This window comes from Pongo pygmaeus, chromosome 9, assembly GCF_028885625.2.
Source record: "Pongo pygmaeus isolate AG05252 chromosome 9, NHGRI_mPonPyg2-v2.0_pri, whole genome shotgun sequence".
In the NCBI taxonomy this organism is placed as follows: Eukaryota; Metazoa; Chordata; class Mammalia; order Primates; family Hominidae; genus Pongo; species Pongo pygmaeus.
The window spans coordinates 81493650-81565738 of NC_072382.2; the positions used below are offsets into that span (position 1 = coordinate 81493650).

Below are 72089 nucleotides of genomic sequence, written 5' to 3' on the forward strand. Positions count from 1 at the left end.
TATTATTAAACCTGAGTTTTTAGGGTGGAAAAAAATACATACTTAACAGAGTGTGGAATAGCAAGTTAAGGACCTGCAAGAAGAGTGTGCTAAAAAGTCACTTAGCTAATTCTTGCAAAGCACTGTGAACCATACCCGAAAAGTACTGAGCCTCTAGTACAGACAAACCATTCTGAAAAGTCTGTGCTTTAGCAAGCTGTATTTGAAAAAAGGTTAAGATAAAGGGAATAGAGATGCCACTAAAAACATTTGCATAGAATTTTATTGTGTTTAAAACAATTTTGTATGTGTTAATTCGTATAATACTTATTCTATCCTTTGAGATAAAGAGATGTTCTCTGTTTAAATGAGAACCATGGAGGTTAAAAAGCTCTCATTCTCATAGCAGTGAAAGAGGGCTCCAGCCACACTTGCAGTGCTGTGATCTTTCCTCTACAGTCTCCCATCCCCTGACCTTTAAGTTACTTGGCCACAGTGTATTTGCTTCATATTCTTCTTTCTTATCTCTGAGTATCCTGAGGGGCTTGGTCAAATTGCATGTTAAATTCTAGCTTCCCTGGTCTGTCATTCCCTATTCCACCACACAGGGAACCCTATCAAACAGCAACAAGCACAAAACACTGATCCTTTTGCCCTTTGCTCCTCTGCTAGAGTGAAAGGATTAGAAAGCAAAGGAATGGAGGAATTTAGAGGTGACCCTTAGGTAATACGGAACAGAGAGAAGGGAGAAAACAAAGATATGATTGTACGGAAATCTTTTACAGATTTGTTCATTTTGCTAAGTGTTGTTTCTATTTTTTTCTGGTGGATAAATTGATCTGAATGTTCATAAAAACTGTTTGAGAATATTTTTGTTCTTTTATCAAAGGATTTTTCCCACTATTGTTTTGTTAATGATAATGATGATGATAATGATAACACAATTTCGTATTTATGGTACTTTAGATCTCATTTGATCTTTGTAACAACATAAAAAAAATAAAAAGTAAACAAGGTTCAGAGTGAAGAAATAACTTCTGTAAGGTCATAGAACTTAAAAGAGAAAGCACAACTGGATCCTGAAGCCCCATACTCTTTTCATTGTCATACTCTATGTTTAGGATGCAGGAACTCTGCCATTATAACGACCTTGGAAACAATTAACCCATCTTGAGTTAGAAATAATTTATATAAATATACAAGGATGCCACAAAGCAAGCCCTTCCATTTCATATTCAGTTGAACAGGTATACAAACATGGGACTTCACACAATGGAACAACAAACTTTTTTTTACCACAAATGAAGTTGACATCAATTTCAAAGAAACAAAATCTGGGGAGAAAAAAAATCAGGTTAGCCTGACGGTTTACTAGGTGAGAATTGGAACCACAACCACATGTCTGCAGACTGTTTTTTTGTCAGAAGACACTGTTTCGTTTGCAGCATTTCTTCAAGCTTGCTTTCAATAGTGAACTGATCATGACTACTACTTGGAAATTGTGTTTTATTTTCAAATACATTTTGCCTCAAAGACATACTCAAGTTCCCCAAAAATGTCTTGTTAATAAAAGACTTCCCTGCTTCATCTTCAGGGAGGCAGAGCAATGTCATGAAATGGCCTTTGGAGTTGGAGAGAACTGGTTTCAAATTCTGGCTCTGATACTCTCTACCTTTGTTACCTTGGGCAAATTGCAGAAAATGAAAATAATAATGCTGGCTCTGTAGAGTTTTATAAGTTTAAATGAAAACTTTTCTCCCAATGCTTGAAATTATATTAAAATTCAATGAATAATACTTATTTTTATGCTTTGAATATTTATAAAGTAAAATGTGAGTGAGTACCCTACCTCAAAAAATGGTGCTCAATAAATACCTGTAGAACTATAGAAATTGCAGCTGTTGTCTTAAATTATATAAGTCAAATACAAATTTTGACTATCTGTATCAAGAAATGATGTTGGACTAAATAACTGAGATTGGCAGGGTCCAGCCTGAGATGGAAGAGTAATGGCTTACTCTTTTATCCTTGCTATTAAGTGCTGTAGTTAGCTGATATTCACACATTTGTGATCCCAGCGAAAGCTCTCAGCATTTGTTCTGCCATCTGGAAGATGGGGATAAGATAACAACATAGTCTTTCCACCATATAGGATTTTGATGAGGATTAACTCAGATACGGTATTTGAAAATGTATGTAAACTGTAAAGTGCCATACCTATATAAAGAAGCATCATCATTACTGTCACGTCTTGTCCTGATTGTTGATGAGGTTTGTGCACCATAAATCAGCTGTTTCTTCAGGAATGCAGATTTCACAACAATATTTTTACAGCTTAAAATAAAGCATAGAATCAAATTGGAATGCTTAAGATCAGCATGGAAAGACCATCTAAGGGATTTTGTTGTTGTTATCTGTGTTTTGTTTTGTTTTTCCCATGAAAAGTGCATTTGTTAACTCCAAGTGTGCATTATTTTCTTTGTTCTAATTCAGAAATGACATAGTAAGAAAAAAATCCTGCTCTCAGTATATTTCCAACTTGTTCAAACATAAACAAATTTTGGTCCAACTTGTTCTTATGAGATTTTAGCACTGTTTCTTGGTTGAAAGAGGGGAATAAATATTGGGGGTCTTGTTTTCAAATTTGTCATTTTATTTATAGGTTGGAATTTGCCTTTAAACTTTTCATATTACTGAATTGAAGGAAAATATCCTGGACAAGAGTCCCCATCATTACTCATATTTCCACTGAGGCACAGCATAGCAGGGCAGGAGAGAACAGAAGATGGTCACCTAGGCTGAGGAGGCAAGACAGCCAGGGAAGTCTTCCTGAAGGAAGTTGTACACTTACATATCACTAAATTTAAAAACATGAAAAGTTTTTCAAAATCACTAGCCAGGTGTATTTCAGAAAATGCTATTCTAGAAAAGAATTCTATCAGTCAGAGAGGTGAATGTGACCAGGGAGGCAGGTCAGGGAGATGGCAGTGTGACCTGCCATGGCCAGCTTTGAAGGAAGAAGTCATGAGCCAAGAAGTGCAGGCAGTCCCTAGAAGCTGAAAAAAGCCCAGAAAATCCTTCCATGGAGTTTCCAGAAAGGAACGCAGTCCTGCTGCCACCTTGTCTTTAGTCCAGTGAGACCTATCTCGAATCTGACCTACAAAACCATACGATGGCCGAATAGGAACAGCTCCGGTCTGCAGCATCCAGCGAGATCAATGCAGAAGGCAGGTGATTTCTGCATTTCCAACTGAGGTACATAGCTCATCTCACTGAGACTGGTCAGACAGTGGGTGCAGCCCATGGAGGATGAGCCAAAGCAGGGTGGGGCATCGCTTCACCCAGGAAATGAAAGAGGTAGGGGTACTCCCTCCCCTAGACAAGGGAAGCTGTGAGGGACTGTGCCTTGAGGAACGGTGCACTCAAGCCCAGATACTATGCTTTTCCCACAATCGTCACAACCCACAGACCAGAAGATTCCCTTGGATGCCTATGTCACCAGGGCCCTGGGTTTCAGGCACAAAACTGCACAGCCATTTGGGCAGACAGCAAGCTAGCTGCAGGAGTTTTTTTTTTTTTTTTTTTTTTTTTTTTTTTCCCCCATACCCCAATGGTGCCTGGAACACCAACAAGACAGAACGATTCACTCCCCTGGAAAGGAAGCTGAAGCCAGGCAGCCAAGTGGTCTAGTTCAGCGGATCCCACCTCCACAGAGCCCAGCAAGCTAAGATCCACTGGCTTGAAATTCTCACTGCCAGCATAGCAGTCTGAAGTCGGCCTGGGACACTCCAGATTGGTAGGGGTAGGGGCGTCCACCATTACTGAGGCTTGAGTAGGCAGTTTTCCCCTCACAGTGTAAACAAAGCCACAGGGGAAGTTCCAACTGGGCGGGGCCCTCCACAGCTCAGCAAAGCCTATGTAGCCAGACTGCGTCTCTTGATTCCTCCTCTCTGGGCAGGGCATCTCTGGAAAAAAGGCGGCAGCCCCAGTCAGGGGATTATAGAAAAAACACTCATCTCCCTGGGACAGAGCACCTAGGGGAAGGGGCAGCTGTGGGCGCAGCTTCAGCGGACTTAAGTATTCCTGCCTGCTGGCTCTGAAGAGAGCAGAGGTTCTCCCAGCACAGCGCTCAAGCTCTGCTAAGGGACAGACTCCCTCCTCAAGTGGGTCCCTGACCCCTGTGCTTCCTGAAAGGAGAGACACCTCCCAGCAGGGGTTGACAGACACCTCATACAGGAGAGCTCTGGCTAGTATCTGGTGGGTGCTCCTCTGGGACAAAGCATCCAGAGGAAGGAACAGGCAACAATCTGTGCTGTTCTGCAGCCTCTGCTGGCGACACCAAGGAAGACAGGGTCTGGAGTGGACCTCCAGCAAACTCCAATGGACCTGCAGCAGAATCGCCTTACTCTTAGGAGGAAAACTAACTAACAGAAAGGAGGAATATCAATATTAACAAAAAAGATGTCCATGCAGAAACCCCATCCGAAGGTTACCAACATCAAAGTTCAAAGGTAGGTAAATCCACAAAGATGGGGAGAAACCAGCGCAAAAAGGCTGAAAATTCCAAAAAGCAGAATGCCTCTTCTTTTCCAAAGGATTACAACTCCTCACCAGCAAGGGAACAAAACTGGACGGAGAATGAGTTTGATGAATTGACAGAAATAGGCTTCAGAAGATGGGTAACAATGAACTCCTCTGAGCTAAAGGAGCCTGTTCTAACCCAATGCGAGGAAGCTAAGAACCTTGAAAAAAGGTTAGAGGAATTGCTAACTAGAGTTACCCACAAAGGGAAGCCCATCAGACTAACAGCAGATCTCTTTGCAGAAACACTACAAGCCAGAAGAGAGTGGGGGCCTCTATTCAATATTCTTAAAGACAAGAATTTTCAACCCAGAAATGCATATCCAGCCAAACTAAACCTCATAAGTGAAGGAGAAATAAAATCCTTTACAGACAAGTAAATGCTGAGAGATTTTGTCACTACCAGGCCTGCCTTACAAGAGCTTCTGAAGAAAGCACTAAACATGGAAAGGAACAACTGGTACCAGCCAATGCAAAAATATACCAAATTATAAAAACCATTGACACTATGAAGAAACTGCATCAACTAACGGTCAAAATAACCAGCTAGCAACATGATGACAGGATCAAATTCACACTTAACAATATTAGCCTTAAATGTAATTGGGCTAAATGCCCCAATTAAAAGACATAAACTGGCAAATTGGATAAAGAGTCAAGATCCATCGTGTGCTGTGTTCAGGAGACCCATCACACTTGCAAAGACACACATAGGCTCAAAATAAAGGGATGGAGGAATATTTACCAAGAAAATGGAAAGCAAAAAAAGCAGGGGTTGGAATCCTAGTCTCTGATAAAACAGACTTTACACCAACAAAGATCAAGAGACAAAGAAAGGTATTACATAATGGTAAAGGGATCACTGCAACAAGAAGAGCGAACTATCCTAAATATATATGCAACCAATACAGGAGCACCCAGATTCATAAAGCAAATTCTTAGAGACCTACAAAGAGACTTTGACTCCCACATAATAATAGTGGGAGACTTTAACACCCCACTGTCAATATTAGACAGATCAATTAGACAGAAAATCAACAAGGATATTCAGGACTTGAACTCAGCTCTGGACCAAGCAGACCTAACAGTCATCTACAGAACTCTCCACCCCAAATCAACAGAAGACACATTCTTTTCAGCATCACATTGCACTTTTTCTAAAATCGACCACATAATTGGAAGTAAAACACTCCTCAACAAATGCAAAGGAATGAAAATCATAACAGTCTCTCAGACCACAGTGCAATCTAATTAGAACTCAGGATTAAGAAACTCACTCAACATGGCACAACTACAAGGAAACTGAACAACCTGCTCCTGAATGACTACTGAGTAAATAATGAAATGAAGGAAGAAATAAATAAGTTATTTGAAACCAATGAGAAAAAAGACACAATGTAACAGAATCTCTGGGAAACAGCTAAAGCAGTGTTTAGAGGGAAATTTATAGCACTAAGTGCCCACAAGACAAAGCAGGAAAGATCTAAAACTGACACTCTAACATCACAATTAAAAGAACTAGAGAAGCAAGAGCAAACAAATTTAAAAGCTAGCAGAAGACAAGACTTAACTAAGATCAGAGAAGAACTGAAGGAGATAGAGACACGAAAATCCCTTCAAAAAAATCAATGAAGCAAGGAGCTGGTTTTTTGAAAAGACCACTCACCAGACTAGTAAAGAAGAAAACTGAGAAAAATCAAATAGATGCAATAAAAAATGATAAAGGAGATATCACAACTGATCTCACAGAAACACAAACTACCATCAGAGAATACTATAAACACCTCTACACAAATAAACTGGAAAATCTAGAAGAAATGGATAAATCCCTGGACACATACACCCTCCCAAGTCTAAACCAGGAAGAAGTCAAATCCCTGAATAGACCAATAACAAGATCTGAAATTGAGGCAGTAATTAATAGCCTATCAACCAAAAAAAGTACAGGACTGGGCAGATTCACAGCCAAATTCTACCAGAGGTACAAAGAGGAGCTGGTACCATTCCTTCTGAAACTATTCCAAACAATAGAAAAAGAGGGACTCCTCCCTAACTCATTTTATGAGGCCAGAATCATCTTGATACCAAAACCTGGCAGAGACACAACAAAAGAGGAAAATTTCAGGCCAATATCCCTGATGAACATCGATGCAAAAGTCCTCAATAAAATACTGGCAAACTGAATCCAGCTGCACATCAGAAAGCTTATCCACCATGATCAAGTGGGCTTCATCCCTGGGATGCAAGGCTGGTTCAACATATGCAAATCAATAAATGTAATCCATCACATAAACAGAACCAGTGACAAAAACCACATGATTATCTCCATAGATGCAGAAAAGGCCTTTGATAAAATTCAACACCCTTTCATGCTAAAAACTCTCAGTAAACTAGGTATTGACAGAACATATCTCAAAATAATAAGAGCTATTTATGACAAACCCACAGCCAATATCATACTGAATGGGCAAAACTGGAAGCATTCCATTTGAAAACTGGCACAAGACAAGGATGCCCTCTCTCACCACTCCTATTCAACATAGTATTGGAAGTTCTGGCCAGGGCAATCAGGCAAGAGAAGGAAATAAAGGGTATTCAAATAGGAAGAGAGGAAGTAAAATTGTCTTTGTTTGCAGATGACATGATTGTATATTTAGAAAATTCCATTGTCTCAGCCCAAAAGCTCCTTAAGCCAATAAGTAACTTCAGCAAAGTCTCAGGATAAAAAATCAATGTGCAAAAATCACAAGCATTCCTATACATCAATAATAGAGAGCTAGATCATGAGTGAACGCTCATTCACAAATGCTACAAAGAGAATAAAATACCTAGGCATAAAACTTATAACGGATGTGAAGGACCTCTTCAAGGAGAACTACAAACCAATGCTCGAGGAAATAAGAGAGGACACAAACAAATGGAAAAACATTCCATGCTCTTGAATAGGAAGAATCAATATAATGAAAATGGCCATACTGCCCAAAGTAACTTATAGATTCAATGCTATCCCCATCAAGCTACCATTGACTTTCTTCTCACAATTAGAAGAAAACTACTTTAAATTTTATATAGAACCAAAAAAGAGTCCGCATAGCCAAGACAACTCTAAGCAAAAAGAACAAAGCTGGAGGCATCACGCCTCCTGACTTCAAACTATACTACAAGGCTACAGTAAGCAAAACAGATATATAAGCCAATGGAAGAGAACAAGGGCCTCAGAAATAACACCATACATCTACAACCATCTGATCTTTGACAAACCTGACAAAAACAACCAATGGGGAAAGGATTCCCTATTTAATAAATGGTGTTGGGAAAACTGGCTAGCTATATGCAGAAAACTGAAACTGTACCCCTTCTTTACACCATATAAAAAATTAACCCAAGATGGATTAAAGACTTAAATGTGAGACCTAAAACCATAAAAACCCTAGAAGAAAATCTAGGCAATACCATTCAGGACATAGGCATGGGCAAAGACTTCATGACTAAAACACCAAAAGCAATGGTAACAACAGCCAAAATTGACAAATGGTATCTAATTAAACTAAAGAGCTTCTGCACAGCAAAAGAAACTTTCATCAGAGTGAACAGGCAACCTACAGAATGGGAGAAAATTTTTGCAATCCATCCATCTGACAAAGGGCTAATATCCAGAGTCTACAAAGAACTTAAACAAATTTAGAAGAAAAAAACAACCCCATCAAAAAGTGGGTGAAGGATATGAACAGACACTTCTCAAAAGAAGACATTTGTATAGCCAACAGACATATAAAGAAAAGCTCATCATCACTAGTCATTAGAGAAATGCAAACCAAAACCACAATGCGATACCATCTCACGCCAGACCGAATGGCGATCATTAAAAAATCAGGAAACAACAGTTGCTGGAGAGGATGTGGAGAAATAGAAACACTTTTACACTGTTGGTGGGAATGCAGATTACTTCCATTTTGTAAGACAGTGTGGTGATTCCTCAAGAATCTAGAGCTAGAAATACTATTTGACCCAGAAATCCCATTATTGGGTATATACCCAAAGGATTATAAATTATTCTGCTATGAAGACACATGCACATGTATGTTTATTGTGACGCTGTTCACAATAGCAAAGACTTGGAACCAACTCAAATGCCCATCAATGATAGACTGGATAAAGAAAATGTGGCATATATACACCACGGAATACTATGCAGCCATAGAAAAGGTTGAGTTCATAGTTCATTTCCTTTGCAGGGACATGGATGCAGCTGGAAACCATTATTCTCAGCAAACTAACACAAGAACAGAAAACCAAACACTACATGTTCTCGCTCATAAGTGGGAGTTGAACAATGAGAACACATGGATGCAGGGAGGGGAATATCACACACTGGGGCCTGCCAGGGGGTGGGGGGCTAGGGGAGGGATAGCATTAGGAGAAATACCCAATGTAGATCATGGGTTGATGGGTGCAGCCAGCCACCATGGCATGTGTATACCTATGTAACAAACCTGCATGTTCTGCACATGTACCCCAAACTTAAAGTATAACAATAAAAAAATTCCATCTTTACCTTCTCCCCTGTATTACATACACCCTGATTGATTTGATACTAACTTTCTTTCCATTTGTTTTAAAGTCTAAAACTAATTATTTACCTGTTGATCTACTGGAAAACTTCAAGAGGCAAAACTCAGAGTTGGATTTCATAAAGGAACTGATTATTAATTCTTACGGCTGTTGAAAGCAGTTTGAAGAAGTCGTTTTGTTTCACTACATTAAAAAAAAATCTTTTGAAAATTATCTAAAGTGTAGCATCTTCCTCAAGGTATCCCGTGCCATATGCCAAATAAAAATATTGACGTGGTCTGCTGCACTATTTCACTAACATTTATTTTGAAGTCATACATTTTCCTCTTATCTTAGAGGAAAAAAAAAACCCTTCCACCTGCATGATTTATAATTTAAGAAGTTTTCTTAGATCAAAAGGAAAGAAAGAATGAACAGAAGCAAAGAGCATAAAAAGCTTTAATATTTGAGTGATCGCACCATACTTTGTGTGGCCTCTCTCCTTGCTGCTGTAAGCAGAAGCAGAAAAAAGAAACCAGAGAGAGCGCGATTTGTTCAAGGTTGTTCAATGTGAGTCAGAAAAGACTGGCTATTTGAATGCAAGGCAGAGCCAACATCTTTCTCCCCTAAAAAGGTATTTTTGTATATGATTGGTTTCAATCCCAACAAGTAAACACATCACATTTCATACATTTCAAGCAGCAAACAAGGCATAGCTGTTTTTCTTAAGGGGAGGAGTGTTGGGAGGAACATTTACTATATAACAAAATATATAAAAATGCTACTCAATGAGAGGGTGGTAGAGATGTGTATGGGCTCCTTGGAACAAATATTGAGGGTTGGAAGAGACCGGGTGGAAGCACATGTAGAGATTATGAGGGAGAAGGAACTGGGGGGACAGTTTGTGCTACTGCCCCCTGCAACTTCTTAAGGGCCTTTATACTTTCCACCTCTGTGAGGCCTTCTAATGCCTCCTCACCCTCCCTAACTGTCACAAGTAAATCCTGTCTCCATGCTTCACAGCTAGTCCCTGTGTAAGACAATATAACCTTCTGATTAAAAGCTCATCTACAGAACTGCACTCAAATCCAAAAGCAATTTGCTACCAGTTTAGGGGCTTTTGGCAAGCTAATTCAGCCCTCTAAGCCTCAGGCTTTCCCATATGAAAAAAAAAAAAAATGGGAATAACAGTGTCTGCTGCAGAGGTTCTTATAGAATTAAATGAGAGAATCCATGTGCTCAATGCACTGCCTGACAATGATGAATAAATGGCAGAAAGTGTTATCACTTTCATGGCATATTTTGTATATATCATTTTCATTCGCTTGTCTTCACATGAAGAATGTTGGCTCTCTCAAATAGCCTGTAAGTAAAACATGAGGTTACTTTGAAGCCTATCCAGTAGACTTTGATCCTGAATTAGAGTTCCTTCTCATTAAAGAATTTAGCCATAATCCTGAGCCATCTGTGGCTGTGAGAATAAATCTGCTCTGTCCAGAAGTGACATTCCATTCCTTTATAACTCTCTTTTCTTTTGCCCATGTTGGGCTCAGAATGAGATACTCCAAAATTAAGAAAATAGCAGAAGCATCAAGGTCTCTGTGACTTCTCCTGGTTTCTTCCCCTGAAGATTGGCATATGATAGGTGTCCTGTCCTATATCCAGAGGGAAGTAATGCCATGCAATGATGCCAAGAAGAAACTGAACAAATAGCTGTTGCTAAGTTCCCCTCAGGTTATTGCCATTAGATCATACGCTTTTGTCCTCCAATCATACTTCCGCATGACTGTCTGTAAAAATTTGCAGTTTTCCCTGGGAACTTTGCCTTCATTTCTGAAGACTCCCATGTCATATAAAGTTTCATTAAATACATTTGTTATGCTTTTCTTTTGTTGCTCTGTCTTTTGTTATAGGGTGGGGAAATAAATTTTTTTCTCCCATACCCATCTTGTCTACCCCAGGATCTATCCTCCTTACTGAAAGACCTTATTCCGAAACTCACATGTTTCTCTATGTTTGTAGACTGCTAATCTAATCCTTAGCTACTAGGAAGTCATTGTGATTTTTTTTTTTTTTTTTTTGAGATGGCGTCTCACTCTGTTACCCAGGCTGGAGTGTAATGGCACCATCTTGGCTCACTGCAACCTCCGCCTCCCAGGTTCAAGCGATTCTCCTGCCTCAGCCTCCCAAGTAGCTGGGATTACAGGCACCCGCCACCATGTTTTTTGGTTCACCCTATGGAGTCAACATTTTTCAGTAATGGGAAGGGTTATAAAATCCCTTTGCCAGGAAAGAGCTTAGTTTGATGATGAAATTCCACTGGACAGCACCATGATACTCTCTATATAAAACCATTTATCCTCCACAGACAGATGGACATTGGAACATTATTATTATTATTATTATTATTATTATTATTATTATTTTATGTTCAACATCGTTTAAGTTATTCAGTTACTTCTGGAGAGAGGTAGAGCTGTGATATCCTGATTTTCAAGCTACTAAGTTTTCATCTTTCATCCTCAGTCTCTAGTACAGGGAGACTGAGGACAAATTTCAGAGGAAGAGGGATTACAGTCAGGCCTAACATTATAGCAAGGGAATCTGAAAATGCAACTGAAAATTTTTAGAGCTTAATCTAAGGAATAGCATTTGAGTAAATTATAAGGAAATATAGGGTTAAGTCAGATGGAAGTGGTAGAGAGAAAATAGGGTTAGAATATAAGTCATTAAAGCCAGCATGAATAAGAAAGAACATGAAGCAGAGTAGAGGCTGGCAGATGAGACTGTTAGTTTTGTTGCTGAGGTTCTAAGTAACTGGAGATGTGAAAGTTTAGGTAGTAGACAAGAGGTGGGAGTTGCCATCATGAGGAACTCTCAGACCTCCAAGTCCCAGAGACTGCACTGGAGCCACTTAGGAAAAACCTACCTTTCTTTGGCTCCTCTTGTCTATTACAGGATGTTTTCTTCTTAATAGGGGACCTTATTCCTAAGCTTGGACATTTTTGTGTCTTACTCCTCACCCTTTCCACCCATCTCAACCCGGTAAGAGTTGGTACAGAGAAAATAACAATTCACCAAAGCTAAAGTCAGCTATGAATGCAGAGGAGTTAATTCGGTTATGTAAGAATAACAGAATTAAGGAAAAGGAATGCAAGGCATAAAGTGGAAACAAGAGACCCCTAAAGAAGAAGTTTTGGCATGAAAGTGGAAGAAAGGTATTGGAAAGGTTTTCTAGGTAGCAAAAAGCATGGGCAGGTGGATGTGAATCCAGCATGAAATGTGCTTGCCTTTGGAGGACTGGATGGGAAGTCATGGTTTCTTGAGAAAATCACGTTCAATAAAGAAAGAAGGAGAAGAAATGAGCAGCGTGAGTGTTTATTGGATATAACATGTGCTTATTAATTTGTACACATCAACTTATAAAATGTGCACCACATTCCTATGGAATTGGCATTATTGTCTGAGAAAAAGTATCTTACAGAATAGAACTCTGAGAACAAATTGTATTTTCTCCCCATCTAATTTCTAAGTATAAATCAAAGCCATGCCCCAATATAGATAATTCTGAATGCTGCATTCTTACTTGATATCTTGCCTCTATATTTTCTGTTGAGATTAAACATTTTTCACAATTATAACTTTTAACAGATGCATAATATTCCACCATGTGGTTATGCCATTATTTATTGAACAAACTCCAAATTATTAGGTAGTGGGCTTTCTCCCCAAGGTTTCATTATTTTAAATAATTCCACAGTAAAAATATTGCATACAAATTTTAAAATTAGTTTTTAATTTTTCCTTAAATAAATGACTCTAAATTGAATAAGTAAATCAACAGGCATACATAATTTTAAGACTTTACTTACATATTTTCTTGCTTCAAAGAAAAGTCATTTAGTTTACACTAGGAAAGCAATTTCAAAACCAAAAACAGTAAGACTGAGAAGCCAGTACCTAAAGGCTCTTCTGAGAATTCGGATTGCACCAGAGAAGTCAACACTCACTGGAGCAACACCTTATTCTGGCCCTGACCAATCCATTCTCACTTCCCCTGGTGCAGAATCAGTTTCAAAGCATGTATTGTGTCTAGACTGTTTATATTCAGCTTGCTGAAAAGAACGCCACAACATTCCTGTCCCCTAAAGTGAGTGGGAAGAGTCTTAATATATCACAGCCCCTTAAGTTCCCTCTCAAGCCAGCAGACAAATTCCTGAGTAATAATTCCAGTCTAGCTACCTTTTCTCACAATCTCACCATTACTCAACAGCATCCCAACCAATGCAAAATAATTGTCCCTATATTTTCTGTACATATAGGCATGCCACACTTCACTAATTTAAGGCCAAAGGATCAAAATAATAATTGTTTTACCCACCTGCATGTTTGCTGTATTTAACTCAGACTTTTGCAAGAATCTGACCAAACAAGGTGCAACCAGACCAAACTAGAAAGCCAGCTTGGTTAAATTTCTGTTCACCACAGGATTGCTGAATATGTGTGTGTTCACAGCAGCCCCCAAATGGCCTACCTCATTCAGTCTTGCCTTTTCAGTCCAATTGGTCCAGTGAAAATGTTGACTTATCTGGAAAAGGGGAAATACAGGAGCATAATAAGTAGGACATAAAATAGAAAGATGTGTAATATAAAGCATGCGGTACTTTTTTCAGTACAAATAATAGAATCTCACTTCATATTTCGGGAAAATAACAAAAAGGCAATAAGAGAAAATCATGTTCTTATCAAGTGACTCAAAATCCCCTACAGAATTCAGACCCACGTTCAGTCTAGCCTTCAGAAATGACCTGACAAAATGAAGCAAGAGTCATTTTAGAGTCGTTTAATCTCCAACTTCAATTTTCTTAATAAAAAGAGACACAGCAGTACCTTAGCTCGTTAGCTCAGGGAGGGGTCTGGCAAATGAATCCAGTCTAATTACAGAATGCCTGTGAGATAGCAAGTGCAACATGTGTATGATCTTCCACGATCTGACTTCTTCAAAGTTATAACCCACATGTTAATAAGCAACCGAAATTCATGCTGGCATGGAAGCAATGAGTCTAATCCTAAATCTGTAATCAGATACTTGGGCATAAGCAAGTTCCATAGCATGAAAGAATACTGAAAATATTTGGATGCATTAAAATTTATATATTTCAAAAATTGTAATAAGGTAGGTTTTCTTTATATAAAATTAATTATGATTTAAATTCTTTTCTATTTATAAAATAATTAAGAATATAACTCAATTTCACCAAAACCCTGTGATTCCTCTAAGATTTTAGAGCTCTATACCTCCAAATTATTTTAACTATTATGATTTAGTATAATGATTGTTTCATTTTAATATCCCAAGAATGTCAGACGTTAAGATACAAATTCACATTCATAAAGGTCAGACTAAAAGATCTTCTTTTATATGTGTTTTAATTATCAGGGTAAATATTTTCATTCAAATACACACAGTCCTAACATTACATTTCTGTCTTCAGTATCAATGCTTTTCCATGTTTTATTTAACAGTTCAAAGAAGACATTTTATGCTTTGCTAGTTATAAAATATATACGACAGTACTATTAGAAATCAATCTTCATTAGGATCATGTGAAAAAAACTGGCATAGAAACTTCCACTAGAAAGAGAAAGGGGATTCTTAGATTTGCAAAGGACATTATTTTAGTTATGATCCACCTAGGTTGGCTTTTTCTCAATACCCTAACATAATAATCCTAACTAAAAATGTTGATCACTAATCAGTGTATTTGATGGTGAGTCTTGAATTTATTAAATTAATCATCTAATTTCTTTTCCAGGTCCCAATTCACATTTACATGTAATCAAAAAGCAGACTTAAAGATATCATTTTAATTATTCATCTGATATGGTTTGGATCTGTGTTCCCACCTAAATCTCATGTTGAAATGTAAACCTCAATGCTGAAGGTGGGGCTTGGTGGGAGGTGTTTGGATCATGGGGCTGGTTTCTCATGATTTAACACCACCCCTGGTGCTGTCGTTGTGATAGTAAGTGCTCCTGAGATCTGGTTGTTTAAAAGTGTGTGGCACCTCCCCGCTCTCCCTCTTCCTCCTGCTCAGACAAGATGAAGTAATGGCTCCTCCTTTGCCTTCTGTCACTAAGTTTCCTGAGGCTTCCCTGAAGCTGATGCTGCCATGATTCCTGTACAGCCCACAGAACTGTGAGCCAATTAAACCTCGTTTCTTAAACCTCCTATTACTTTATAGCAGTGTGAGAAAAAACAAATACAGAAAATTGGTACCAGGAGTTGTATATTGCTATAAAGATACCTGAAAATGTGGAAGCACCTTTGGAATTGGGTAATGGGCAGAGGTTGGAAGAGTGTGGAGGGCTCAGAAGGTGACAGGAAGATAAGGGAAAATTTGGAACTTCTAGAGATTTGTTGAACGGTTGTAATCAAAATGCTAATAGTCAGCAAAGGCCAGGATGAGGAGGTCTCAGATGAAGATAAGGAACTTATTGGCAATGGAGCAAAGGTCACATTTGGCAAAGAGCTTATTTGGATTATGCTCCTGCCCTACAGATCTGTGAAACTTTGAACTTGAGAGTGATAATTTAGAGCAGGAATCCCTGACCCCTGAGCCACAGACAATTATCAGTCTATGGCCTGTTAAGAGAGGCAAGCTGGCAAGCAAGTGAAGCTTTATCTGTATTTACAGCCACTCCCCATTGCTCACATTACTGCCTGAGCTAGGCCTTCTGTCAGATCAGCAGTGGCATTCAATTCTCACAGGAGCATGAACCCTATTGTGAACTGCACCTGTGAGGGATCTAGGTTGTCTGCTCCTTATGAGAATCTAATGTCTGACGATCTGTCACTGTCTCCTATTGCCCATGGATGGGACTATCTAGCTGCAGGAAAACAAGTTCAGTCCTCCCATTGATTCTACATTATGGTGAGCTGTATAATTCTTTCATTGTGTCTTACAATGTAATAATAATGGAAATAAAGTGCACAATAAATGTAATGTACTTGAATCACCCTGAAACCATCCCACTCACTCCCAGTATGTGGAAAAACTGTCATCCACAAAACCAGTCCCTGGTGCCAAAAAGGTTGGGGACTGCTGATTTAGGGTATCTGGTAGAAGAAATGTCCAAGCAGCAAAGCATTCAATTTTTGACCTGGCTGCTTCTGATAGCCTATTTCATATGCATGAGCAAAGAAATTATGCAAAACTGGACCTTATATTTAATAGGAGGCCAGGTTCCGTGGCTCACACCTGGATCCTAGCACTTTGGGAGGCTGAGGCCATCAGATCACCTGAGGTCAGGAGTTCAAGACTAACCTGGCCAACATGGTGAAACCCTGTCTCTACTAAAATACAAAAATTAGCCGGGCATGATGGTGGGTGCCTATAATCCCAACTACTCAGGAGGCTGAGATGGGAGAATCATTTCAACTCAAGAGACAGTAGTTGCAGTGAGCTGAGATCATGCTATTGCCCTCCAGTCTGGGTGGCTGAGAAAGACTCTGTCTCCAAAAACAAAAAAAAAAAACAAAAAAAAAAACAAAAAAAAAAAAAAAAAAGAAAGTGTTTCTGAATTGTAAAATATTATATAAATGTTTATTTCAAAACTACCTATTTTCAGTTAATATAAATGTGCCTGCCTGCATGTTTTCCTCCCTTCCTTGCTTCTTATTGGCATTAGGATACTATTAGCATTTGTTCAGCATTTACTTCAATGAGCATTACTAGGAAATGAGAGCATCAAATTCCAGCCTCCATGAATCTGGTTCCAAATTCCTGAGGGAAGATATCAATTAATTCTAACTTCAGGAACAGAAGACAGCTTCATGCAGAAGGTGACAATAAAGTTGGAAAGATGAGTAGATTTTTAGCAGACAGAAAAACTGCTGTGAATATAGTAGATTTTTAGTTAACATCTGTACAGTGAAAATCACCTTCAACAAGTCTGCATTTTACCAGGTGAATAGAATCCCTGGAATTTCTATGTTTGTGCTTAAAGATTTTTTTTAAAAGGCTGCATTGGACATGCATATTCTTTGTTCTATGAGCTTTGTACATAAATTATGACCCAAATTAATGAAAGATATAATCCAAACTCATGCAAATGCAAATGCCCTAGTTTTAGACAGCTGCAATGGTTGTTTCTGTACATCTGGGAAACAGCTGTCGGGTCTCATCTATACACTGGTTTTTGTTCAACTTCAAATGAGTGTCAAGAATAAAAAAAAAATAGGTGATTAGAAGGTGGTACCCATGTCAGGAATACATAAGAGTTTCTAAGCCTTTCTTCCAGCTTCTAAATCACCATCGTCGTATGGCATTGGCATGATGGAACATTCTCACAGATTGCCTTTCCCCATCCAAGCCGTGAGGACGCCCAGGCTGGTTGGAAGGTGTAGCTTGTGTAATGATTCCAAAGGCACTCCTCTCCCATGATTACACAGAACAAGTAATGGGATAGTCATTTTCAAGGCCAGGCATAAGTGATTACTCACCAGGATGCAGAGGTTATGATAGGAAAGGCCCACGCTGATGCTGACAGTCAGAAGCAAGATGCAGGGCTTGACCCTTTACTGCAAGAAGCTGCAGAGACCATGCATCTGAGCCAGACAGCTGACGAGATGCCTTCTCCTTGGGATTCACACCACAACAACAGGCTAATAGATATATGCCATAAAGGCAGTGACCTTTGTGGTCAGAAACATTTTCTCACAGGAGAGAAAAAGGTGCCATACGCCCCTGTGTGCTACAGTTTCGACAGTGACTGACAGCATGGGCTGGCCACAGTCTCCAGGAAGCTGTATGCACAGACTTTTGCATTGTTACCCTTTGATTAACTTCTGACACACTTTGCAACATAAAACTCTTACAAGGAAATTGCTCTGTAATGCTGGCTGTAACATCTAGAAGCTTTGCCAAGGAGAGCTAAAATGTACCCCAAAGCAGTATGGCCTGAAATAATATTCATGTGCGTGTATGTGTGTGGGGAACACACTTTGGGCTTTAAATTTTCAGACTCATAACGCTATTACTTAAGTGCAATATTTAGAAAAAGATTCTCACATGTTATAAGCATACGGCACATGAAGAGACTTAAGCAATGCCAAGATGAAAATAAATAATGTATGAAGTCAGAGGCCTGAAGCAAATGTTAACTAATTTCAAAATGGGTCAAAATCACAACAATTAAGTCCCTGACATGTGAAGTCATTTTTTTCCTTCCTAAAACATTAACCAACTTGCTTCACTTCTTCTAGATTGATTTGTAGAGCATGAAAGGTCATTTTCGCGGCAGAGGGGGAATTTGGCTTCTACAAGTCATCCATAATGAAAGCCAATAAATTAGGTAAAGCTCCTGTTTACCTAAGCTGAAATATTGATGTCCAAGACCACATCGAATGCAAATCTCTACATTAATCATTTTTCTCCAGTTGGGAAATTCAGACCATGGTAACACATGCTTTGATAGACCTATACATCATAGTTACAGCAACATTAGACAGTGCCTCAGTGACAGAATACAAATATATTGCATTGAATTTCCTTCATTTTCCCCAGCCTGACTTTTATTTGTGTCTGCAAACTCTGCTCTGGGTGTGTGAGGTTTTGACCCGGGTTTGGGTCATATTTTTGGTCTAGAAAATAAGTGAAAATTGATAACAAGAATTTTCTTCGGTTGGTTACCTGCCAAGCAAATCTGGAGGAGGCTCACATCTAGTTCATTAAGCATAGCACTTTGATGAGCACATACCCTGTGTTCAGTCTTCTCCCACTCCAACAGTAATATGGTCTGTGTTTCCCAGAGTGGGATTCATGAACCATCTGTGTCAGATCACCTGGGTGCTTGCTGGAAAATGCAGTTTCCTAGGCTTCATCATAATCAATCAGATTTTCTTAGCGTGGGGCCAGGGAATCTTGTACAAGATCCTCAGTTGTTTATTACACACACTGTTGTTTGATAACTGATATAGGCAGCTATCATCTGTAGGCTTCTAAAAACTACCCAGTCTTGCCACTTTTCTGCTGAAAGTCTTTCCTCTCCCAAATATGGTCCAAACCTCTACTTAGCCCTCTTTTCCTTCTCTAGAGGCATTTCTCACACAGTCTTAACTACTTTTAAGGTTATTCTCTCTATATGCAGAAGACTGTCAAATTACTGTTTCCAACAGTGATGTTCTATCTCAGCTTCCAATTCATATATGAAAATGCCTGTTGAAACTGTCCACCTGGCACTAGAAAGACAGTGTGGCCAAACTGAACTCATTCCTCTTTCATTGCTATCACACAGCCAGAGAGAAACCCTGATGCTCTCATTCATTCTTCTGTCTCCCTTTTATTTTCAACACGTACATCATTAAATAAATAGCCTGTATCATCTACTCATAGTCTCCATGATGGCTTATTCTCTTTTCTTTTCTACCCCTGTGCAAAGTCCAGGCCTTCCTCATTTCTCAGTTGTACCATTGTAACAGACATCTAAACTAGTGTTCCTGTCTTTTGTCTTGATCTTCTCAAATCAATCTTCTACATGGTGGCTGAACAGGTTTTCTAAAAATAAATCTGACTGAGTCACTTGTTTCCTTAACACTATGAGAACATTCCTCCTGCAGGACAAAATCTAGGTTTTCTGGCCTGACTCTCCTGCCCATTTCTAGTCTATCCATACTTGATTTTCATCAATCCTTACCTTAATTCTCCTTCAGTACAACCGTTTATAGTAACCTTATACCATGCCTTTCCTCCCATTTCCCTCTGCCTGGAGTACCCTTTTCTTGACTATTTTCACTCATATTATTACTCAATAATTATAATGATGTTTATAAATGTTATTTTATAACACAATTATCTAATATGAATACTTACTCTATGCCAACTATTGAGTTAAATTTTTCTTTTGATTCTCACAGGGATCAAAATGTGATAACCTACGTTAGTGGGCTTTTCAAGAAGCCTTCCTTCATCACTTTTTTAAGGCTTTCCTTCATCTCTAGTCTGACTACTTCTTACCTTATTACCACCAACACGCTCTGTGCTTACTTCAGCCAAAACATTTAGCCTAATATACTAAAATAGTATGTTTATATTCTCCACTCCCTTTTCATCACTAAATTACCTGATTCACAAGGGCAGAGCATGTCTTATTCAGATCTATTTTCAAACCATGTAGTCCCAGCTGCCCAAGTAATATTTTTTTAACTCAAGAGATCTGATTCACGGCCATAGAGAATATCACTGTGAGTGGCTCTTCTCAGCATATTAACTAAGAGACTTTTGATCTGAGACCTTGAACTTCAAGCGGAGAGGCAGGACCATGTTCATGTTTGTATCTCCCTATAGTGCCTAGTCCTGCATATTTTATATGATCAATGCTCAAAAGTGTTGGTACAAATTTAACTGCTACTATGTGGACTTCAGGAATATTAAAATGATGATCAGCTCTGCTAAAGTTTAGAAATATTGAGTACACAAAGTCACTGTTAAAAGCAAAATCATTAGGCACTCTAGCCTCATTTAAGCAGCATGATGTCAGAAGGGATATTCATTAAACATAATGGATTTGTGAGTGTCAGACAGAATAAACGTATGAACTCACAAAAAGGGCAAAGGGGAATGGATCCCTGTTGTGAGAAAAGGGCAAATGGCACCATGTAGAGCCAGAAACCCCAAGAATTAAGGGGCTCAATGGGATGGGTTTTTTTTTTTTAACAACTGTTTAAATGTTTTTCAGTAATGGCATACTTTTGGTACATTTAATTATATCTGAATATGGTCATAAAATAGTATAATAATAATGAAATATTGCTCAACTTATAGAGTGAATAACTTGGCCCAAGTGTTGTATATAGCTCAATATATCTTCTAGGTATGTATTTTCTCCCATTTTATAGATGAAGAAGCTGAAGTTCAGAAGGGTTTAGTAACTTGCTCAAGATCATATTGCAATGTATTCGCATATGACAGTCTGTGTGTTGATTCATTTAACAAGCACTTGCTGAGCAATAACTGCCAGACATTGAACTAGAAACTAAACATACAGGGATAAGTCAGAAGTTCAAAGAGTTCTCAGTACTGTGATAGAATCACAAAAAGTAACACTTATGATACAGTGTGGCATGTACTCTGCGAGAGTGAGCCTATGAGGTCAATGCAGAGGGTCATGGGAACCTGGGAGAGAGGAAGCTAATCAGGCTTGGGATAAAAGCAAACAAACAAACTAACATGTAAACCATCAGGGAACACTTCCCAAAAAGGCATGAAAAGTCTGGCTGTATGAGGCAAGAACCACAGTTTAGATGGAGGGAATGACACATGCCACTGACTCAGAAGTCTTCCGTGTCCTATATTTCTCATCACTGCTATCACCAGAATGTGTTTGAGAAGGTAATGGCAGATCATCTTGATTTTACACTCTCAAAGTGGACACCTTGAGAGATGGTGTTCAATGAGGATGAAAAGTATGAGTATGCCATGGAAGAGTGCTTACAATTTGTCCTACAGATGCAAATGGTACCCTTTAGTGATTGTGCAGGGCATAACCCGTACATTGTAAATAACAGCCCTGTTCCAAGCATTGTGCTTGGTCCTTAACGTATCTAATCTGATTTATTCTTCATGATGATTCTAAAAGTTGGTTTGCTTGCCTTCATTGTATGGATAAGGATACTAATACCCCAGCAGTTTAAATGACTGTCCAAACATCATACGCAGAACAAATAAAAGAGCCAGAATCTTAATCTAGATGTCTATGCCTCCAAAGTCCTTGATCTATCTGCTAGAAAATCAGGAATAAGGACAAAATTCTATTTTACCTCTTTGGTGAGCTCTTCTCTGGCATCATAGATGGGTACTTCCCCCTGACTTCCCAGTCTAGTTCTCACAAGAGACAAGATAAACTGCTGCTTCTATATTAGCTTCTGTAAGAGTACCAGCCTGTCTGGGCCCTATTTTCATTAATCTTTATGATTTTCCCTGATTTGATTCTTTCTTTTACCCTAATTTCCTTCCCAGTCTAGCTAAAAAAAAGACCATTCCTTTTGATGACATATGCTAGTAGGTTTGTTCTCATTATGATTGTGTCTATTAAACTGTTCCAATATTAATCTAGGTCACAGAAGACTAACAGAAATCCCCCCATGAATGTAATATTTCTTAAGTACTATATGTTACTGTATTTATAAGAGCCCAGGCAGAGCCAGCAATGGGAACTCTAAGCTTATAGTAATAAAATAGGAGGGATGATGCATATCAGAAGCACAGGTTTCCTTTGAACACATTTCTATCTCACTTTCAGGACTGTGGAGTTGTTAAGTTTAATTTTATGACCACTATCATGTTGTAAAACTTGTTGGTCTTTGCTGTATCCTCAGACGTGAGGCCTCACCCATCCCTCTCTTTTCATGTTATTTGAATTCTAGATGTGGGTTAAAATCCCAGAAGCGGTAAGCTTTCTGTTCTGAGCATACTGTGCATTAATCTACTACACATCAAAGTCTATTAATTTTGAATAGTGCTATCAATTATACTGCATGACAGAGAGATAACTATGTTATCAACTTTGAAGAAGTGTCTTTAAGAAACCTATATAGCCTTATCAAGACTCTAATGCTGATGGATAACCCCCTTCTCAAAAATCACAATTTGATTGCATTTTCTTTTACAGGAGCTTCAAAATGCAAGCCAATACAATACTTCTGAGGCTTGTGTCACCTATCCGCTTAGACAATTAATGAGCTTATCATTACTCTTCTGATAAAAATAAGACCATTCCACTTTGGGCTTTTAAATATACCTACTTTCCACGTATGAAATCTATAGAAAGGCAATGTTAGCACCTAAACCAGGCCTTGTGACTTTCCCAAGATTTATTTATCAGGTGCCACTGAGAAATCGCTCTTTTCATTTTTTAAGAAAATCCCATTTGACTCTGTCTCATCCTCCCATGCTCTGTCTACCCCAATTATATTGACAATCTGGTCTTTTCTTCCTAGCCTTCCTTCAGGACAACTTCTAGTTTTTGTTCTTCCCACAAAAACTCTAGTATCAAAGAATAAATCCACTTTTATGTTAAGCTTCAGGCCTCTTAAATAATCTCTCTTAGATCAATGATAAATAAAGACGAGGAAACAGCTCAAAACCCTCCCCTGACTTCCCAACTTACTAAAAATAAAATGGGATTTTTTGCCAGGCATGCCTTACAAGCTGCTCACTCATTCATTCAGGCAATAAGCATATGTTGGGTACACACTCCATACCAAGCACTATTCTAGGTGACTACTGATAAGACCAAAGCATTGTAATTCCCCTGTATTTAATATATGAGAAGGAAAATACCAAGGAACAAATACTTACATGATATGACTGTAGATAATGAAGTGGGATAGAGAAACATGAAGCAGGGTGAAGGTAGGGTGATGGAAAAGAAGAAAGGATGGTAAGGGTTTCTGGGGCTAAGCAAGTCAGGAAAGACCCCTTTCAGGAGGTGATGTTGAAACAGAGATCCAAACGAATATCTAGGGAAAGCTTTTTAAGTCATGTGGACGCCATGTGTTCAGATGTAGGCCTGGAATACATTTGGCAAGTTCAAGAGACAGAAGGAGTCCAAGGTGCTTAGAGAGGAGTAGGTGAGTGAGGTTACTGTTGGAAAGGGGTTAGATCAAGCAGGCATGAGTGTGATGGGAAACCAGTGGCTACTTTCAGTTACTCCTAATCTGTCTTCAGTCCTGAGGACAGATGAAGCAAAAAATTCCTTTTACTGACCACAAGTCTCAATATTTCAGGGAAATAATTCTACTAGCATGTCAATAAAAATGGATTTTTATGTCTTCTCAATATATCTTTAGGCTGAAGCAAATAAACTTTATGCTTTAGAAAAATATTTAGCGATATTACATCAGGGAAATGCAAATTAAAAGCACAATGAGACACTATCTTACCACAGATAGAATGTCCTTTATTAAAAAGTCAAAAAATAGATGTTGGCACAGATGTGGTGAAAAGAGAATACTTATACACTGTTTCTGGGAATGTAAATTAGCACAACCTCTCCGGAAAACAGCAGGAATACTTCTCAAATAACTAAAAGTACATCTACTATGTTATCCTGCAATCTCACTACTGAGGACGCAAAGGAAAAGAATTCATTATGTAAAAAGAACACTAGTATGTGTATATACATTACAGCACAATTCACGATAGCAAAGATATGGAATCAACTGAAGTGCCCATCAATTGATGAGTAGATAAAAGAAAAAGGTATATATATTTCATTTAGTATAGACTATTATCACTAAATTTTTTTAATTATTGCTCTAACCATAGTACCATATACATGGAGTACTATTAAATACATAAAAATGAATGAAAAATGTCTTTTGCAGCAACTTGGATAGAACTGGAGGTCATAATCCTAAGTAAAGTAACCTAAGAATGGGAAAACAGATATGGGTAGACAAAGGCATACAGCGTGGTATAAAGGACACTGGAGACCCAGAAAAGGGGAAGGTTGGATGGGGGTGAGGGATGAAAAAATACCTATTGGATACAATGTATACTACTCTAGTGACAGGTACATTAAAATCCCAGACTTCACCACTGGACAATGCATCCATGTAACCAAGACCCACTTGTACCCCAAAAGCTATTAAAATTTAAAACAGACAAAAAGATTTTTAAAAAGGAAAATTAAAGGACACATATGTTTTACGGAATAGTCTCAGGGCCTTCTTGCATCATGAAAACCAACCACAGTACCAAAAAGTGCTTCATAAAATAAAATATTCAGTTGATGTGTTCAGAAAATAAAAATGGACTTGCACACAGTACAGTTAGAACAATAATTTAAAAAAGAAAAATGTTTAGTGATATTAGAACATACTTACAAAATTATATTTCCCATGAAAAGCAAAGAACAACACAAAGTAGTTGGTCCCATTTATCTTAAAAATTATATATTTATAGGCTGGTGCAGTGGCTCATGCCTGTAATCCCAGCACTTTAGGAGGCCGAGGCAGGCGGATCACAAGGTCAGGAGATGGAGACTATCCTGGCTAACACAGTGAAACCCTGTCTCTACTAAAAATACAAAAAATTAGCCGGGCGTGGTGCTGGGTGCCTGTAGTCCCAGCTACTCGGGAGGCTGAGGCAGGAGAATGGGGTGAACCCGGGAGGTGGAGCTTGCAGTGAGCCAACATCATGCCACTGCACTCCAGCCTGGGGGACAGAGTGACACTCTGTCTCCAAAAAAAAAAGATTAAAAAATTATATATTTATATATTCGCATGTGTGTAATTTATACGTAATACTTATTTTTGATCGCATATTTATATATTTCATGAAATATATATATGAAAAACCTCACAAAATTATGCACTATAATAGTTGAAGTAATTTTACAGATGGTAGAGTTATAGAGGATATTATTCTATTTTTTATTATTTTTAATTTTACTATATTTTCCAAATTTCCCACAACATGCCTTTTTCATTATAAAAGTTATAATAAACTATGACTTCTATTATTTAAAAAGCTACAAAACTGAAGATCTTTTTAAAATTACTCTAATTTGTAGATCTTTATGAAAATGTGGAGGAAGACTCATTGTTTAGAATTGTTACTCAATTATGTCTGCATCATAGTACTACTATTAATTAACAGTATGATATTAGATATATTGCTTATCTTCTCTGGGTTAGTTTTACCATCTAGTAATGTGAAAAAGTAATGCCTATGTCTTAGACTCACTATGAGAAATAGTGCTCACTTCAGCAGCACATATACTGAAATTGGAATGGTACAAAGAAGATTAGCTTGACCCCCACACAAGGTTGATATGCAAATTCATGAAGCGTTAAAAAAATTAAATAAAAAAAAGAAAAGAAAGAATTTTTATGATAAATAAAATGATTGAAAGCAAGAAACTTGCAGAAATATCTTTGTTATACTATCTTAGAGGGCAGGGATTATACAAGTATTTATAAAATAGCAGATTTTTAACAGAGTAGCTTCAGCTAAATTAGAAAAGGTTTTGATTGCAAACTCTAAAGAAGTCTCTATCAATATATAATCAGAGAATAGTAAATTACTATTTTGAAACTGACTTTGAGGCATCTCTTCTATCATTAATTCCAGTCTTCCTTTTCCATCAGTGAATGTCCAACTTTTCCCTGCACACTTTTAACAATGGGACTCTCATTCATTTGGCAGTATTAGGATAGAACTCACTATTAGCTTTTTTTTTTTCCCCTCTGTTAAGCCAAAAACCACTTTTCTGTTCCTTTCACTCTACATCCTGCTTCTTTCTTCAGGATCTAGATAAAGTAGGCCTGATCCAACAGTCACAAGATAACATTTTCAGTTTCTAAAAACAGCTATCATTTCCCCTCTCTACTAATCCAGATTATTATTCATTTTTTCCCCAGCTAATCCTTGGAAAATAAGGTTGCTAAGCCCCTCACTTTCCCCTGGAGCACACACACTATATACTTTTGAAACTGTGGAATTTAAGCCTGAATACAGTTTCAACCAAGTTTCACTAGCATAAAACACAGGATTCCACCTGCCTAGCTGTCTTAATTGATTTTAAAATCATTTAACGTTGTAGGAGTCCTGTCATTGGTTGTCTTAAATGAACTTTCAACATGGTACACTGAAAAGGTATTGGCCTCGAAACTCAGAGATGTAGGGTCTAGTACAGTGCCTGGCACATAGTAAGCACAGTAGTCCCCACTTATTCATGTGGGATGCATTGCAAGACTCCCAGTGGATGCTTGAAACCATGGATAGTACAGAACCCTAGGTATACTATGTTTGTTCCTATACATACATACCCATGATAATATTTAACTTGTAAACTAGGCACAGTGAGAGATTAATAACAATAGTAATAAAATAGAACAACTATAATAATATACCGTCATAAAAGTTACGTGAAACCGGTCTCTCTCTTGAAATATCTTATCATATTATACTCACATTTCTTGAGCCTACATGTTGAGTTGAAGGGAGATGAATTACATAGGCACTGTGATGTAGCTATAGGCTACTACTGACCTGACAACACATCAGAAGGAAAATCACCTGCTTGGGGTGATTCTGGGTCCTCAATCCATGTAGATGTCGATAGTTGGATGTCAGGAGCAGACAATGTTGATGAGTAACGGGTGAATGGGTAGCATACATATGGATATGTTGAAGAAAGGGATGATCCGTGTCCAGGGTGGGATGCAGCAGGACAGCGGGGGATTTCATCATGCTACTCAGAATGGCTTGCAATCTAAGACTTATAAATTGTAGATTTCTGGAATTTTTCATTTATTATTTTTGGACTGCAGTTGACCTCAGGTAACTAAAACCACAAAAAGCAGAAACACAGATATGGGGGATCTATTTTCAACAAATGATGGCTGTTATTTTCATAATTACCACTGTAATTATTTAAAAACGCTTAAGATATTTTAGATTTGTAATCACTAAGCCCTATTTTCCTGAACCTGTGTAACACATTTGGTTTTTAGAAATCTGGGTAGAACGTTCATCTTTGTTAACTGTATTTTATGAGAATTAAATTGTTTTATCATAGTAACCCTGTTAAAAGCTTTTTGGATTGTGATTCAGTGTGAAACTGTATGTGCTTTCCCTTCCAGATCTCTGTCACCTGTGCATGTGATGAGCTGTCCACTATATCTTCAGTCAAGCCACAGATAAAAATGTTGACTGAAGCAAGTTCAAAGTCTGAGGCACATGTGTTGCGCATCACCCAATGTGAGGAAGAAAGAAACTGCTTATAGCCGTGTATACCTGTGTCGTTTGAGAAATGGCAGACTAAGCCATTTTTAGTCATTTAATTTTTAACCCTCTGGGTCGCTACATTTACCTGAAGTGCATTTAACGTTGTAGAATCTAAGACCATTTGAAAATTGTCATTGGCATTAGTTCTTGTTTTTTTTTTAAATTTAGACTGAATCACAACTCAAACTTGTGAACTCTATTGGTATATCTGAGCAGTATAATTAGTGAATTTCAGTTAATTTTTAAAGACTTACTCTGTTCTAGGCCCTAAGCCAGAGCCTGAAGAAGTTCACAGTCTAGTGAAATACACAAATATATAGATATATCGTCGTATGTAAGTTGTCAAGTATTAAAACAGAGGCATTCGTGACTGTTTCTAAAGTGTCATAACCAAATTCCTGGCCACATAATTAAAAACATTTTAGAGCTGGCAAATATTTTATAGATTATCAAATCTAATCTTTTAATTATATCCAGAAACTGGCTCAAAAAAGGGAACCAACTTGGCCGAGCGCAGTGGCTCACGCCTGTAATCCCAACACTTTGGGAGGCTGAGGCGGGCGGATCACGAGATCAGGAGATCGAGACCATCCTGACTAACACGGTGAAACCCCCTCTCTACTAAAAATACAAAAAAATTAGCCAGGCATGGTGGCGGGTGCCTGTAGTCCCAGCTACTCCGGAGGCTGAGGCAGGAGAATGGCGTGAACCCAGGAGGCAGAGCTTGCAGTGAACCGAGATCACGCCACTGCACTCTAGCCTGGTGGACAGAGCAGGACTCGGTCTCAAAAAAAAAAAAAAAAAAAAAGAAAAGAAAAGAAAAGAAAAAGAAAGAAAGAACCAACTTGCCCAAGTTCACATAGCTAACTGATGGACAAGAACTCAGACGTTTGAGTGCCTATAGAAATGTCCTTCCCCTATCCTCCCCTTGACAATGTCCTCCTGCACAAACAAATATGTACATTTGTTTATACGTAATGGTAGACTATCCCAAGAGTCATCTTTCTGAAGAATCTTATAATCCAGGATTGAAGGTATGGATACAGAATAAATGAGAAATGTGTATTCTTTTGAGTCTTTATCCCTGAATATATCTAAGGAATTAAATGTACATGCTCATGCACAATTAAATTCCCTCACATTCCAATATTAGCTTGTCATTATTTGTTTTTTCTACCCCTCCTCCATGGAATATAGGGAAGTACAAGAACACCTTATTAATTAAGGATTAATGCTCATTCGTTTTTAATTAATTCATCCCACAAATATTTATTGACTTATCACTATGTGAAAGCTCATTTTGAAACCAGAAAAGTTCCCTGGTCCCCTTTTCAGGGCATGCGATGAGGGTGTGGCTTGCTTCTTCAGTGCCCCACTGCTCAAACCTCTAGGGGAGCATACAGACGGGCAGGCTGTGGAGCTCCCACCCCACAGAAGTGTCTGGAGGTGAATGTTTACAGCTGAGGCCCCAGTGGGCGTGGGTTACAGGGTGCTAACTTAGTTTAGCCATCTATAGGCAGCTTGTGTTAACCAGCTCAATTACACCCTCTACATTGTTACAAAGACAGAGGACTTTCTTTATCCTGGGTTCTTGCCTTGGTGTTCCAGAAGAATCAGATCACACCTAGGCTTGGAGAATGAGTTCAAGGTTTTACTGAGTGGAGGTAGCTCTCAACAGATGGGGGAAGCCAGAAGGGGATGGAGTGGGTCAGGCCGCTTAACAGCCTGGGCTCTTCTCCGACTCCCCCAACCAAACTCTGCCTCGTTCTGTATCTGGAATTGGTGGGTTCTTGGTCTCACTGACTTCAAGAATGAAGCCGCGGATCCTCGCAGTGAGTGTTACAGTTCTTAAAGATGGTGTGTCCAGAGGTTTTTCCTTCAGACGTTCAGATGTGTCCGGAGTTTCTTTCTTCTGGTGGGTTCATGGTCTCGCTGGCTTCAGGAGTGAAGCTGCAGACCTTCACAGTGAGTGTTGCAGCTCTTAAAGGCAGCACGTCTGGAGTTGTTTTTTCCTCCCGTCCAGAGTTGTTCATCCCTCCTGGTGGGTTCGTGGTCTCGCTGGCTTCAGGAGTGAAGCTGCAGACCTTGGCAGTGAGTGTCACAGCTCACAAAGGCGGTGTGGACCCAAAGAGTGAGCAGCAGCAAGATTTATTGCAAAGAGCGAAAGAATAAAGCTTCCACAGCATGGAAGGGGACCTGAGTAGGTTGCCGCTGCTGGCTCAGGCAGCCTGCTTTTATTCCCTTATCTGACCCCACCCACATCCTGCTGATTGGCCCATTTTACAGAGAGCTGATTGGTCCATTTTGACAGGGTGCTGATTGGTGCGTTTACAATCCCTGAGCTAGACACAGAGTGCTGACTGGTGTATTTACAATCCTCTAGCTAGACGTAAAAGTTCTCCAAGTCCCCACTAGATTAGCTAGACACAGAGCATTGATTGGTGTGTTTACAAACCTTGAGCTAGACACAGAGTGCTGATTGGTGTGTCTACAAACCTTGAGCTAGACACAGAGTGCTGATTGGTAAGTTTACAAACCTTGAGCTAGACAGAGTGCTGATTGGTACATTTACAATCCTTTAGCTAGACATAAAACTTCTCTAAGTCCACATCAGATTAGCTAGATATGAAGTGCTGATTGGTGCATCCATGAACTCCGAGCTAGACCCAGAGTGCTGATTGGTGCATATACAATCCTCCAGCTAGACATAAAAGTTCTCCAAGTCCCCAACCAACTCAGGAGCTCAGCTGGTTTCACCTAGTGGATCCTGCGCCAGGGCCATGGGTGGAGCTGCCCACCAGTCTCCTTGGCTGGTTGATGGGACCCGGTGCACAGAGCAGGGGGCATGCCCGTCAGGGAGGCTCAGGCCACACTGGAACCCACCGCGGGGCAGCGGGGTGAGGGGGTGGGGGCTTGGGCATGGTGGGCTGCAGGTCACCAGCCCTGCCCTGTGGGGAGGTGGCTGAGGCCTGGCAAGAATTCAAGAGCGGTACGGGTAGGCAAGCAGTGCTGGGGGGCCTGACGCCCCCCCTCCCACAGCTGCTGGCCTGGGTGCTAAGCCCCTCACTGCCTGGGCCTGCAGCATCAGCCAGCCACTCCGAGTGTGGGGCCCACCTGAGCCCGCACCCACCGGGAACTCACGCTGGCCCATGAGGGCCGGGCACAGTCCCAGTTCCCGCCCGCGCCTCTCCCTCCAGACCTCCCCTCAAGCAGAGGGAGCCGGCTCCAGCTTCAGCCAGCCCAGAGAGGGGCTCCCACAGCACAGCAGTGGGCTGAAGGGCTCCTCAAGTGTGGCCAGAGCAGACACCAAGGCTGAGGAGGTGTGCAGAGCAAGCAAGGGCTGCTCACATTGTCAACTCTCAGTTCCACCTGTCGATGGGCTGCCTGTGTGCCGGCATCTGTCCTGTGCTCTTCTGCCAGCATGCTCCCCTCAATATCCTCTCAATGTCCAGCCTCTCAATGTCCATCCTCTCAATGTCAAGAATATTTGCTTCACTAATACTTTAACACAATAAACTATTAGCGAAGCAAATATTTATTGGATCTTAGTGTCTGAAAGAAAGTGAAATATGTGGTTTTCATAATATTTTCTGATTTGGCACTCTCAACTCCTCTGAGAAGTTGATATTCTAATTGCCCACTAGTGATTATAGCCGAAAACCTGAGGTTGCTAATGCTGAATAATTTATCTCAGGTCATACAAGTAAATGAAGGAGCTAGCATTTGAATGCAAGTCTTTGTGACTTCAAAGCCTATGCTGTTTCCACAGAACTTTCACAATGTTCTGGAATCAAAGGGTGGTGACAACCATCAGTGTCTAAAATGGGTGAGGAAAGCTTGGAAGGAGTGAGTTCGTCACTGAATTCAATAGTTTGCATTTGTTTAAGTTTAAGCTGTATGATAAAAACAGATTTTTTTTTTATAAATTGGAATATAAACGTGCACTTTCCTCAAGTATCTCTAAGTGCAAGATTCTGCACTAAAGCTGTGAAATTCTGCAATTGATCATTTTAAGAAGCTATTATTCACTATTGCTGTTAATGAGAATGATTTTTTACTTCCTTTTCTGAAGCTTCTCTTTCTGTATTTTCAACACGGGCAGTGATACACAAAGTCATTTACTATACATTTTTTTTTTTTTTTCCCCCACTGTGGATGGTTCTGGCACTGAGTTTATCTCCTGTTAAGCACATTTCTTCTTGGCCATGAAGATGAGCCAAATTGCCTTAGCTATTTGGTCTTACCTATGGTGCAACACTTGCCAGAAGTTTCTCCAGGGAAATTATGCAGCTCTAAGCAGCTCTAGATCTTTTAGCCCCAAGTTTCCTCAAAATAACCTGGACCTTTTCCACACTCTTCAGTTCCACCTCACTGGTCCCTGGACGAGTTGTGTAAGGTTTTTGAATGACCTTGATCCACCCTAATTTGAAATCACCATAGGTATCAGAAGGAAAAGCTGACAAGGGATTATTCCCAAGTAGGACAGATCAACTCTAAACTGACACAGGCCCCGTAGGAAGGGCCCAATCTTCTGTTTTTCTTACTGGGTGGCTTTTTCACTTATGATGGGGAAAAGAGTTCTGTCGAGAATAGACATCCCCCTGACTCTTTCTTAGAAGAGGTCAGAGACGAAAAAGCAGGAGACAGACTCCTAATCTTTTATTTACTTCCCCAAAAGCGAATTTGCAGTATAGACAGGAGACTAAAATGGCAAGGACTTCAGTTAACAGTGCAGCACCAGGCAGTGGGGATAAAATAATAAATAGGATGCACAGAGTCCTTCACTCCCAAAATCAGTAGTTAAGCACAATTTCAATAAACTTATTTCTCTAAAGTAGTGCACATACCAGGAAAGGGGAAAGGAGTACTAGGGGAGCTGAGAATGGGACTCAAACCCAAACCCACAGAGCTGGGCAAAGTTCTGACTTCAAATACCTATGTCTACTTGTCCTCAGAAATTATATATTTTATTTTTAATCTAATAGGCATGTATGTAATAGTCGGTATATGCCATGCTCTATTATAAGAGCTTTAGAAACATTCAGCCAGGCACGGTGGTTCACGCCTGTAATCCCAGGTCTTTGGGAGACCGAGGTGGGCAGATCACAAGGTCAGGAGTTCGAGACCAGCCTGGCCAACATAGTGAAACCCCATCTCTACTAAAAATACAAAAAATTAGCTGGGGGTGGTGGCGGGTGCCTGTAATCCCAGCTACTCGGGAGGCTGAGGCGGGAGAATCGCTTGAACCCAGGAGGCGGAGGTTGCAGCGAGCCGAGATGGCGCCACTGCACACCAGCCAGGGTGATAGTGTGAGACTCTGTCTCAAAAAAAAAAATTCATTTAATCTTCATATTAAACCTATGAAATAGATACTATCATCCCTGGTCCCGTTATATGGATGAGGAAACTGAGGCACAGGTAATTTGAGTAACCTGCTCAAGGTCACACAACTAGAAGTGGCAGAGCTGGGTTTTGAATCCAGAGGCCATGCTCTTATTCCTAAAATAGGAACCTATCAATAAATCCTTTAAAAGGAAAAGTTCCTATGACCTGGTCAGGGGTGGCATGGGAAAGGAAGACTTGGAAAGACTATTTGCATTCTGCAGTGCTGAAGAAGTACAAGAGGAGGGCATCACTCATTCTCTGGTCTTTGTCTTTAGGAAAATGAGGACCCCAAGAAACTGCTGGAGCCACAGATATGGCCTGGGCCATGTGGTGCAAAAGCCTGTGTGGGCTCCTGCCAAGACACCAAAATAGCTTATTCATATTGAAATTTTAGTCTAATCCAGGCCCATCATAGACCTTGGATAGTGCCAATTTCTAAAGAAGAGAACATGTAAACAGTCCTTTCCCATCTTAAAAGTAATTTTTGCAGATAGTAGCTTCTCTTGCCACACTTCTCCTCTACATGCAGAGAGAGGATCGATGACAAAGACCCCTCTCTGACAGAGAAGTCCCAAACTACCCTCACACTGCCAGCCTTTCAGAGGAAATGAGAGAGAGAGCAGCTGGTCAAACCAGAGACAGAATATCCTTTTTGTTACCTACTTCCCGAATCCAAAAATAACTAGGCTCCCCAATAGCCAAGAAACTTGAAGAACAGAGACAGGAAAAGAGGAAAATGCATCAATTTCATGAACTAGAAAACACTAAAAATTCAGTCAAGGATTACCATACCGAAATAAAATCTCCATGGCCCTTCAATCACCAAACCATCTCTACAGCAGACTGCCCTTTCAAATATTTGTTTTGTATTTTTCTTTCATTTTCCTCGCCCTCATTACCCAGAAAATGGAAACAGGTGAAATACTACTTGCATGACCTTGAAAAAGTGTCCCACACTCTTTGAGTCTCCGTCTTCTTGTCTGTAAAATGTGAATAATCTGACCCCACAGGGTAGCGCTAACTGATGGAAGCACCTGGCCCAGGGCCTGTTTCATAAGGAATGCTCAATATAGGCTTCTCCTTATTTATTTATTTATTTATTTATTTATTTAGGCGGAGTCTTGCTCTGTTGCCATGTTGGAGTGTAATGGCGCAATCTCGGCTCACTGCAACCTCCATCTCCCGGGTTCAAGTGATTCTCCAGCCTCAGCCTCCCGAGTAGCTGGGACTACAGGCGCATGCCACCACGCTCAGCTAACTTTTTTGTATTTTTAGTGGATACGGGGTTTCACCATGTTGGCCAGGATAGTCTCGATCTCTTGACCTCGTGATCCCCCCGCCTTGGCCTCCCAAAGTGCTGGGATTACAGGCATGAGCCACCACACCCAGCTGGCTTCTCCTTTTTATTAACAAAACCAGCTTTTGAGCACTTGCTTATCTTCCTAGCTAGCTTTGTGATATTGCATATGTCATTTAACTTAGCTAAACCTTCATTGCCATCCATAAAAATCAGTGTAAAGAAATGAAAGGATTTATCATTCTGACAACCAGAATTTCTATGAGGAAGGAGACTGTGTTTGTATTTAAAAACAAAACACTTTGATGATTTCTGGTGTTAGCTAATTGGCATCATGGCTTCCAACAAGAGAGACAAAATGCTGTCTATGGGACAACTAAACTTGAAATAGAGAAATAAAGAAAATACTTGATGAGAGAAGAAGGGGAGGAGGGACAAGAAAAGACAGCCTAATGGGGTTAAAGGTTTGTGAAGCTCTGCAGTGGTGGGATAGCTGAGGATGTTGTAAGAGCAAGGTTTCTTACTATTCTGTTTGAAGTTGTTTACGTTGCTTGGACTTAAAGCTTTCTCTGTTTCACCACTAAATCTTATAGATAGTCTAATAAGGATATTTGTTAGGAATGTTAAACTTAAGGAATTTGAAGAACCTGAGTTCCAAGTGTAGGTCAACAAAGATGACCCAGGACAGAGCAGGTGCCCAGACATGTAGGTGGTCATGAAAGCAGAACCTTGGATACATCCAGAGAAGTCCTGGCTGTCCGCAGGCCCGGGCAGATGAGAAGGGAATCTAAAGCCCATGTTACCTAGATTTTTCAGAGGCAAGGAAGATTTCAGCTGAGAGTACAGTTACCGGAGGATAATCATATGAACTTAGCAGGTAAATGACTTCACATCTATCTCAAGTTATATGGCCGCATAAGTGCTCTCCCTCTCTCTATTCCCTCCTTCCATTCTTTGTTTCTTGCTGTCTTTATATCTTGCTTTTAATAAAAATGCTGTAGTTTTACTTTGGAGTGCATATTTCTATGTTGTAGTCCAACCCACATTATTCCAAAGGGGAAATATTAGCTCATCTGTTCCAACTGCAGTATCTTTCAATCTCCAGAAAGCATATATGTTTTTTCTTTTAAACCACATCATCCAGTGAATATTCATCTATGTAAAAGTGATTCATTATTACCTTTCATTTTTACTATCCACCATCTTATTGTTCATTACTATCTAGAGGCTGGTTTCTCACTTTTGTCCTTGGATTTGCAATTTTTATTGCCACTGCAGACTACTTTTCATATCTCCTTTTACAGTTTCTGTGTTTCTCCATAACCATCCCTCTGTGTTCCATGATCAAGTAAAGTGGCAGTCACTAAATTATTGGGAATTCTCTATAGCTTCCCATCATTGGTGATGTTGGACCGTATAATCTGCTCACTCTTTTCAGTGAGCCATATATTGAAAAAGATATATGGGTATTAACACTTCAGTGTCTGGCGGATTTAGAGATCAACTTCCTGTTTATTATCAACTATTATCTGTGTTGATTCTGTAATTCTCTTTTTCTTTTTGTCTCTAGTTCTACACAATTGTGTTGCTTAGTTTCTTGTGTCATTGCAAAGCTGTTCCTTCATCTCGATTGTCAATACCTAGATTTCAGGTCCTCTGCAACCCTCTCTTCTTTCATTTAATAAACTCATTTGGTTAGTTCCCACTGCACAAGAAAACAAATTTCAGGCACCCTGGAATTTCTCATGGACTCTTCTCTAAAATATTCACCTTGGGCCGGGCACGGTGGCTCACTCCTGTAATCCCAGCATTTTGGGAGGCCAAGGCAGGTAGATCATGAGGTCAGGAGATCGAGACCATCCTGGCTAACACGGTGAAACCCTGTTTCTACTAAAAGTACAAAAAATTAGCTGGGCGTGGGCATGGTGGTGGGCACCTGTAGTCCCAGCTACTCGGGAGGCTGAGGCAGGAGAATGGCGTGAACCCAGGAGGCGGCGCGTGCAGTGAGCAGAGACTGCGCCACTGCACTCCAGCCTGAGCAACAGTGCAAGACTCTGTCTCAAAAATAATAATAATAAAATAAAATACTCACCTTGGCCAAATTCTCTGCCACCAGTCCCTACTTTTTCCCCATCATACATCAAAGTTGTAAATAGTTGATTAATGATACTCTTCAATTTGGTAACATTATCAGTTATTATCAATGGTCCACAAAAGTCCTTCCCTTATTTTATATATTTATGTATTTTCTCTTTTCACAATGTGTTATTCTCACTTGTTTGCATGTGTTCATACAGTCGTTTCTGCTGTAATGCTTGTTATGCAACTGTGAATTTGTTTCCATGCCATTGACAGAGCAAACAATTTGAGTATAATGTAAAATTTATGTTGTGTGGAATTCTGTCCAGGAGAAACACTAGGTGAATTTAAAAAACTGTACTCCAGTGACTGGAGCACCAAAGAAACATAAACATACAAAAAGCATACATATACACACTCCTCAAATGTGTACTAGCCACCTCGATTCCCTGTCTGTTTTAGGAGCCATACAAATAAACATCTGGCACTACAACTGAATGAAAGTTTTCATATGTACATATTGTAACATATATGTACTTTAACTACTTAACGTATATAATTGTGCTGCAGTTTTTATTAGATTTCAAACTTTTTAATGTCACTGGAAAATATTCTTTGTTCCCCAAACACATTGTTTTCACAAGTACAGTGTTTTCTACTATATGCTTTTGCATACCAATGTGATTTTTAGAAAAGAATAGGTTGCTTTAAGAAGAAATGACTATTGGTTTATACACACATATATTTAATTTATAAAAGTTAAATTATGTATAAATGTCATTCTGTTTCCTGCTGGGTTTTTTTTTAATCTAAGTACTATGCTTTCGGATCCTTCAATGTTGTTATTTATGGTTTCTAACCACTACATATCACTCTTCTATATTTTACTCATCTACTCTCCCATAGGTAGACACCCACTCAAGTTATTTTCAAATTTCTGCTACTAAATAACATTAAAATAAAACTAAAAAAAAAAACCTGTGCAAACCTTCTTCTGGCTCTACATAATAACTTTCTTTGGAATAAATACTCAGAAGTGGAATTGCCAGATCATAAAGTAAGGAAACCTTTACTTTTCCTAAAGAGTGCCAGCATGGTCTCAAAAAGGTATATGCTATCAAAATACCAATAATATTCTTCCCAACAGTAGAAAAAAAGTATTAAAATTTGTATAAAACCACAACGGACCCCAAATAACCAAAGCAATAGTGAGCAAAAAGAACAAAACTATAGGCATCAGATTGCCTGACTTCAAAATATACTACAAAGCTATAGTAACCCAAACTACATGATATTGGTAGGAAAACAGATACAAAGACCAATTAAATGGAATAGGGAGTCCAGAAATAAATTCATCTATTTACGGCCAACTGATTTTTGACAAAAGCACAAAGGACATACACTTGGGAAAAGACACCCTCATTAATGAATGGTGCTGGGAATACTAGATATCCATATGTGGAAGAATGAAACCAGACCCCTATCTTTCACCATATACAAAAGTCAACTCAAGATGGATTAAAACTTAAACATAAGACCTGAAACTATAAAATTACTAGAGGAAAACTGAGGGGAAATGGTCTAGAACTTTGGTATAGGCAGAGATTTTATGGTCCAGCCTTCAAAAGCACAGGCAACAAAACCAAGAAAAGACAAATGGAACTATATCAAACTGAAAACAGCTCCTACACAACAAAGGAAACAATCAACAGTGTTAAGATACAGTCTGTAGAATGGAAAAAAAAGTTTGCAAAGTATTCCTCCAACAAGGTACTAATATCTAGACCATACAAGGAACACAAACAACTCAACAGCAAAAAAAAAGTCACTTAAAAATGGGCAAAGTATCCGAACAGAAATTTCTCAAAAGAAGATACACAAATAGCCAGCAGGTATATGAAAAATGTTCAAATTCACTGATCATCAAGAAAATGCAAATCAAAACCACAATGAAATATCATCTCACTGCATTTAGAATAGCTATTATCAAAAAGACAAAAAATAAATGCTGGCAAGGAAGCAAAGAAAAGGGAACTCTTACACACTGTTAGTGGGAATGTGGATTCATACATCCATTATGAAAAATACTAGGGAGCTTTCTTAAAAAACTAAAATTAAAACTACCATATGATCCAGCAATCCTACTACTAAGTATTTATCCAAAGGGAAATCAGTGTATCAAAGGGACATCTGCACCCCCATGTTTACTGCACCACTATTCACAATAGCCAATATATGAAACCACCCTAAGTGTCCAACAATGGATAAATAAGAAAATGTGTTATATATACATAATGGAATACTATCCAGTTATTTAAAAAGAACAAAATCCTGTCATTTGCAGCAATGTGGTTAGAAGTGGAGCTCAATAATTTAAGCGGAATAAGCCAGACAAAGACAAATATCATATGTTCCTACTTATATGTGGGAGCTAAGAAAGTTGACCTCAGGCTGGCACCCTGGCTCACACCTGTAATCCCAACACTTTGGGAGGCCAAGGCAGGTGGATCACCTGAGGTTAGGAGTTCGAGACCAGCCTGGCCAACATGGTGAAACCCTGTCTCTACTAAAAATTAAAAATTTAGCCGGGTACGGTGACACGTGCCTGTAGTCCCAGCTACTCAGGAGGCTGAGGCAGGACAACATCTCAAACCTGGGAGGCAGAGGTTGTGGTGAGCCGAGATCATGCCACTGCACTCTAGCCTGAGCAACAGAGTGAGACTCCATCTCAGAAAAAAAAAAAAAAAAAAAAGAACTTTGATCTCATGGAGATAGAGTACAATGACAGTTACTAGAGCCTGGGAAGCAGTGGGGGTGAAGAGAGATTGCTTAATGGATAAAAACATACAATTACATAGAAGGAATGAGTCTAGTGTTCAGTAGTACAGTAGGATGACTACAGTTAACAATAATTTATTGTATATTTCCAAATAGCTGGAAAATCTGAAATGTTCTCAGTATTAAAAATGATAAACATTTGAGGCAAAGGATATCCTAACTACTCTGATTTAATAATTACATATTGTATGCAAGTATCAAAATATCACATATAATCCATAAATATGTACATTATGTTTTGGTAAAAAATAAGGCACCCACTAGTCTAACAATGCAAAAGCATGCTTATATCTCCAGCTTTACCCAACACTCAAGGTTCTTAGCATTCTAATTTTTGCCACCTAATGTACATTCCCCTCTGCCATTTCTTCTTGTTTTCATATCCAGTTTCAGATCACCTGTGATTCTTTTGACTCTGCCTTACTCCTGAGGCTCAGTCCCCAGTGATATTTCTTCAGCTCTGACATTCACATTTTTTTTTCTGCATGTTCCACACCCATCCTATGGTTATACTATATTCCTCAATAAATATCCCATCAGTTCTATCAAGCCCCAGCTGCCTGTTCACTCATTCAGCATAGACTCTCATATCTAATTCTGCCATCTTATTTATTCTTTCTGCTCTAAGCAAAATTTGGATACTACCACATGCCTGTCCAAGCTCCCTGAACTTTCCTAACTATTTAAGTATAAATAATTCCCTTCTTCCACAAAACCTGACACACATTCATTACTTTTATTCCCCCTTGTTTCTTTATTAATAGTATTTGTTCACATATTTCTTTTACTAAGCGGATTCTGAGCTATTTGAGGGTAGGGCATTTGTCTTTGATTCATCTTTATTTCTTCCACATTTAGTAGGCTCTCAAAAACTCTTCCCTGAGTGACTGAATGAGCAAAAATGAGTAAATCAAATGTTATTTTGTATTAAGTGCCCTTAAGTAATCAAAGTTTGCAACACCCAATATATTAGTCACAATTTAAAACTATTAACATAGAACAAAAAATAAGATGAGATAATTTTTAATTAAAAAACTGTATCTTAAAACCAATTCATGAAGGAGATTGATTATTTGTCACCTTTTTATTCTAAGAAAGTGATGTTTTATTAATTAGCCTCTCTGGTCTATAACCCTTTTCTATAGTTATCATTCTGCATATCAGTAAAGCTGGGATTTGCTAAAATGAAATATAATCGATAATCAACTCAGAAGCTAATTCTCATATCATTCTCAAGTGAATTCCATTTGACTCAATTTATCCTTTTCTTCCTCAGAGTCTCTGAGATAACTTTATTAAATATTAATATAGAAGTGAGGAAGGATTATGGCTATGCATTATATGTTACTCTAAAAGTGTTTGTGTAATTGGGGGCAGGGTGCTAAAACTGGGACTGTCCTGGTTTTAGTGCTAAGCGTCCTGTATCCCAGAAATCTCTTCAGTCCTAGGAAAATTGATGGTCATCTTAAGTCTCATGCTCTTTATTTATTGCAATTTCCTAAGCAGGCATTCAAGATCTCCTCTGCTTTAACTATGACTTTCTTTTTTTTTTTTTTTTTTCTTTTCTTTTATTATTAGACTTTCTTTTCTGTTGTATTTTCAGCAGCTCTTCTTGTAATCTACTTTCTAGGCAAACTGAACCATAGCCTGATCTTTACACATGGAGTGGTTCCCTTGCCTGCTGTAGTACAAGTTCAAATTATATGGATTTGGATAAAATGTTATTTTTCCCACCACATATATTCTTCTACCTATAGATTTGTCCTACTATGAGTTTGGCTTATTTTGCTAATCTGTTCTGCCTTGCATGACAGTATCTTACATACGGGTTATCACTTTGTTTCAAAGAAGAAAGTGACATTAAACATATAATTGCAAAATGTTAGTTCAGGCTCTGCTTATGTTTGTGTTATATCATTTATTTTATATATTAATAAATGTCCAAGTAAATGCACTGAGGCCATTCATGCATGAGTTTACATTCTATTTCTTCCTTTTACAGTCTTGGGTGAGTCATCTAAACTCAGGAGCATGAATTTCTCCATCTTTGAAATGGACATAAAACATTTTGCTTATAGACATATTAAACAGCTTAACATATATGGCATATCAGCAAACTTTTCTGTAAAGGGACGGATAGTAAATATTTTTGACTTTGTCACCTACGTTATTTGATTCGAAAATATTCAATATCCCTAGTAGTGTAAAAGTAGCAATAGATAATACATAAGCAAAGGAGATTAGTTTGTTGCAATATATTTTTATTTACAAAAAACAGCCTGTGGGACAGATTTGGCTTATGGTCCACAGTTTGTCAATTCCTGATGTATATTAAGTACTTAATAAGTAAGAGCCACTACTATCAGGACCTAATGTGTCTTTCCTTACTGAGTGTTTTGATTTTGTAAGCCTAGTACAAATTAAGCTCAAACTAATCTAACATCTGGCAATCATATTTGGAGGTTTAATTTATGTTCGTCCCGTAAGTTCTCCCATACAAATAGTACAGGAAAATTATATGAGCCAATATAGTGAATCTATTCCTGCCAGGGCTAGGATGCTGAAGTTTGAGAATTTTAATATCTCATTCTCTTTTTCCTGCTTAACTGTAATGAGTGAAGCCCCCAATATTGTAACTTCTACCTTATCTAATATCTAAAATAATTATAATCTAGTCATGAAGCATGCTAGAGACTCTAAGTGGGTCTGAAATTAAAAAGTCCCCATAAACTCACTGTCCTGAGGCAAAGCCTGAGAACTCAAGTCTTTCAAGACTTTCTCTAAGATATGCTAATTTCTCTAAGATACACTAATTCCTCCAAAATTCACTGTCTTTGTATTTTGATTATCTCTATAGCTTGCCAGATAATTTCACGGATTCCAATAATCCAGTAGATTTCCCTTTTGGCTGTGAGTTAGAATCACCTGGAAAGATTCAAGAAAGGAATTTTTCTTAAACCAGCCTCAAAAAGCAGTGACCATAACAAAAGGACAAAGTAGACTTTAGCAAAATTGAAAACTTCTTTCATTAAAAGATATTATGAATAAAATGAATTAAAAAGCTAGAGATCGGGAGAAAATGTTTACAAAACATACATCTGACTAAGGACTGGTAACCAGAACATGTATAAAATTTTGACACAAAGAACCTTTTACGACTTAATAGTAAAAAGATAAGCAACCCAATCAAAAGTGAGCAAACATTTTAAAAGTTACTTCACAGAAGATATGTAAATGGTGCATAAGTATATTAAAAAGTATCTAAATAACTGTGGAGTGACCTGCTCTTGCCATGGGCCTCTGGGATTCTAGCCGCAGGGAACCACATGACCCCAGTGGACATTTGTGTTGGCAGGGGGATCTTCCTAGACAGTTGTCAGACAGAACCCAAATCCTCATGAAGCCCAGAAGGTTTGGCTCAGGGGCAGCTGCAGTGAAAAACAGCTGTGGGTGCTCATCTCCCAAGGCTCTCTGTATTCCTCCAGGTGTCTTTCAACTTTATTAATGACAAGACCTGGAGAGAGGGGGATATTTTTCCCTTGTAAAATGAATGAGTCTAATCTGCACGTCCCCTTGTCTGTTGGCCCCTTCCAGGGTACCATCCTGGCCACCCAGCTCATAGTGCAGTTTCAGCTGCCCCCTCAGAGTGTTTTTGCTGATGACCCCTACCAGAGTGATTGTGCCAGTGGGCCCCTCTCACCACCCTTCTAGGGTGAATTTGTCTAGAGCCCCACCTCACCCTACTAAAGTGCTTTTGCCAATGGCCCCCAGTGGAATGCTATTGCCAGCAGACTGGGAGCACCTTGCTTGGCCCCTCCAGCACAGCCAGCGCTTGACTTCAAGGGACCAGAGAAAAAAGCCATGGGCCCCAGCCCCCCAGGGTAACACTATGCAGCACAGGAGTGCCAAACTGAGCCTTTGCCCTCTGAAAGCATCCAGAAACGAAGCCAATCAACTAAACCCAATGTATATCACAGTCAAACCCTCAGGAGCATTAAAGAACATAAAAACAAAAATCCTCATTCACAGGATAGCAATGCCAAAAGGTAAAGGAACATTAGCCCACATAGATTTAAACAAACAAACAAACAAATAACAAAAAAGCAAGAATTCTGGCAACTCTAAAATCTTACCTCCAAAGAATCAAACTAGCTCCCCAGTAATGGTTCTTAACCAAATCAAAATGGCCAAAAAGACAGACATAGAATTCAGAAGCTGGATGGCAAGGAAGCTCAACAAATTACAGAAGAAGGCTGAAACTCAGTCTAAGGAAAACAGTAAAACAATTGCTGAAAGAGTTGAAAGACAAAGTTAAAGGAAAATATCCTGAGCCCCCAAAATCCTAAGCTAACAGGAAAATTCAAACTGGGAACTGCTTAGAGCAAACCTGCCTTCCATTCTATTCAAAGTCATCCCACATACAATCAAGTCTACTAACAACCACCTAACAATGCCATGACCCAGACAAATACTCACATATCAATATTTCCCTTGAATGTAAATGCACTAAACACCCCACTTAAAAGGCATACGCTGGCAAGAGGAATACAAAAGCAAGACCCAACTGTTTATTGTCTTAAAGAGACCTGTCTCACATGCAATGACACCCATAGGCTTAGAGTAAAGGGTTAGAGAAAGATCAGGCAAACAGAAAACATAAAGAGCAAGGATTGCTGGTCTTAGACAAAACAGACCAACAACAATCAAAAAGAACAATGAAGGGTATTATGTAGTGATAAACGGTGCAATTCGACAAGAAGACTTAGCTATCCTAATTATATAAGCACCCAGATTCATAAAACAAGTTCTTAGAGACCTATGAAGAGACTTTGATAACCATAAAACAATAGTGGGAGACTTTAACACCACAGTGACAGAGTTAGACAGATCATCAAGGCATATAACTAACAAAGATATTCATTTCTTAAACTCAGCAATTGACCAAATGTACCTAATAGTCATCTATAGAACAAGAATACTCCACTCAACAACAGCAGAATACCCATTCTTCTCATCTACATGTGGCACATACTCTAAAATTGACCACATTCTCAGCAATGAAGCAAGTCACAATAGATTTTAAAAAATCAAAATCATACAAACCATATTCTCAGACCACAGCACAATAAAAACAGAAATCAATTCTAAGAATATCTCTCTAAACCACACAATTACATACAAAGTAAACCACCTGCTCCTGAATGACTTTTGGGTAAATAATGAAATTAAGACAGAAACTTAAAAACTCCTCTGAAACTAATGGAAACACAGACAACACAGTAAAGCAGATCTCTGGGTCACAGCTAAAGCAGTGTAAAGAGGCAAGTATGTAGCACTAAATACATCAAGAAGTCAAAAAGATCTCAAATTGAAAACCTAAAATTACACCTAGAGGAACTAGATAAACAAAAGCACACCAAATCAAAAGCTAGCAAAAAAATTAAATGCAATAAAATCAGAGCTGCACTGAACAAAATTGCGATGCAAAAAGTCCACATAAAAAATCAACAAAACTGGCCAGGCGCGGTGGCTCACGCCTATAATCCCAGCACTTTGGGAGGCCGAGGTGGGCAGATCATGAGGTCAGGGGATGGAGACCATCCTGGCTAACATGGTGAAACCCTGTCTCTACTAAAAATACAAAAAAAATTAGCCGGGCGTGGTGGCAGGCGCCTGTAGTCCCAGCTACTCGGGAGGCTGAGGCAGGAGAATGGCATGAACCCGGGAGGCGGAGCTTGCAGTGAGCCAAGATCGCGCCACTGCACTCCAGGCTGGGTGACAGAGCAAGACTCCGTCTCAGGAAAAAAAAAAAAAAAAAAAAAAAAACTTCAACAAAACCAACAGTTGGTTATTCAAAAGAATAAACAAGATTGATAGACCACTAGCTAGATTAATAAAGGAAAAAAGAAAGAAGATCCAAATAAACACAATCAGAAATGAAAAAGGTGGCATTAATACACAGAAACACACAAAAAATCCTCAGAGATTTTTACAAACATCTATATGCACACAAACTAGAAAACCTAGAAAAAAAATGGATAAATTCCTGGAAATATACCACCTCTCAAGGTTGAACCAAGAAGAAAATGAAATCCTGAACAGACCAATAACAAGTTGCAAAATGGAATCAGTAATAAAAAACCTAGCAACCAGAAGAAGCCCTGGATGAGACAGATTCACAGCCACATTCTACCAGATATACAAAGTAGTACTTATCGTACTAAAATTATTTTGCAAAAAAATTAAGGAGGAGGAACTCCTCCCAACTGATTCTACAAAGCCAGCACCTTATGATGAAAAAACTTGGAAGAGACACAATGAAAAAAGAAAAATTCAGAGAACATCCCTGAACATAGATGCAAAAATCCTTAACAAAATAATAGGAAATCATATCCAGCAGCACATCAAAAAGTTAACCCACCATGAACAAGTAAGGTTTATTCCTGGAATACAAGGTTGCTTCAACATATGCAAGCCAAAAAACAATTAAAAACAAAACCACATGATTCTATCAATAGATGCAGAAATGGCTTCTGATGAAATGTAATGTCCCTTCATGTTAAAAACCCTCAAACTAGGCATTGAAGAAACATGCCTCAAAATAGTAAGAGCCATCAGGCCGGGTGCAGTGGCTCATGCTTGTAATCCCAGCACTTTGGGAGGCTGAGGTGGGTGGATCACAAGGTCAGGAGACGGAGGCCAGCCCGGCACACATGGTGAAAACCCATCTCTACTAGAAATACAAAAATTAGCTGGGTCTGCTGGCGCGTGCTTGTAATCCCAGCTACTAAGGAGGCTGAGGCAGAAGAATCGCTTGAACCTGGGAGGCGGAGGTAGCAGTGAGCCAAGATCTCTCCATTGCACTCCAGCCTGGACAACAGAGCCAGACTCCATCTCAAAAAGAAAATAATAATAATAAGAGCCATCTGTGATGAACACACAGCCAACATCATACTGAATGAGCAAAAGCTGAAAGTGTTCCCCTTGAGAACTGGAGCAATACAAGGATGCACACTCTCATTAGCCCTATTCAACATAGTACTGGTAGTCTTAGCCAGAGCAAACAGGCAAAAGAAAGAAAGACATCCAAATAGGAAGAGAGGAAGGCAAAGACATCCAAATAGGAAGAGAAAATCTCTCTGATAGGATTTTATACCTAGAAAACTCCATAGATTCTGCCTAAAGTCTCCTAGCACTGATAAATAACTTCAGCAAAGTCCCAGGATACAAAATCAGTTTACAAAAATTATCATCATTTTTATACACCAATAATGTCCAAGTTGAGAGTCAAATCAAGAACACAATTATATTTACAATAGCCACAAAAAGAATAAAAGACCTAGGAATACCGCTAAACAAGGAGGTAAAATATCTCTACAGCAAAAACCACAAAACGCTGCTGAAATAAATCAGAGATGACACAAACAAATGGAAAAACATTCTATGCTCACGGATTGAAAGAATCAATATTGTTAAAATGACTATATTGCCCAAAGCAATTTATGTATTCAATGCTATTCCTATGGAACTACCAATGTTATTCTTCACAAAATTAGAAACAACTATTTTAAAATTCATATGAAATAAAGAAGAGCCTAAATAGCCAAACCAATTCTAAGAAAAGCGAACAAATCCAGAAGCATCACATTACATGAAAAAAACTATAATACAAACCTACAGCAGCCAAAACAGCATGATACTGGTACACAGACACATAGACCAATGTAACAGAATAGAGAATCCAGAAATAAAGCCACACACCTACGACTAACTGATCTTCAGCAAAGTCGACAATGACAGGCAATGGGGAAAGGACTCCATATTCAATAAATGGTGCTGGGAAAACTGGCTAGTCCTTTACACAAAATTGAAACTGGACCTTTTCCTTTCATCATATACAAAAATAAACTCAAGATGTATTAAGGACTTAAATGTAAGACCTAAAACTATAAAAACCCTAGACAAAAAACTAGGAAATACCGTTCTGGACACCTGTCTTGGCAAAGAATTTATAACTTAGTCACCAAAAGCAATTGCAACAAAAACAAAAATTGACCAGTGGGACTTAATTAAACTAAAGATCATCATCACATGAAAAGAAACTATCAACAGAATAAACAGACAACCTGCAGAATGGGAGAAAATATTCCCAAAGTATGCATCTGACAAAGGTCTAATATCCAGAATCTATAAAGAACTTCAGCAATTCAGGGAGCAAAAATCAAACAACTCAGTTTAAAATAAAATGTGCAAAGCATACGAACAGACACTTCTCAAAAGAAGACATAAATACAGCCAACAAATATATGAAAAACTGCTCAATATCAATAATCATTAGAAAAATGCAAATCAAAACCGCAATGAGAAACCATCTCACACTGGTCAGAATGGCTATCATTAAAAAGTCAGAAAATAACGATGTTGGCAAGGTTATGGAGGAAAGGGAATGCCTATATACTACTGATGGGAATGTAAATTAGTTTAAACACTGTGGAAAACAGTTCGGAGATTTCTCAAAAGACTTAAAGCTAATATACCATTTGACCCAGCAATCCCACCGCTGGTTATATACTTGAAGGAAAATAAATTATTCTACCAAAAAGACACATGCACACATATGTCCATTACAGTACTATTCACAATAGCAAAGATAACGGAGTATACCTAGATATCCATCAATGGTGGAATGGATAAAGAAAATGTGGTACATGTATACCATGGAATACTAGGCAGCCATTTAAATGAGAAATCATGTCCTTTGAAGCAATATAGATGCAACTGGAGGCCATTATCCTAGATGAATTAATGCAAAAAAAATCAAATATTGAATGTTCTCGTTTATAAATGGGAGTTAAACATTGAGAACTTATGGACACAAAGATGGGAAGAACAGACCGAACATAAACCTCTCCCATGATTAGCAATCCACCCCTAAGAAAATGAAAACATGACCACAAAAGAATGACTGTAGTAGGTTTAGTTATAATAGTCAAACACTAGAAACAGTCAAGATGCCCATTAAAGAGAGAATTGATAAATTCTCCTTTTATGTAATAAAATCCTACTCAGCAATAAAAAGGAAAAATACTATTATAAGCAACAAGATGGATACATTTCAAAAACAAGCAAAATGCAAAGTGTCTTGCATAAAAGAGTACAGAGTATTTGATCCCATGTGTATGAAGTTTTCAAAAAGGCAACAACTAATCTGTGGTGCAAAAAAAAATTAGAATAATTATTGCCTCCAGGGAGTAGAGGCAGGGAATTGACTTGAGGAGGGCAAGAAGAGACTTTCTGAAGTCCTGGTAATATTCTTTTTTTTTTGCTAGATGTTTGAATTATGGAGATAAATTCATTTGTTAAAACTCAGCAAATTAACGCTTATGATTTCTGTGTTTCATTGTATGTAAATTTTATATCAAAAGGAAAAATCCCGTAAATAAGACTGAACACTTGTTAATGATATACAAGCTGATTATTCATGGGGAAGGACTCTACTGGCTTAGGTTTATATTAAAATACATCAGAGACAGAATGGATTACTAGATGGATGGAGAGATGACTAGATGGATAGATGTGACAACAAAAGTATAGCAAACTTTTAAATGTATAATCTAGAGGAGAAATACATAGATATCACATTAATAGTCTTTTAACTTCGCTGTTTAATTTTTTTCATAATAAAATGGTTCCACCCAAGGATAGTGATTTAATTGTTTTGCGGATAGGGCCTAAACATTTTTTATAAAGCTTTTCATGTGTAGTCAGATTTAAGAACCATTGCCATGATATTTTCCAATTCTACCCCAGGGAATGGGAACCATTTCCTGCATATATTAACTCAGAGTTCAGAGGATTTTTCTCTAAACTTGACAAGCCATTTATAAACACAGTGCTGCCACTCCTCTGACATTGAGTTTTGCTGCTGCACGTGGACCATACCACTCTGCCTAATATGCATCACTACACCACCTATTATATGAATTAAGCTCAAACTAACTAAGCCCCCTAATATCTCCTTAGGAATCAACACTACTGCTGTACCACTCCACTTTGCCTTCCTTTTTAAAAAATTTTTTATTTTATTTTTTACCTGTCATAGCCTCTTTTCTACTGCTTGTTGCACCAAGTCCCCAGGATAATGACAGCATCTTCTGTTTGAGTTACAGAAGACAAAATTAAGGCATCCAGTCACAAGATTGGATGAGCAAATACACAAGTAATATCTTACTTAACTGTGTCTAAGTTGTTCCGTTTCTTACCATTGTTTCAGTTTCTTACCATCTTCACAATCAAGTACAAAATCTTTTTGGTGTGACACTAATTATAATCTGGCAACTATTTACTTCTCCAGTCTCATCTTGTACACTGACCTCCTTCATTGACAATGAGTTATCCCTCATAAGGGATACACACAACATGATAACAACATTAAAAGAATTACAACTAATATTTCTTGAGCACTTACTATAAGCTAAATAAAGCACTATTCTAAATATTCAATGGGTTATATCTTTTTCTGCTTAAAGCCTTGCAAGGATATTTAGATCGACTGAAACTTAAACTCCTCACAAGACCTCTAAAGCCATACATGAACCAGACCCCCTCTGATCCCTCTTCTTTGAATTATTTTTTCTTGGTTATTCCATCTTAACCACTCTGGACCACTTACTTCTCCTTGGATAGTACAGGTATTACCTCAGGCATGGCCCAGACTTTTGCTGCTCCCCTCAACCACCTCATGCTGGGAGGGCTCTCGGCCAGATATGCATATGGCCAACTCTCTCACCTCCTCTGAGTCTTCACTTCTAACTCACCTTCTCAAGAAGTCTCTCCCAGATGGCTTTATTTAATTTGCAGTTCCCCTTCCCCACTGCCCCATGCTGCTGATCTCCATACTCTCTTATACTTAGTTTTTATCTTTTTTCAATAGTGCTTATTTTCTTCTAATATTTTATATAATTAACTTATTAACAATGCTTACAGTTTATTGTTTCTCTTCCCCTGGCAATCATAAATTCTACAAAACAGTGCTGATTTGTCCAAGGAGGTATTTCAAATGCCTCAGACAATATCAGTATCTAGTAGATGCTCGGTAATATGCATTGAAGAAAATAATGCATTATTCCTCACAATCTTCATAAGACAAGTAACTATCACCTTTCCCTAATGAAAAATTACATGACAGAAAGATTCCATAACTAGATTTGTTGCCCAGCTTACCTGTGGTAGATCCAGGACTTCAAGACAGGCAGACTCTTAACTTCTACACTTGATTACCCTATATGGCCTGCTTTTGTTTATGCTTTGCCATGTTTGTCTGGCTCTCTGGTTCTTTCACTAGATTTTAGTTTCTTGAGGGCAAGTTACCTCTATATAACCTACCTCAGTGACCTACCAGGTACTGGGGAAGTAAATATTCAATGTTTACTAAATTAAATAGCAAGTTACAACTGGGAAAATCTGATGAAGTAGAAAGACTTTGAAGCAAGTTAGACATAAGTCAAAATCATACTTTGGGTATTTATTTGTTATATGCTGCTCAAAATATTGCTTAACCTCTCCGAGCCTCACCTTCCTCATTTACACCATGGGCCTGATATTACCTCCTATGAAGATTATGCACATAAGATAGGATTCACGTATTATGTTTATTTTCATGTCAAGTAATTAGAATACATTTTGTTCCATTTGCCCTGGGTTCTAAGTCAAAGGCTGGGAAACTTTTTCTGTAAAAAGCCAGATAGCAGGCCAGGTGCGGTGACTCATGCCTGTAATCCCAGCACTTTGGGAGGCCAAGCCAGGTGGATCACGAGGTCAGGAGTTTGAGACCAGCCTGACCAACATGGTGATACCCCTTCTCTACTAAAAATACAAAAATTAGCTGGGCGTGGTGGCAGGTGCCTGCAATCCCAGCTACTCTGGAGGCTGAGGCAGGAGAACTGCTTGAACCTGGGAGGCAGAGGCTGCAGTGAGCCGAGATCACACCACTGAACTCCAGCATCGGTGACAAAGAAAGACTCCGTCTCAAGAGGAAAAAAAAAAAACCCAGATAGCAAATATTTTAGGCTTTACAGACTGTACAATTTCTGTTGCAATGATTCAGCCCTGCTGTTGTAGTGTGAAAGTAGCTATAAACAATACATAAATAAGTGGATATGGCTGTGTTCCAATAGACCTTCTCAAAAATGGTGCGTGCCTGATTTTGCCTGGGGGCCACGGTTTGCAAATCCCTGTTCTAAAGCATGACACCTGGGGTCATTAGCTAAAAGAAAGTTTTATCTAAAACTACTGGATTAAACATTTTACTATTGTTTATCATGTATTTATCCCTGGACACTGATTTCTTGTGTTGTAATTATAAATACTAATAATAGAAATGGGACAATTACAATTATCTTTGCAAAGAGTTTTACATACTCAAAATGTGCATCCAGTTCAGCCTTACATGTCAGGTGCTGAGCAGCACTTTAAAGATGTTTACCAGTATGAGCAGAATGGTTCATATTGAGTCCTTTTAAAATAGCCTCATGACCGCCAATGCTGACTTCTGGAGCTGAACCAGGCTAACCTGCCTTTCCCGTTCTTGTTTCTGTGTGCTGCTACATCACGTGACTTGTCTATGTACTGAATTTAAATCTTGTTTCCAATACTCCTATAATCCTCTCTTTACCTGACTTGGTTGTTCATCCCAACATCTTGTTACTGACCTTGGCCTGACTGTTTCTCTAGTCGTCGAGTCCCAGATATCCCAATGCCTTTTTCATAAATAGCTACCCTCTGTCCAGCATATCTTGTCACTTAGCAAGCTCGACAGCACTACTCCCGGGCTGTGAATTCCTTTTAGATCCTTATTCGTTTTAGGGTTAATTGAACTCCTTTGCCTTATATATAAGGCTCTGTGGGACTTGGCTCTAGTCATATTCTCAAAACTCCACAATATAGTCAGGCCCCTTTCACATGCCTTGTTGTTTTACACTTCTGTGCCTGCTATTCTCTCTACGACACACTTTCCTTGTTTGGATATTTGGCAAACTTCTACTAATCCTTCAAAATAGGGGATCGCTGAATCCTGCCTTGATTTTTCCCATAAAGGTTCCCCTTTCCAACCAATATCACTCCTGTACTCTGATCCCTAATCTCAGCAGCAGCAATCAGCCCCAGGAAACCAAACCAAAAGCTCTGCAGCAATTAACCCAGAACGGATAGGATTTGTTCAATGACTATAGCTTACCTTATTTTTGCTCCCACCTCAGGACCAACCAGAAAAAGCCAATATGCTCCCCAAACCAATTACAGGGGACGCCCTGCTTCTAGTTAGCACAACTGCAGCTTCTTCATGCCAACCACCTCCAATCAAAGCATACTTGAACCCTTCTTTTCTGTTCACTATGATGTTTTCCACTCCCCTGCCTACCTTTGAGTTTCCGCTAACACAGTGATCATGGCTGATTCCCTTGCTTTAGGAAGCTCTGATAAAATAAGTGACAAAACAAGCTCTGCCTGTTCTCACGTAGGTGTCTTCTTTTATTCCCACAATCCCTAGCACCAAGCATTATTAATATGTTCAATCTGCCCACACTGATGGGAAGAACATCAGAATAGGCAGTCAGACTAAGTTTGGAAGCGTTCTGTGGTGAAGTCTTTCTCTAAAACTTTCAGTATGCTTAACCTAGGGACCAATCAGATCACAGGTCCGGTAGGATGTCTCATGAGCTAAATGGGAGCAATGGACCAATGGAAATGGATATGTAGTAAAGCAAAGAGTAAGAGATACAGAGAAGAGAGCTGTAATGTTCCTGGGAAAGTCTTAAACATCCCTGTACTTTTGCTATTATCACTGACCTTCTGATCTGCAAGGATGAATCAACTTATATAAAGGGCCTAGAGTGGGACAGATGTTTTAGTGTTTTTTAAATAAAGGAATAAACCCTCATACGTGAAAGGGATATGCATATTTGCACTTACTCTCATCTGGCTTTTTTCCTTTATTCTGCAATACAAAGCAATTTCACTTTAAGTTCTCTGTAATATATTTTATAAGACAATACCAAGGAAGCTTAATCTATTTTACACATGGAAGGGCAACAGAAAAGACTGATCATGATATGAGGAATAGGTGTGCCCCCAGGAGCATTACACCCAGCCATCAGTGCACACCAGTACATCTCTGATACCTGAAATTAATCTCACAGCAGTGGGAAAGCTTAGTCATACAGGCTGTGCTTCCTGCTGAAAGTAAAACCAACAAACTTAACACACACGCAGGAGGTTGCCTTTGAATCTTAAGGACCATTATTGTTATCTGCCATAAGTATGCCATAAGAACATTGCCTCTCTCATTTATTGCGTTGAAAAACCTTAATATTTTTCCTCATTTCTAGTGTGGCATTAAATATCAATTGTACCTATTTTGGCAGTGGATCATATTAGTTTAGGGAATGTGCTATGGAGCTGGAAACATGAATTCAATACCTCGTTCTAATCCTCAAATAAAGGACATGTTACTTATGAAACCTTTAGTGTCATAATCTGTATAATGGGTATAATGACATCAATCTCTTGGGGAATATTGTGAGAATAATATTAGATAATATGTGAAAAATATTTAGTGTGCTATAAGATAAATAGGATTCTTATTTCATTACTATATACTCTATGCATGTGACTATACATATATGACCATGTATACATTTACTATGTATACATGATATATATTTTAACATTTAGATTAGGCTTCTTCAAATTAACAGTTATGCTGTAAGATCTTCATGAATCTCAAAGGTACCTACATACCATATACAACATACCAGATGTAGTAAATTGAACTATGAATGTGTATGGCAATACATTTTAAAACCACCATACCATTAATCAATAAGGATGTTTGGCAGACAACTGGGCTCACTAACTACCAAAGTAACCACTCTGCACACCAGCTTCACAGTACGGACAATTCACACTTCTACTTCAGGGAAATAAAACCTATTACTGTTCTCAGTGCTTTTTGATGTCACTATGGAATACTCAAATATGTAATTATTGGGTCCATGGACAGTAATGATTCATGATTTATTTTATATTGCACACAACATTGTCTCCTTCTTCCTTTTCCTGAGGTTCTGACAGCCTGACTACAATGTCGTCAATGCTTCCTCTCAGAACTAATTCAAATCTCACCTCTGCCACAAAGACTTTTCTTTATTCACTCTTTCCTCTGTGTTATCACGGCCCCTGCTTGTCCTTACGAAGGAGGATAAAACACTGATTTATGTTTTTTTCATTATTTTCTCACCTGCTAGATTGTGAGTTCTCTGAGGACAAGAGATGATGTTTTCTGTGACTTTGTAGTAATAACAGCACAGTGACAGCAAGTCACTTTATTCGTTTATTCAGCAAGTTTATTTGATAAAATCTCGTTAAATATCTACAACATGACAGGTGCTATGCTAGAAACGTGGGTTTTGCCAGCAAATAAGACATGGCCCCTGCATATTTTCAGTTGAGCCAGGAAGATAAGCATTGGATAGGTGACTGCAGGCATGATGAGGGGTAGGGAAAAAGCAGTCTGAAGCTGAAGGGAAGGCAAGGTTGATGTCTTTAGGTGATGTTGGGAAGAGGTGTTCCAATCAGGAGGAATAGCACCTAGGCAGAATTAATATTGGGAGCCAAGTTAAAACATCCAAGTGACATGTGATGGTGGCTCAGATCAGGATTATGTCAGAAGGGATAGAGAGGAAGAGGCAGGTTCAAAATATATTTAATGAGTAAAATGAACGGATTGTTGTGTTCATTTGCTATGGGAGGTTGTAAGGGGTGCAGAGGAGTCAAGAATGAAACTTGGCTTTGAATTTGAGAAACTCTACACTGACCCCAAAATTATTCTTTAAGGCTAGGCTAGATCCTGGCATTCCTATGATTACAGCTCTCCAAAGGCTCTCCTTGTTTTGAGAAAAGAGTCCAATTCTTTTGCATACAAGGTAGACCACAGTCAGAACCCAGCCTCGATGTAGAATTTTGGCCTTTTTATTTCACCAGTGTCAAATTCTGTGAAGTTTTCCAAACATGCTACATGGCTTATGCCTTCTATATCTGCCCATAATTTTCTCTTTCCCAAACTTACACTTTTTCATATAAACTCCTGAAAATTCCAAAATTCCTTCAAAGCTCTCATCGGGTAACATTGCTTACAACTTCTGTTAGCTTATTCCTTTCTATTGTTTTGTCTTTTTTTATTTTATGTGAGTTTATTTTATACTTATTACATTTCATTAGAATACTGTGGTTGTTGCTGTTTTTGTTTACGTATTTTTAGCACAGATACTTTAATCTTTTAACTTCAGCAGATCTGAAAGTCCGTTTTATTTTTTCCAGGCCTAGATGAAATTAGATGTTAGGGTATAGAAAACTGAAACTAGAAAATTTTATACTTTTCCTTTTAGAGAACCAAAGCTGCACGCGCGCGCGCCCACACACACACACACACACACACGCACACACACAAAATTTTCTTTCAAAGTTCAAAGGTATTTTTCTAGCCTGAAGTAATCAACCTGGAAACAGAAAAAAATAGAAAGAAAAAAATAAGAATATATTAACTTCATGTCACTATGCTAGATGTCATTACTCAAATTATCTCATTTTATGTTTAGAATGATCCTGTGAGGCTAGTTACACTAGTTCTGGGCAATACTCAATCTCTACCTTTTGGAAACCCTAGAGATCAATTTAGGAACCTTTGCAGTGGTGCTCACAAGAAACTAAAAGACATTGCTCATTGTTTTCCCCAATGCAGACCCCAAATGACTTCTTCCTTGTTTGATATTCTACATTATAGGGAATGACATCATTAAGCTGGCACTCGATTTATGCTGGGTAAAGGGGAAACTGTGTCAGAGATAAATTAGATTGCTGTCCTGTCACAATAAAGATCTCATCTTTCATTGCAAAGACTCCAAATTATTTCCAAAGCATCAGGGAAATGCACACAATGACAATAAACAAAATGACAGCAAGACAAATTCTTGGGATTCTCGGATCCAGTTCTCAATGACCCTCTGCTTGCACAATGACGAATGTTCAAGCCTTCCCAGAGTATTATTTATCCAAAATGTTTTGCATTTTTTTTGACTTTTTGGACTTGGGAATTATGACTTATTTGTCACTTCTGGAGAAAGATCTACCTTTCAGGCACCCATTTTCTTCATCTACATTATTAAAGATAACAATACCAATTGAAAAGTATGATCAAGAAGCTTAAATGAGTTTAGGAATATAAAACTCTAGCATAATGCATGACACAATTATTTTTATTTATTTAATGTTGGATTATTTGGAGTCTGAATTTTAAAAAGACTCAATATGCATACACATAACTAAGTAAAAAAAAACTGTATGCTAATTTTCACTACACTTTGGATGGAATTGGCTGCTAAACTGCAGCATTAACCTTTCACAGGACATGCTAGATTTATGGAGAAAGACCATCAGCAGCAGAGGCCATATCAACAATAAATGACTCCTTTGCCATGAACAAGCTAATTTAGTTTAGCTCAAATCCTAATAAAAAGTGTTTTTCCTTTTTTTCCCCCCAAGTAAGCTTTTATGGAAAATTAGTAGCTGGAGAATATGACCAACAAAATCAGTTTCATTATAAATGCTTTATAGCGAAATGTTCTTTACTTGAAGAAAATAAAAATGCCAAGGAAAATTATCTGACATTTATAACCCTTTCACTTCAAAATGCATGAGAATTCTATATGGAAACATTAAAGGAACATGCTAATTCACCCTCTAAAGAACAAAGGAAAACCTGAATAAAAGGACAACGGCCTTCAGGCTTAGTGATAAGAAAAGTTAACAGTGACCTGAATGTCAATTTGTTGGACTATTTGTTCTTTGAAGTTTTTATTTTTTTCTTTATAGTCAGTTAGAAACTGAATTATAGCTATGCCAATGACTTCTAAATTTATAATTTCAATCAAACAACAACTTTCCTTGAGTTTTAGACTCATTTCTGTCTTTTTCAAAACTCCACTTGGGCATTACATAGTACTACATAGTATTGCCAAAAGTTTAATCCAGCACTTTTTCCCCAAACCGTCCATTATCTTACTTACAATTCTCAAAAGAAGAAATGAAATTATCTTACTTCATTTAAAGTTACCACCAAGCCATATTCTCTCAGTGATGCTTGATTTTCTTCATTCAACCAACCACATTCAATCACTACTCAAACCCACTTGATTCTTCTTCCTGAATATTCTTGAGTGGACCCACTTTCCTGCAACACCATGACTGCTAGTCTTTCAACACACCGCCTCTCACCTTGACTGCTGAAACGGTCTCTAACCTGCCTTCCTTGACTCCCCCTCAATTCACTCCATTCCATTTGTCACACCTGAGCCAAGGCTCTTGCTACAGTGTAAACGCAAATCTGTCCGTAACTTCTCACTGTTTAAATCCCTTCCAAATATTCAAAGGAGAAATTTCAAACTCTTCTACATGGATACATAATCTTGTCCCTGCCAGTCTTTCAACCTCAGTTACTCTTTCCATCAACCTTTTTACTTTTACCATCATTGCTATTTCCTTTAACTGCCATATTAGCTCTCATATTTCAGCCTTTCCAGTCACTATTCCTTCTATCTGAAGTGCCCTTCACAGCCCCTCTACCACTATTGAATAGTCACATTTCAACTTAGAGATTACTTTGTGAGGGAAGATTTCTCTGGTGCCACCCATGGCCAAGTGAATTAAATGCCCTTTTTGTGTACTTCCATAGAAATCTGACATTTCTCATAACATTTACAATTTTTTTTCATTTAATTGTACATCTTCATTAGAGTGCAGATTTTCTGAGGGCAAGAACATCTGATGACATAATCACCTCAAGGCCTAGGATAGTATCCAGAACACATTTAAACATGCTCAAAGTGTTAAATGTATACATGTATGTACAGTCTGAAATTTAGTCTCCTTCTGCACTGAGAAAATGGAAACAGAACAGAACTGCCACCCATCCCAACACTATAAGAATCTACATTAATCTGTGCCTTGGACTCACCTCAGTTAAGCACTAGGACACTCATTCAAGGACTTTACCCCATGTTCTCTTTCCCCTTTACTATTTGTTTTCACTATTAGATCATTCCCAAGAGTAAACCAATATGTTATTATTTCTTCTCAAAATAAGCAAACAAGAGCCTTCTTCCTTTTCTTACACTTTCTGTTCTACTTACTGGCACATTTCTTACCTATTTATAATTCTTTGAAGGAGTTGTCTGTATTTACTGTCTCTAACTCATCTCCCTCTTATTTTATATCAAACAGACCCCATTTGGCACATGTCATCATTCTCTCTTCCTTCAGAGATTTTCATTTCTAGTTTTAAATATGCCTCCTACCCTCTGGTTAGTCTTCCTTCTCAGTTCCCTTTGCTGATTTTACTGCATCAAACTGAACTCTAAAAGCTGGTATGCCTTACGCCTAAGTCCTGACATCTGTCCACAAAATTTTAGAATGCTATATATGCCAACAATTCCCAAAATTGCATTTCTAGCCCAAAAGCCTTTTTCTTCTGAAATCCAGACTTGTGCAGCCCATGCTGACTCATTATTTCCAACGGAATACTAAAAACTCATGTCAAACTGCATGTACCAGAATTTCCTGTGCTTTAAAAAAATGTATTACACACATGCTCTCCTCTATCTCAAGTAATGACAACTCTATCCATCCAGGTGCTGAGGTTAAAATCTTTGGAGTCATTCTTAAGGTCTCTCCATCTCCACAGACAAATTATGCTTTTGGCTCTATCTTTAAAATATATACAGAATGTTACCACTTCTCACTGCTTCTACTGCTAGCGACTCTGACCAAGGCATCCTCATCTCTTACCTGGATTATTGCATTAGATTCTTACCTAGTCTTCCTGCTGGTATATTTGTCCTGCTACAATCTATTCTCCACACAGCAACTGCATGATACTTTAAAATGTTAAGCTAGATTACCTCACTCCTCCTACCAAAATAAAAGTTAAAGTTTTTACCATAACCTTCAAGGCCATGGTATCTGGTCCCTGATTACCTCTGACCTCATCTCCTATTATTTGTCCTCCTCGCTCATTCTGTTTTAGGAACACTAGCCTCCTTGTTTTTGCTTGCTCATGATAGGCACATTCCTGCCTCAGAGTTGTCACACAAGCTGTTCCATATGCTTGGAACACTCTTCTGCCAGGTTGCTGTTCAAATATCATTTCTTTAAGGAATCTCCACACTGTTTTCCATAGTGCTTGTACTAGTTTACATTTCCACCAATCGTGTAAAAGTGTTCCCTTTTCACCACATCCATGCCAACATCTATTATTTTCTTATTTTTTGATTATGGTCATTCTTGTAGGAGTAAGGTTGTATTGCATCGTGGTTTTGATTTGCATTTCCCTGATAATTAGTGATGTTGAGCATTTTTCCATGCTTGTTGACCATTTCTTCTTTTGAGAATTGTCTATTCACGTCCTTAGCCCACTTTTTGATGGGATTGTTCGCTTTGTTCTTGCTGATTTGAGTTCTCTGTAAATTCTGGATATTAGTCCTTTGTTGGATGTATAGATTGTGAAGATTTTCCCCCACTCTGTGCGTTGTCTGTTAACTCTGCTGATGGTTTATTTTGCTGTTCAGAAACTTTTTAGTTTAATTAAGTCCCATCTATTTATCTTTGTTTTTGTTGCATTTGCCTTTTTGCTCTTGGTTATGAAGTCTTTGCCTACACCAATGTCTACAACGGTTTTTCCAATGTTATCTTCTAGAATGTTTATGGTTTCAGGACTTTAAGTCTTTGATCCACCTTGAGTTGACTTTTGTGTAAGGTGAGAGATGAGGATCCAGTTTCATTCTTCTACATGTGGCTTGCTAATTATCCCAGCACCATTTGTTGAATAGGGTGTCCTTTCCACACTTTGTTTCTGTTTGCTTTGTTGAAGATCAGTTGGCTACCTTTGATCCAGCAATCCCACTACTAGTTATCTACTTAAAGGAAAAGAAGTCATTATATGAACAAAACACTTGCACACACATGTTTACAGGAGCACAGTTTGCAATTGCAAAAGTATGGAACCAGCTCAAATACCCATCCGTCAATGAGGGGATAAAGAAAAACTGGTGTATATACATATACTCCATGGAATACTACTTGGCCATAAAAAGGAATGAAATAATGCCATTCGCAGCAACCTGGATGGAATTGGAGACTATTATTCTAAGTGAAATAACTCAGGAATGGAAAACCAAATATCATATATCCTTACTTATAAGTGGGAGCTAAGCTATGAGGATACAAAGGCATAAGAATAATATAAAGGACTTTGGGGACTTGGGGGAAAGCATGGGAGCAGAGTGAGGGATAAAAGATTACACATTGGATAGAATGTACACTGCTTGGGTTATAGGTGCCACCAAAATGTCACAAATCACCACTAAGAATTTATTTTTGTAACCAAACACCACCTGTTCCCCAAAAATCTATTGAAATAAAAAATAAATTTAAAAAAGAGTGAGTGAGTTTCAAGAGGAGGAAAAACGTTGAGAATATAAACATAGAATTAAAAAATGGTTAGATTGGCATTTAGAAAATTGTCATATGTAGTTGTATATCTGCCTATGAGCTGGCATTTATATTATTATTCCAGGTTTCCAAAAGTAAGTGCAATTTTAGAGTTTAGTGATGCTAAATAAATTGAAACGTGCCATATATTTTGATATATTGTCCTTGAGAGCAGGCTAAGTGGTACTGAGTGCAATTTTACATTATGATATGATATGGTTTGGCTGTGTCTCCACCCAAATCTCAACTTGAATTGTATCTCCCAGAATTCCCACGTGTAGTAGGAGGGATCCAGAGGGAGGTAATTGAATCATGAGGGCTGGTCTTTCCCTTGTTATTCTTATTATAGTGAATAAGTCTCACGAGATCTGATGGGTTTATCAGGGCTGTTTGCTTTTGCTTCTTCCTCATTTTCTCTTGCCACTGCCATGTAAGAAATGCCTTTTGCTTCCTGCCATGATTCTGAGGCCTCCCCAGCCATGTGGAACTGTAAGTCTAATTAAACCTCTTTTTCTTCTTCATCTTGAGTATGTCTTTATCAACAGTGTGAATTTGGACTACTACATGATATGATAGCAGAGTCAGTCTGCTAAACAGAAAAAAATATACATTATTTTTAATATACATATATGTATACTTTTTTCAAAATCCAGTTGTATCATCCAATTAAATTATGATTTAAAGGTACCTGATAATTTATGGAAAAAAAACATTAAAACAACATTTATAATATTACAATAATTTTGATATTATTGTAAATATCAAAATGTGAAGTACTTAGGCATAAACGTGAAAAAAGGGAACATCTGAAAACTACAAAATTTGCTGAAATAAATTACAAATAAATGGAATTCACAAGTCATAAATCTCAATATTGTTAAGATGTCTACTCTTCCCACATTGATCTATAACAGTCCCAATCAAATCATAGCTGGATTTCTTTTAGAAATTGACAAACTAAAATTCTGAAATTTACATAGATGTGCAGAGGATCTACAACGGCAAGTTACATTGAAAAGCAACAAATTTGGAGAACAGCACCTGGTCTCAAGACTTATAAAGTTATAGTTATTAAGACAATGTAGTACTAATATAGTTCTATACATGTATATCAGCTAAGTCTTAATAAAGTTCTGAGACAATTCATGGACATAAAGATAGCACTTTGAACAAATGCTCCTGAAACAATGAGACAGCCCAGTGTGTGTTTGTGTGTATGCATGTGGCTCAATACTTCACACCTGAGAGGTATGAGTGTGCACTACAAAGAGGAACTGGAAAGCTTTGGGCGTGTTGGACATGTTCACTATCTCCCTCACGGTGATTGTTTAATGGGCACATGTATATGTTAAATTCGTCTCGTTTACACTTTAAATATTGACAGTATGTTTGATATTCATTAAATATAAAGCTGTAAAAATGTTATCAAAAAAGAAAAAAACAAATATCATCTCAATAAAGCTTACCCTGATTAGCAACTAGCCATTTTAAAATTTCACTCCTTTTCTAAAATCATTTCCTGTACTCAGTTTTATTTTTTGTAATCTCCATGGCATGTATTATCTTCTAGCGTAATATGCAGTTGGTGCTCTAATGTCTTCTCCTCCCATTAGAATGTAAGATTTTTAAAGGAAGTTGTTTTGGTTTTTTTAGTGCTGTATTCCCTGTTTCACCTAGAATAATTCCTTGCACATGCTATATTCTCAATATACATTTGTAGCATAGATAATCATGCCTTTCACAATAAATATCCTTTCTTTTTAGTTTGTTGAATTGAGAGTAAGGTGAGTAAAGGGCAATTATTTTATTTGCTTTTTATGAACCTTGGACATGCCTTGTGCTTTTCATGTAAATGAAATAAACAGATTGATGCAAATTAAAACAAAAAACAACAAGGCCCACTCCTTTGTTACATGGGAAAAATGAGCCTGCACCTCAAACAAACTACCATCATAGCTGATTATAAAAGTAATTCTTCCTGCTTATCCAGTGTTCTGTAAATCTGAAGTGTACAAAGAAAAAAATACCATAATTCCACAATCCAGAAATACTACTAATATGGATGTATTTACCTGCAGTCTTTTTCCCCAAATACACACACAAGTGTAAATGTCTAAATGTATAATCACATAGTATGTATGATTTTTAATTATTTCTAGTTTATTTTAGTCAACACAACATATAGATTAAATTTTTATACAAATTACAAAAACACAACTTCAGCAAAATCTCCCTTGACCACTGGCATGATTACTTTGCTATGTTCTGTTTTTCACGTTTTAGAATGCATCCTGTAAACCAGTTTACACAAGGTATGAACATAAATCTTCTCCATTTTAATAATTTAAAGCTATGCTCACATTCTGTCTCATTTTTTAATGTAGAACATCCAATAAACTAGAGAGACGCCATTCATTTTGGTGGCATTAAGAATGAAATGCCCATGGCTATTTGTCAGATTTGAAGTTTATTACCTGGGAAGCAGGCAACCCTGGTAACTTGCCTGATCACTCTACTATCCTTATTTAGAGCAACCCTACACACTGGAGAAAAGTAATTGATTGGGACAATTATCTAGCCAGCCTTCCCACCTGCTCCCTCATAACAGTCAACCAACCAACTAAACAACAAATAGAAATGAACTCACTATTCTCCTGATAAAATAAAAACCATTGCTTTGTAAGTATCTCGATAATGGTAACAAAACCAATTTTATGTGAATGAGATAGATAATTTTACACAAAGGAAGGTACAAAGAATTGTTTTTTCCTCAAGTATCTGGTTACTCAAAATAAAACATTTATTTTTGATCTGATTGTCTATGTGTCCTTTCACACTTCTGGTGTGAAGGGAGACAAAATTGCCTTATTTCTCCATTTACTTTTCATTAGCCTTACCATCAAGAATAGAATACTCATTTTTTTCCTTCAGGTGAAAACTGTCCCCCTTTGACCCATTCCACAGACTACACCAAAACAGTGACCAACGTCCACCAAGTTTCTATTTGACCCACCAATTATTTTAAAACAGCACCTCCCTGTGTTGTTGTTGTTAAGGAATGCATGGAAAGGAAGTTTCCAAACTTTTTTTTTCTTGGAATTATGTCATCCTTTCTGAGTTTCATTTTAGAGGTAAAAGTACAGCACTAATTTAAAATTTAATATTCAGATTACATTTAGAGGTATGCTTGTATATACAGAGTTTTATATACTATCACCTTGAATAATGGAGCGGAAACATATTTTCATCAGATTTCTTTGTTAAATCAGTGCACAGCTTCTTTCCAACCACATCCTGATGTGGAGCTGGCCCATTTCAGTATTGACATCAGTGAAGTACCGTCAGGCAATAGAAAACTTAGGGAAACTTAATATTTATTAGTTTGCAGTTTGTCTGAATATTAACTTGGCTGCATTGCGTTCCAATGGGTCCTAGACACACAAAGGAGATACAAATGGCTTCTGGCCACAGAATTGGTAATAAATTCCATTCCTTCCTTATTAAGCGCATATTCTTTTCACATTATTCATTTATTTAAAGTTATAGAACACACATAATGTGCCAGGCATTGTTGTAGGCTCTGGAAGTACAGAAGCTTGAGATAATGAAAGTGCTTATCACACTGCTGGCATGTGGTTAAAGGTAACAAAGTTTTTAACAAAATTACCCGTGGAAAAAAACAAAAGCTCAGAAAGATCAAGAGTAATGTTCATGGTTACTAGCTAACTAATCAGATAATGAATAAATGGCATGTTTCTAGAGTTACACTACCTGGGTTTAAATCCTAGATGCACCATACACTGGTTTGCTGCCTTCAGGAAATGTATTAAAACACCTCATGCCTCAGTTTTCTTATTGGTGCATGACAAAAATGATAGCTATCACATAGAATTGTGGTGAGGAACAAATGATCTAACATGTGTAAAACAGTAGAGTGCCAAGCACAAAAGTGCTCAACACGTGAACTATTTTTAATATCTACATTACATGCTATCTCATTCAATAATAACCCACGCTATTTTGAATGTAGAGAAGCAAGCCAACAAACTAACTTGATTTTTAAAATAAAATGCTAAAGAGAAGTTTTAGACCATTTGCAGGAAATAAATGAAATATCAGTTTACTGGGTTTTAGTTTGCTAAGTTGATTTATGCTGTTGAATCAGGGGAGGGTGCTAGACAGGCAAAGATGTTAAGTTTTTTAAATTGTGGTAAAATATATACAACAAAATTTACCATTTTAATCATTTTTAGGTGTGCAGTTCAGTGGCATCAAGTACATTCACCCTGTTGTGCAGCCATCACCATCATTCTTCTCTAGAACTTTTTCATCTTCCCAGACAGAAACTCTATATCCATTAAACAATCTCTCTCCATTCTCCCCTCTTTCAAGCCCCTGACAACCATCACTCTATTTTCTGTTACTAGAAATTTGACCACTGTAGGTACCTCGCATAAATGGAATTATACAGTATTTGTCTTTTTGCAGCTGGCTGATTCCACTTTGCATAATGCCTTCAAGGTTCATCCATGCCATGGGGTGTGTCAGAATTTCATCTCTTTTTAAGGCCACATAATATTCCCTTGTGTGCACACACCATTTTTGTTTCTATTCATCTGTTGATGGACACTTGGGTTGATTCCACCTTTTGATTCTTGTGTATAATGCTGCTAAGAATAGCAGTGTACAAGCATCTGTTCAAGACCTAGCTTTTGATTCTTCTGGGTGTATACACAGCAGTGAAATTTCTGATCATATGGTAATTTTATGTTAGATTTGTTGGGGGAACTGCCACATTTTCCACAGTGGCTACATCATTTTCCATTTTTACTAGCAATGCACAATGGTCTCAATCTCTTTACACTCTTGTCAACATTTGTTATTTTCTGGGGTTTTGTTGATGATAGTCATCTGATGGGTATGAAATGGTATATCGTTGTGGTTCTGAATTGCACTTAACTAATGATTGGTGTATTAGTCCATTTTCATGCTGCTGATAAAGACATAACCAAGACTTGGAAGAGAAAGAGGTTTAATTGGACTTACAGTTCCACATGGCTGGGGAAGCCCCAGAATCGTGGCGGGAGGCAAAAGACACTTCTTACATAGTGGCAGCAAGAGAAAATGAGGAAGAAGCAAAAGTGGAAACCCCTGATAAACCCATCAGGTCTTGTGAGACTTATTCACTGTAACAAGAATGACGTGGGAAAGATCAGCCCTCATGATTCAATTACCTCCCCCTGGGTCCCCCTCACAACTCATGGGAATTCTGGGAAATGCAATTCAAGTTGAGATTTGGTGTGGAAAGAGCCAAGCAATATCTTTCTGCCCCGGCCCCTCCAAATCTCATGTCCTCACACTTCAAAACAAATCACGCCTTCCCAGTAGTCCCTCAAAGTCTTAACTTATTTCAGCGTGAACCCAATAACCCAAATTAACAAGGCAAGTCCCTTCCATCTATGAGCCTGCAAAGTCAAAAGCAAGCTAGTTACTTCCTAGATACAATGGGGGTACAGGTATTGGGTAAATACAGCCATTATAAATGAAAGAAATTGGCCCAAATCAAAGAAGTTTCAGGGCCCATGCAAGTCTGAAACCCAGCTGGGAAGTCAAATTTTTATGAAAGCCCCAAAATGATCTCCTTTGACTCCAGGTCTTGCACCCAGGTTACACTGATAGAAGAGGTGGGTTCTCATGGTCTTGGGCAGCTCTGCCCCTGTGACTTTGCAGAGTACAGCCTCCCTCCTGGCTGTTTTCATGGGTTGGCATTGTGTCTGCGGCTTTTCCAGGCGCTTGGTGCAAGCTGTTGGTGGATCTACCATTCTGGGGTCTGGAGACAGTGGCCTTCTTCTCACAGCTCCACTAGGCAGTGCCCCAGTAGGGACTCTGTGTGGGGGCTCTGACCCCACATTTCCCTTATGCACTGCCCTAGCAAAGGCTCTGCACGAGGGCCCCACCGCTGCAGCAAACTTTTGCCTTGGCATCCAGGTGTTTCCATACATCTGAAATCTACGTAGAGGTTCCCAAGCCTAAATTCTTGACTTCTGTGCACCTGCAGGCTCAACACCATGTGGAAGCTGCCAAGGCTTGAGGCTTCTACCCTCTGGAGCCACAGGCCAAGCTGTACATTCACCCCTTCCAGCCACGGCTGGAGTGGCTGGGACACAGGGCACCAAGGACCTATGCTACACACAGCACAGGGAACCTCGGCCCAGCCCACAAAACAACTTTTTCCTCCTGGGCCTCTAGGCCTATGATAGGAGGGGCTGCCCTGCCATGAAGGTCTCTGACATGGCCTAGAGACATTTTCCCCATGGTCTTGGGGATTAACATTAGGCTCCTTGCTGCTTACGCAAATTTCTGTAGTTGGCTTGAATTTTTCCTCAGAAAATGGGTTTTTCTTTTCTATCGCATAGTCAGGCTGCAAATTGTCCAAACTTTTATGCTCTGCTTCCCTTATCAAACTGAATGCCTTTACCAGTACAACAAGACACCTCTTGAATACTTTGCTACCTAGAAATTTCTTCTGCCAGATACCCTGAATAATCTCTCTCAAGTTCAAAGTTCCATAAATCTCTAGGGCAAGGGTAAAATACCACCAGTCTCTTTGCTAAAAACATAACAAGAGTCACATTTGCTCCGGTCCCCAACAAGTTCCTCATATCTATCTGAGACCACCTCAGCCTGGATCTTATTGTCCATATTGCTATCAGCATTTTGGGCAAAGCCATTCAACAAGTCTCTAGGAAGTTCCAAACTGTCCAACATTTTCCCATCTTTTTCTGAGCCCTTCAAACTGTTCCAACCTCTGCCTGTTACCCAGCTCCAAAGTCGCTTCCACATTTTCAGGAATCTTTTCAGCAGTGCCCCACTCTACTGGTACCAATTTACTGTATTAATCCGTTTTCATGCTGCTGATAAAGACATACCCAAGACTGGGAAGAAAAAGAGGTTTAATTTGACTTACAGTTTCACATGGCTGGGGAGGCCTCAGAATCATGGTGGGAGGCAAAAGACACTTCTTACATGGCAGCAGCAAAATGAGAGAGATGCAAAAGTGGAAACCCCCTGATAAAACCATCAGATCTCATGAGACTTATTCACTACCACGAGAACAGTATGGGGGAAACTGCCCTCATGATTCAAATGATCTCCCACTGGGTTCCTCCCACAACACGTGGGAATTATGGGAGATACAATTCAAGATGAGATTTGGTGGGGAGACAGCTAAACCATAGCAATTAGTGATGCTAGGCACCTTTTCATGTGCTTATTGACCATCTGTATATCTTCTTCGGAGAAATGTCTATTAAAATCCTTCGCCCATTTGAAAATTAGGTTGTCTTTTTATGAGTGAATTGTAAGTTCTGTGCACTTAATACAGATTAATCAATTGATTGCACTTCCTGGTAAAAGCTGTAGAATAAATGTTTAAATGTAAATAAGTAAATAAATGTGTGTTTGTTTGTTTTTTTACATCTTAGCATGAATCAAAGAAAGGAAAATGTATAACTTGTTTCCTTTTAAGGCAGATAAAATGAAGCTGTATACATTTTGGTAGACCCTGAATATAATTACATATACAAATCCTTCACTTCATTTTCAACTGGGCTCTACTGATTATCTGACTCAGATCTTAATCTCCAAATTTTGTCTAGATATGTCACTGATTATGCCTATCGCCTATGACTGTGTGTGTGTATAATTTATGGTTTAAACAGTACATACATGTTGGTAATATTTCACAAATATAAAATGGATTGTTTAGGACACGGTCAACTCCCTGTCCTGAGGTAATATAGCTTAAATATTACTTTATTGGTTCTTATGGCTGCACAAAAGACATTTAACAAATCTATTTTTTTTCCTAAAACAATGTAAATGTATTTATTATTTTCCTTCACCAAAACAACTAAATATGTGAATCCAACATCACCATATCTCACCATGATTAGATATACACTAGGGTCTTTCTAGAAACTACAGTTCTGATTACATTATCAGAGCACCCTCCTCTGTATATAATGACAGCTAGCAGGTGTTGATGCAAACAGCTTGCACTGGAAAGCTTTTTAGTAGGATAGAGTTAGGCATCTAACTCTCACCTCTCATCCTATCTCTACCATTTGCTATATGTCATACAAGGGACTTAGCCTCTCCAAGCTTTAATTTCCTTGTTTACAAAATGTAGATTTGATACTTGTCTCATAATATTGTTATTAGGAATAAATTATAGATTTAAAAATATTCAACAACAGAGGCACAACAAATATTAGCTACCATTTCTGACTTTTAATCTATACCTGAAACCTTAATATAAGAGTTAGCCCATATCTCCTGGTACCAAAACAACAATACAGACCAAACTTGAGTATGTTAGAGTGACAGGACTATGCAACTTCGCAGGATAACAATTCGTGCTCTTCGTGATTAGTAATGAGGAACTTCATGCAAGAAGTGAAAGGGCCAGGACTGACCAGATATCCTGATCCAGGATCCTTGTCATATACAAGGAAGTGGCCATGGATCTAATTCCTACAGTCCCACTGCTTAAGGTCATCAGTAGGGTGACAACCCTCTCCAATTTGCCTGATAATCCCAGTGGACACCTGCTCTCACAGGACATTTATTCATAAAAATACTTGTAACTCTCAAGACTGTCCTGATTATCTCAAGAAAGTAGATAAAGTAAGTAAACCCAACATAAACAGAAGGAAGAAAATAGTAAAAAATAAAATTCAGAATAGGAAAACAACTTAAAAACAACACCACCAAATAATTTTCTTTAAAAATATCAGTGATATTGATAAACCTCTAGCAAGACTGACAGAGAAGACAAAAGACACAAATCACTAATAGCAGGAATAAACTGGATATACGCTACAGATTCTGCAGCCACTATGCACAAATTAATGCTCATAAATTCAACAACTCAGAATAAATTGACCAATTCCATGAAGCATAATCAAAATTCAATCAAGATGAAATACATAGCCTGTTCTATAATGGTACCATAACCATTAAATAAATGTGTAATTAAAAAGCTCCCCAAAAAGAAATCTCCAGGCCCAAATGGCATCACTCACAAATTTTACCAAACATTCAAAGAATTAAAACCAATTTTTATCAGTTGTTTTTAGAACTAGAGGAGGAGGAAACAGTTCCTGTTACCTTGACATCAAAACTAGAAGAAGTTCAAAAAAAAGAAAGCTACAAAACAAAATCTTATATGAACATAGAAAGCAAAATTCCAATAAAATATCAGCCAATCAAGTTCAGCAATGTATAAAAATGATTATACATATACCATGACTAAAAGAGATTTATTTTATCAGTTCTTCATCTTATGGCTGCACAAAAGACATTTAGAAATACCTCATCTTATCCTAAAACAATTTAAAAGTATTTATTATTATAGTCTGCAAGGCTTGTCTCACATTCAAGAAGCAATCAATGGAATTCATTGTATCAATGGGTTAAAAAAAAGAAAAATCTTCTCATTATGTCAGTTAACACCAAAAAAAGCATTTGGCAAAATTCAACACCCATTTATTACAAAAATTCTCAGCATACTGGGAATAGATAACTTCCTAAACTTGAGTTTAAAAAATCTACAACATATCTAGAAGCTAATAGGATACTTAATATTGAAAGACAATGTTTTTCCTTTGAGACGGGGAACAATGCAAACCTATTCACTCTCACTACTATTATTCTACACAGTGTTGAAAATTCTAGGCAACACAATAGGCAAGAAAAAGAAATAAACATTTGAAAAAAAATAAAACTGTTCTTGTTTGCAGATGACATGATTATTTACACAGAAAAACCCCAGGGATATACAAAAATACTCCAATAATGAGTACAGCAAGGTTCCGGGATCTTACAAGATCAATACACAAAAACTAATTGGATTTCTATATACTAAGATTGAACATGTAGAAACTGAAATTAAAAACACAATACCATTTACAAGCACATAAAAAATTAAATACTTAGATTTAAATCTAACTAAACACGTATAGGATCTGTATGCTGAAAATTTTAAAATGCTGACAGAAATCAGAAAAGAAATGCATTGTGTTTGTGAATAGGAAAACTCAGCATAGTAAGGATATCAATTCTCCTCAAATTATTTATAGTTATAATATGACTCATCAAAATATCAGTATGTTTTCTTGTAGACATAGGTAAGTTATCATAAAATTCATATGGAAAGGCATAGGCCCCATAATAGCTAAAAGCAACTTGTAAAAGAAGAATGAAGTGAGAGAAATAATTCTACCTGGTATTCAGAGCTACTTTACAGCTACAGCTGTTAAGACAATGTGGTTAAGAAGGAGGGGTAAATCCATAGGTCAATATAGTAGAATAGAGAACCCAGAAACAGGCCCACCAAAACATGCACAATTGTATTTTGACAAAACTGTATAAGCACTTCAATGAAGAAAGGACAGCCTTTTAAACAACTGGTGCTGAAGGAGTTAAATTATAGAAATGGGGAACAATTAGTGGCTGACAGGAATTGGTAACAGAGAGATGGAGTTGGGGTGGGTGAGAGTGACTATAAAAGGCAACATGAGGGGTCTTTGTAACGACAGAACTGCATCATAACTGTTATCAATGCCAACACCATGGTTGTGATATCGTACTATGATTTTACAAGATGTTACTGCTGGGGGAAATAGGTAAGGGACGTAGATTATCTCTCTGTATTATTTCTTCCAACTTCATGTGAATCTAAATATATCTCAAAATAAAAATTTTAGTTAAAAACTGTCTTCGTGTGACTGATAAACTAAGAACTGTCTAGCTATCATCAGGAGGAACTCTAGGAATATCAGAATCTATATATATATATATATACACATATATATATATATATATATATTTTTTTTTTTTTTTTGCGCGATAGAGTCTTACTCTGTCACCAGGCTGGAGTGCAGTGGTGCAATCTTGGCTCACTGCAATCTCTGCCTCCTGGG

General features: G+C 38.2%; 1 non-coding gene across 1 annotated transcript; it reads left to right on the plus strand.

Annotated features, from left to right (window-relative positions):
• Positions 1-25873: 25873 nt before the first annotated feature.
• LOC129009098 (U6 spliceosomal RNA) lies at positions 25874-25980 on the plus strand. The gene has a single exon (XR_008492641.2). It is a non-coding gene; the product is annotated as a U6 spliceosomal RNA (small nuclear RNA).
• Positions 25981-72089: the final 46109 nt, after the last annotated feature.